At 41.9% G+C, this 72,089-nt stretch overlaps 1 protein-coding gene and 1 long non-coding RNA gene across 4 annotated transcripts; one reads left to right on the plus strand and one right to left on the minus strand.

Annotated features, from left to right (window-relative positions):
- Positions 1-5,962: 5,962 nt before the first annotated feature.
- Positions 5,963-9,162, minus strand: LOC140911888 (uncharacterized). Its single transcript, XR_012159183.1, has 3 exons — positions 9,112-9,162; positions 6,821-6,998; positions 5,963-6,214 (listed from the first exon to the last, which is right to left on the minus strand). It is a non-coding gene; the product is annotated as an uncharacterized lncRNA (long non-coding RNA).
- TMEM38B (transmembrane protein 38B) lies at positions 8,544-59,380 on the plus strand. Of its 3 annotated transcripts, XM_073345988.1 has the most exons (7): positions 8,622-8,712; positions 28,583-28,661; positions 28,980-29,136; positions 40,858-41,042; positions 49,760-49,847; positions 52,058-52,175; positions 56,484-59,380. In XM_073345988.1, exons 3-7 carry the CDS (start codon positions 28,991-28,993, stop codon positions 56,691-56,693), a joined length of 747 nt encoding a protein of 248 aa, XP_073202089.1. In that variant the 5' UTR covers positions 8,622-8,712; positions 28,583-28,661; positions 28,980-28,990; the 3' UTR covers positions 56,694-59,380. The 3 variants fall into 3 exon arrangements, with proteins under 3 accessions (XP_073202088.1, XP_073202089.1, XP_073202087.1); XM_073345987.1 differs by lacking the exon at positions 28,583-28,661 and having other exon boundaries at positions 8,544-8,712; XM_073345986.1 differs by lacking the exons at positions 8,622-8,712; positions 28,583-28,661 and adding an exon at positions 24,806-25,012.
- Positions 59,381-72,089: the final 12,709 nt, after the last annotated feature.

Raw genomic sequence — 72,089 nt, forward strand, 5'->3', positions numbered from 1 at the left:
GGGAGTTGAAAGGGGGAGACTGAGTGGATGCAGGGGGATAGCTGATGGTAGAGAGGAGAATGTGAGGGGAAATATGGGAACAGATGAATGTAGGGGGCATGTGGAGGACAGACGGCTCTGTGGGAGCCTGTAGGGAGAATGCAAATGAGGCAGGAGACTGTGTATGGAGGGGAGGGGAGGGAGGGAGACAATAGATAGATGAGAGGATGGTGGAGGCTAGATTGGTAGCTCCCTGCACACCAGGGAATAGGTGTGGGTAAGAAGCTGGTGGAACTCCTATGGTTTTGAATGTGTATCAAGGTTATATTTGACCTTGGAATGACTGCACACAGATTGGGGGTTGGGAGGCTTCTTCATAAAGGCACAAAAATCAAACCAAAAAACGCAACACTTTTTGAATATTTGTAATGCCATGGTTTTTGGGGATCTGACATGGGATGTATTTGAATGTTTGGGGATGAATCTTGAGTATTCTCCTCCTTGGTTACTTCCCTGAGACATCCTCCCCAAACTCCAGCTCGGTGTCTGTAGGACTGTGATGGGATGCATGAGCTCCACACTGGTGAACTGAGGGTTAAGGAGCAGCTCTGGGTCCAAGAAGGCCCTGCCCAGCTGCACCTGCTGGGCATGCTCACAGTGGAGGCAGGGCTCAAAAGGGAGCAGCTCAGTTCAACCTAGCCTAAGCTCCTGCAGAGATGCTGCTGGGGCTCCAGGTGGCTGGGACCAAGCCACTGCAGGCCCTTCATCCACAGGGCCATGACTGATAGAGGAAAACCCTTCGGAGCATGAACAGAGAGAACTCCAGGGGGAATCCAGACACAGACCAGTGGCGTCAGCGAAACGGAAACTGGGATAGGAAGCAGCCTAAGGAGCAGGCATGGAGAGCTCTGGCTGCACAGTGGAACCATTACTCACAGGGTCCTGGATCGGAACCCGGTGAAACAGGGAAGGCTTGAGTTCCCCTACCCACCAGCCATTGACTCTTGCCATTGGGTGACACAGCTGTTGACTCTTGCTGCTGGGCCCTGTTGCCAGGTTCGTACTTCAACCCCCGACAAGGATCCCAGACATGAAAGGTTAAATAAGTATATCCAATTTTCACTAGCAACTTTACTAGAAAAGAAGCAACCGGTCCGTTTTACCATGGATACATTCTCCACCATGAGGTCTGAAATTAAGACCTTGGTGTATGTCTCCAGCCTCCTTTGTAAGATCTGGAGAGTCACAGGATGATGGTGTCTGTCTTTTAAATTGCCACTTTCTGTTGTGATGGGGTGGGGGATTTGGGGATATGCTGTCACAAAGTCAACATGCATGTGGACACCTTTCTCAAAGTCCCATTTTCCTTCAGAAAGGGAAATTACAGCTGTCCAACTATTTCTTAGGCACATGTCAGGGATGGTCAGTGAAGTGCAGGTGTCTCAGGCTGGTGCTCTGGGGAGTTGTTCGTGAATTCCATACTCATGCAATAAAGCTGAATGTTTTGCCGTGCTGATGAGTGTGCTCCTCTCCTCCCGCAGTTTCTGTTAGGTCTGAGGAGGTAAAGGCGTCTGATTCCCACTCCCCCTTGCATTGTGAAGTTTATCTAAAAGTGCTGCTGGCCTACCATTAGGCCTGCACCTCTACCATCTTCAGCACCTTTCTTTTTCCTCATTCCACACCAGGGGAGTCATCAGCCCTCTTAGTGGTTGCATATCAGGTGGAAGGCTGGATATGATTAATTTCAGGTATATGCTCTTCATCTGTCATCGTCTAATTACTCTTGAAGTATCTTTGATCTCTGGAAAGTCTGTGGCCAGTTGCTGTTTTTTCTAGATCAGATTCCAATCCAGCACTAGCACTGACCATGTCTTGCTCATGTCTGATTTATTTTTAGTGAAGTAATTTTTTCCACGATGAGATGAAGAGCCCGCCTGCTGCACTCCTTGCTTTTCAGTAACAACTTGATTAGGAAACACTGGACACTGGTAGAGTCTCCCTCCGGCTCACTCTCTCTCTCGTTGCCTCAGAAGCAAACCTTTTTTAAAATTGTCAGTACACATCCAGCATCCAGCTCCTTCTCTTACACCTCCAGGAAGTAAGAGAACTGGTTGCCACACTCATTTTGATGTTTCATTTAAAAACTGTTCCCAGACCATAAAGTCAGGCATGGCCCACTACTGTCTTTAGAGCCCTGAAAATCTGCTGATATCTGCTTTATATCCGCCAATCATGTCTGCGGATTGCGGATTGGATGCAGATACAAATTTTGTACCTGTGCAGGGCTCTAATCACCTTTGGCATCTGGGTCTCCCTCATTCCACAAGAGAGGGAATCATTAGTATAGCATGCTGAAGGCCCCTCTCCAAAGGAACATCCAAAGGAACTGTATAACAATGTAATGAGTACTTTTAAAGTGGCTTCCTAAATGTACCTGTTGCCATTTTCTCTCCCTCCCCCGTGCCACATGCAAGCTAGTTTGAATTGCTTTTGCGTCTCAGAAATGAACCTGATGCCACTCCGTGGGAAAGAAGCAGTACTACAAGGAATGAAGTAACCTAGAAAGGATATTTCTTTCTATAGTCAGTGACTGGAAGAAGCATGGTGTCAAGTATCGGGGGTAGCCGTGTTAGTCTGTATCCACAAAAACAACAAGAAGTCCAGTGGCACCTTAAAGACGAACAGATTTATTTGAGCATAAGTTTTCGTGGGTAAAAACCGCACTTCTTCAGATGCATGGAGTTAAAGTTACAGATGCAGACATAAATATACTGACACATGACGAGATGGGTCGCTATTTGTCCCGATATTTTGCTTCGGTGCCACTCCGGCTTTTCTTTTTTTTGCGGGGGCGGCAAAAAACCTAGAGCCGGCCCGGGTGGGGGTGAGCCTGTGGCTGCCCCCCCATGTGTCCCGATATTTTGTTCTTGTCAACTGGTCACCCTACATGTAATTAACATCCTATAAAACATGATCAGGTATTATTTGATGGATACAGCTGTGCAGATGTATCACAGTTCATTTAATGGACGAAAAAAATTACATTTTAACTCATTACTGCCTTAGGACAGCAATGCAATTTACTAACTTCCTACTGAATCACACTGTACCTGAAGATTTGCTAAGCAAAATTCTACAGTGGAAAATGACCGATGATTTCCATTTTTATAAGGCACGTCAAAATATATTAACAATTTGAGCGTCAACAGCTTTTCCCGAGAAGCGATCTTCATATTAATAGTTGTATAGAGAGAGTAAGGATGATCATGTGATTATGACATTGGCCTGGAACTGAGATTTAGGAGATCTGGGTTCAGTTCACAGTTCTGCCACAGACTAGCTGTTTGTCATTGGTCCAGTCATTTAATCTCTCCATGCCTCCGTTTCCTATCTGTAAACTTGGGGAAATAGTATTTCCCTCCTTTTTCCAGTCCTGTCTATTTACACTATAAGTTCCTTGGAGGTGGAGACTGTCCCTCACTATGCATATGTATAGTGTCTGGCACAATGGAGTCCTGATTCAGACATAAGCATAATACAAATATAACAATGATAAGAGTTTTCCAAAATTCTCTTCTAGTAACAGGGATAATCAAAAAGCAGCTTAGTTACAACTCTAGCTTCCTTTAATTTAAGAATATCACTACAGAGACCAGCTGGGTGAATTTTTTATATAACACTTATAGCAAGAAGCAAAGCAAGTGGGCTCACTGTTGGGGTGCAGGATGATTGAGCAGCTGCTGGAAGGAATTGGAATGTTTGTGATGGATGAGGTCAGGAGAGTATGGGTAGCGAGAAGTGGGGTTAGACTGGTTCTCACTTGAGCGTGTCCTTTGAATGGTGCAGTTCCTCCCCTACACAGGTTGCTTCTGGAACCTCAAGCCTTCCATCACCTGGATCTCATCTCTGTTGCTGGAATTATTCCACAGCTCATCCCTCATAGTTAATGAATATACCCTGGTCCAAGAACCTTTGCTCCGCTTGCTATGTTTACTGAAAAAATTCCTGAAGCAAAGTCTAGATCACAAAATTGATCAGCCTGCCTCCTATTTTAAAATTCCCACTGACCCTTGCTGGGTTGGAGGGATGTTGTATGCACCTATCACACACCCTTGCCCTGACATTAAGGCAAGGGTATCTAGTCAGGACCAGGAGAAGCTGGGGAAATACCCCTCAGCTCATGGAATACCCAGCCATCCAACTAAATCTCTTCTTGTTCCTCTACCATGGCCTTCAACAGGCATCATACCTCTGTGTACCACTTAACCAATCACCTTACAGCACAGCCCATCCTTTATACCTTATTCATCACCTACTCCCCTCCCACAGTGTACAATTTACATCACAAACATTAAAATCTTTGTCCTTCTGTCCTGGGAAGGATGGGAAGTATAGCAGAGCATGGTGAGCCCTTTAAGGTCAGGTCCTGTTAAAATGGGGGAGATTACTGGCCCCTTTAATAGAATGGGATTTTGGAAAATGTAGTTTCTCAAGAGTGAAGTGTACTCCTGGATCACCTGATCAAAAGGGAATCATGTGTTGAGTGTACTCGGGCCATATAAAAGCGGAGGGGTGATATTGTTGGAGAAGGATTTAGGAAGTGCTTGGTGGCAAGAAGCCCAAAAACCAGGGGAACAAGAAACTGCCTAAAAGGTTCTGTCAAGAGAGGAAAAAGAAGCATGAAACTCAGGAAGCTGTGGAAAGTGTGTGAGAAGGAAGGTCATAGAAGGCAGCTGAGGGGGGTGCAACAAGAAGGAAAAGGCCTGAGGCAATGTATCATTAGCAGGACTGCCAACCCCAGGTGTTCAAAAATCACAATTCAGGCCCCAAAATGGAATGGGATTTACAAAAATAAAAAATAAAAAAGCCAAACATATTTTGGTTCTGTTTATTTGGTGTCTGAGCTCTTTGGGTGCACTCAGCTCACATTTTCAAGCTTTTCTCTGCATCCCTGAGGGCTAGAAACTTACTTTTGTTTTTTAAATGAAAGCTGAGCTTCTCATGTAATTATTTTGCAAAAGCAGACAATTTAGGGATCTGTATGGAGCAGGAGCTTTAAGTAAAACATTGTATATCATGAGACTTGTGATAAAATCATGGGAGTTAGTCACATGGCACTAGAAGGAGCTGGAGGACTGGTGGGTTTACCAATTTATTCTGGGGCTTCAGGGAGCGGGCTTGCAAGCAGGGAAAGAGAGAGGACGTCCCCCCATATATCATCAGTGTAAGGAACTGCTTAGTTAGCTTGGAGGCTATTTATGGTTGTGAGCCCTGAAAGGGAAAGGACTATACCTGAGGTTTGGCTGGAGGGCTAAACCCTAACAAGCCACATTATCTGCCCAGCGGGGGGGGGGGGGGGGGGGAAGATTACAGACCCCCACAAAGGTAGAGGGCAACTGAGGTGCAGATATGTGATCAGATGCTTGGGAGATGTAAGGATTTCATTAAAAGGATCAACAATAAAGGTTCACCCTTGCTCTCGGAAGTGATATGGTGATAGAACAGCAGTCTGGTGTATGCCTTCTGTCTTGGAAGGGAGCATGATATCTTGCTTATTGTACTTTACTTATTTCTGACCATATAGGGATTTTCTCGTTAAACTCTGACATTATTTGACAAGATTCAACTATTGTTTTCCTTAAGGTAACTCCATTGACTTCAGTGTTTCGGATGTATGTTCACTGAAGATGCAGTTCAAGTAACTTCTCTGTAGTTTTGGGCTCAGAAAAACACAAAGTAGAGAGAAACAGTGACGTGTACTGGTGTAAACAGAATCAATTCCCACAGACTTCAATAGTCTTCAATAATCCTGCTTACTCCAGTGCTGAAATTTGTTCCAAATTCAGTATCAGTTAAAGTGGTATGTCTTCAATGGGGAGATTACCTCCTATGCTTTCAGGATGGATTGTCATTTAATATATCTACATCCTCTCTAATTTCTCTCATCCTATAGGATTCAAGCAGTTTTGTTAAAGGCTGGGATATTTTAGCTTTATGTAGTCACTTATTTATTAAGCACAGAGCTTACTCAGTCCCATACAAAACACAAGCATTAAGCCAAAGACCAAATACCTTAAGATTCTTTGGTGGAAAGCAAAAAATGAAAAAAATAATTGAGTGGCTGTGCACATGGAGGGAATCTTAAGTCTTGCTCCAAACGACTCCGAGTGGCATGAATTGCCAAATGACTTGTTAGTAACAGGTAACTTCACACAAGCATCATTAATGTCATTTTCTGGAATGAAGAGAGAATATTGGCTAAACATACAACCTAACTTTTTAGGCTCTATTTACATTTTTAAAAATTGAGTGTAAAAAATGACACCTTAAGCAGTATAACCATCTGGTTTTGAGGCAGATCTGCATGAATTTAGCCAATACAGCTATAGCAAAATGAGCCAGGTTTTTTCTGGCTCCTGTAGCATGATCAGCAGAACTGTCTAAGTGCTGATATCTTTGTCCCTATGACTCGTGATGGTGGGTGAGATGGACAGAAGCCAGCTTGACTCTTGGAGCCCAGGCTGAGTTTGGGGGGTGTCAGTTAGAAATGTTTTTTTTAAAATAATAAATGGAGCATATGTGTGCCCTGATCCTTCAGTCACATATGTATGGTTTGACCCTTGGGTCTGCGAGGATCTGAACGCGGATTGAGGCCTCACAGTGGAAGCAGTGTGGGAGAGGAGCATATTTGTTGTCACCTTGGACAGGCTAACACAACAGAAATAAATCAAGTGCACATAACTTGAGATCACTTCTCTGAAGCACCTTTTTTGTAAATGTGCTTAGATTTTAAAGGGTCAAAACATTAGGCAAGGCTGCTAAAAGAAAAACCACCCAGTACCTTCTGTTGCTGTGCATATGTGGAGGGAGAGGTAGTAGTAATGTAAATAAACTTTTAGTATAGGGTGAGCAGGAAAGCTTTGTTACACAGGGCAGAGAACTCTCCGGTTCCTCTAACCACTTGATATTTTCTGGTAGAACTTCAAGAGGTTTTTCTAAAGTGATGTAGGACTCAAGACCTGTGATTAAAGCAAAAGCTGTTTAAGGAATTTACAGTGTTCATCTCAGTACAGGTCTTCAAATCCCCATTCACCCAATAGAACCTCACCTCCAATCCTCATACCAGTTCCTAATCCCCTGCACCCATCAGATTCCCTCACGCCCCATACACCTAAAGGTCCCTAATCTCCCTGCCAACCCCCCAGTGCCCAGACAGGTCCCAAATACCCCCCATATCCACACTGGTTCTTAATCCATGCCATAGATACACTCCTTCGCATAACCATAAAGTTCCCTCATCCCCCTACCAACCCTCCTCCTTCCCATTCAGGTCCCTAACTCCCCACATACTGGTTCTGTAATTCCCCCAAGCAGATGTTCCCCCCCGGCCCCCCGAATCCCTGCCTTGAGCAGCCCAGCCCCATCAGTACCTGAGCCCTCCCATGGCCATACAGATAATAACTCCCCACATGCCTAGGGCCGCTCCCTGACGCCCCAGCAAGTCCCGCCCCCTGCAGCTCCCCGCCCCCTCCTCCGCCCCTAGCAGCCCCCCCCGCAAGTCCCGCCCCCTGCAGCTCCCCGCCCCCTCCTCCGCCCCTAGCAGCCCCCCCTCCCCCACAAGTCCCGCCCCCTGCAGCTCCCCGCCCCCTCCTCCGCCCCCAGCAGCCCCCCCCGCAAGTCCCGCCCCCTGCAGCTCCCCGCCCCCTCTTCCGCCCCCAGCAGCCCCCCCTCCCCCACAAGTCCCGCCCCCTGCAGCTCCCCGCCCCCTCCTCCGCCCCCAGCAGCCCCCCCTCCCCCACAAGTCCCGCCCCCTGCAGCTCCCCGCCCCCTCCTCCGCCCCCAGCAGCCCCCCTCCCCCAGCAAGTCCCGCCCCCTGCAGCTCCCCGCCCCCTCCTCCGCCCCCAGCAGCCCCCCCTCCCCCACAAGTCCCGCCCCCTGCAGCTCCCCGCCCCCTCCTCCGCCCCCAGCAGCCCCCCCCCTCCCCCAGCAAGTCCCGCCCCCTGCAGCTCCCCGCCCCCTCCTCCGCCCCCAGCAGCCCCCCTCCCCCAGCAAGTCCCGCCCCCTGCAGCTCCCCGCCCCCTCCTCCGCCCCCAGCAGCTCCCCGCCCCCTCCTCCGCCCCCAGCAGCCCCCCCTCCCCCACAAGTCCCGCCCCCTGCAGCTCCCCGCCCCCTCCTCCGCCCCCAGCAGCCCCCCTCCCCCAGCAAGTCCCGCCCCCTGCAGCTCCCCGCCCCCTCCTCCGCCCCCAGCAGCCCCCCTCCCCCAGCAAGTCCCGCCCCCTGCAGCTCCCCGCCCCCCCCTCCGCCCCCAGCAGCCCCCCCCGCAAGTCCCGCCCCCTGCAGCTCCCCGCCCCCTCCTCCGCCCCCAGCAGCCCCCCCCTCCCCCAGCAAGTCCCGCCCCCTGCAGTTCCCCGCCCCCTCCTCCGCCCCCAGCAGCCCCCCCTCCCCCACAAGTCCCGCCCCCTGCAGCTCCCCGCCCCCTCCTCCGCCCCCAGCAGCCGCCCCTCCCCCAGCAAGTCCCGCCCCCCGGGCTGGTCCCTCCAATTAACACTCAGCGCCCTCCCTTCTCCCGCCCCGCAGCTGTGGGGGCGGCGCGCGGGCCGGGCCCGGGCCGAGGAGCCGCCGCCATCATGGAGCTGGGGCAGGTGCCGCTGCGCTTCTCCCGCCTGCCCATGTTCCCCTTCTTCGACGCGGCGCATTACCTGGCCTCCGTCATGGCGCTGAAGGAGCAGCGGGGTGAGCCCCGCCCCCGCCCCCGCCCCGTGCCGGGTCCCTGGGCCCCCCCGCCCCCCCGCGGCGCCCCAACCGCCGCGCCCGTCCCCGCCGGGAGCCCCGGGCGGCCCCCCCGCCCCGTCAGGCGGGACCCCCCGGCGGGACACGGCTGCCCAGCAGGGCCGGGGGCGGGACCCCCCGGCGGCCTCCCGCAACCCGCGGGGCGGGGGGTATAGGGTAACCCCCCCCATCTGTCTGCAGCAGCGTCGGCCCCGGGCTTTGGGGGGCGGTGCGCGGGGGCCCCCCACATCCACTTCTCCCCCCCCCGTCCAGCCTGCCCCCCCCGCGCGCCCTTTGCTGGGCGCTTCTCCCCGCCCCGCCGGCCGCTCGCGGCCCCTGCCCTCGCGCTTCACGGGTGCTTACCGTGTCTGTCTTGACATGTTCTGTTGCCCATTTAAGTTCTAACTTTGTGAGTCCTCCCCCCCCCCCGCCCATGATTTGTCTTTGCTGTGAACATTTAAATAGATAGAAATGGGGGGGGGAATGGTTAAACCCATAATGTTGCACAACCGCCAGTTCTCTCCCGAAGCTTTAGGTTTCTCATGTCTGTTCCAATACAATTTCTAGTGGCCTCTGTCCTGTCTAACTTAGTGGCAAATTAGGGGAAAACTTTCTGTAAAAAACTTTGAAATGAGTGCCCCTCAAGCAGGGAGACCCAAATGTTCTGTAGGGATTTGTAGGGATAAGTCTCTTGTTATTGACTTTATATTTGTGCACTTCAAGTCAGGTGATGGGGCTCTTGCTGCTATTCTTTTACCTAAAATTATAGTGCTCATCCTTTTATCTAGGTGCCTTTTGACAGTTTTGAAATATACAACCATGAAGAACCCCTTCATTAATCAGCATATTCCCAACAAATAGCAATAAATCAGCAACAAAAGGCACATAGTTATGATCTCCTACCAATGCCATGCCTTCCCATTTTCTCAAGCTAGGGAAAATAAATGGACAAATAGTCCAGTAACTTGCTGGTTGAAAGCCTTGCTATTGGTGCTTGATTTTTTTTTTTTCTGCATGGCTTTGGACAGAAGGGATGAGGTGGTTGAAGTTCCTTGGAAATTCAAAACATAGCATTTTTTGAAGGATTGAACAAAGATGGGCCCAGAAACTCTCCAGAGTCAACATGACACTTGGGCATGTAGAAGCTAATTCAACTGTTATAAGAGTAAATCCTCCCCTGCTATGGAAAGCTGTGTTGTAGCATTTCCAACATTTTTCTTCTGCATATGAGTTGGGGCAATATTTGGAAAGTCTGTGGTGGAGTGCAAGCTCTGTGGGGCTTGTTGTGCACTATTGGATTTGGGGCTATTAACTAGCCTTCACCTCTCATAGAGTTGAGTCAAGTGTTGTATAGATTAATCCAGCCTTGAGACTGGAATAACTACTGTAGAGTGACTTCAAAGATTGGGAAAGTTCCTCTGCCCCAGAGTAACTTCCCTATATCTGGGTCTTTGGCAGTTCATGACTGTTTTATCAGACTTAGGCAGATTTAGGAAGACCATTGCATTGCTCTGTTTACTTCACATTTGGAAGGCTGTTTGCTACCAGAAGGGCTAGACGCTTTATTTTTGTTTAAAAAGCTTATTCTGCAATAACTGATGAGTAAATTCACCAAGAGAAGTTTTACTGTTTGCCATTAGCATGTGCATTTGCCAAGGCTTGCTTATTACTAACAATGTGTCCAACAATATTTGAAATTGATCTAGGTAAAATAAGTGGAAAAAATCTAAACAAGACTATAAATATATGCAGTGTCAGTTATTTGCGTAATATCAAAGTGTGGTAGGCAGATGCATTAAAAATACCTAAACCACACATTTCTGTCTTCCACAGATACTAATCTATGCTGATTACTCTAATAGTAATGTTAATAGCTTTCTTTTTTTACTAAACCTCTTGCTTCTCCTGCTAGATTGTAACATCTCTGTGTAAGCCAATTGTGGTAGTAAATTCCCTACTGTAAAAGTGATTGTGATGTCACAAATATTGGCTTATGACATTAAAGGAACAAGCAGTTTAAAAGTGAGAAATCTCCTATGTATAGATAACGGAGAAGATGTTGCATTACTTTCAAGTTCCAAATTCCTCTGAACTTCGGAATTGGGTCCAAATTGGAGATGGACATTAGTGAAGAAAGGACCTACTTCTCTCCCCCTCTTATGGCACATCTTCAGTATGGCTTGAGTAAAATGTTGCATTTTAGAAAGTTTGCTTTAGTGGCAGCAGTTTCCTAGCTCTGGCTAGAGCTGGACAAATAATTCGTAACTACTCATTTGACATATTTTTATCTTTCTGTTTTGACAGGCTTGAACAGAGCTTGATTTTAAAAAATAATTACTATTTAGAACTACAAGCTGAATTTCAGTGAATAAATCTTCATCTGTTACTCGTTTGCAAGCAGTTCATTGTGGCTAGTTGATATTGAAAGTTTAAGCTGTTGAGTAAATTGGGTACTTTGGTCTTAGGGTATATTTTTGTTCCCTGATTGTAATTTTTTGTCTGACTTGCTTTTCTTTCGCATGCCTCACTTTAGTATCTGTGCATCTCACATACATAATGAAATACCCACATTTTACAGATGGATGATCTGATTCAATGATTAAAGATTGGTGCAAGGTCACACAGGAAGTATGTGAAGAGCCAGAAATAGAGCCCCAATCTCCTGTGTCCTCCGTCCACTACTTTAAATACAAGAAGATTTTAGAATCTTCCTATTTTAGAATCAGGTTTCTGGTAGGAACACTTATGTATACATATTCAAAATTTATTTTCCATTAATACTCTCCAGTATTTGCTTAATTTTTTTGTTGCTTCTACACGTACTCCTATCAGCAAACTACAATGCTGTAAATGACCATAGAATCGGTTTGAGCATACATTGTATTCACTTAGAAATTTCAATTAAAATACATAAATTTGTGTTTGTAGTATTTATCTTGGTTTAAGTATAGCTCATTTTCTAATTTGAGCATGGAATTAGTAATTTTTTTTGTGGGGAAAGGGGCATTGAGCGCCCCCCCCCAAAAGAACTGAAACATAAATATTGAAGTTGTGAATGGGTCAAAATTATTCCAGCTGTAACTCAGTCAGTAGACTTGCAGTATATGTGGTGTCCCATCGTGTCACAGCATAGTCAGTCAGCAGCCTGCATTTAGCATCCTATTTTATTACATTGAGGGTTTACCGCATTCTTTTTAGAAAATGACTTTACTTTTTTGAAATGCTTTCTTTGTTTTCACAACTTAAACTTTGGACCATCTGTATTATGTAGGACTCCAAATTTATTCTTTTTCTAAGTACTCTGTAGGGATAATTTGTGGAAACTGTACCTTTTATTAGTAATGGCATGGTTACCTGTTAAAGTATGAGCTTTTTTTAAGAGAAAAAAACTTCTTTACTATACTTTTGATACACTTTATGACATAAGAAACATTTTCTTTAAATTGTGAAGGGAAATTTGGTGTTCACGAGTGAGGTACTGGTGCCACTTGTTAGTCATATTTAATGTAGAGTTTTTTTATTTATAGGATTCTCCACATAAACTGATGTTTTTTCAGGAGAATTATAGAATCCTTGGCATAGGGTTTTGATAAGTGAATCTGATCCTTTTTTTTTTTTTAGTGCTAAGTTGTTATTGTTAGTAACTATATTCTTACTAAAAGAAAAGGAGGACTTGTGGCACCTTAGAGAAAAGTCCTCCTTTTCTTTTTGCGAATACAGACTAACACGGCTGTTACTCTGAAACCTATATTCTTACTGATATGGAAACTAAGTAATCTTGAATAGTGTTTAAAAGTATTTTATTTTAAAAGGGTTTTTTATTTCACCCTTTAGGTGTATAACCAAGACAAGCATGGTGTGTGATATTAATCATTAATTTTGTAGGTTGGAGGAGGACAGTGAGGAAGAAGTGACAGGGGAGAGCATTGAAAAGCAGGGCTTTGTCGCACTTTTTTACAAGAATAGTTATTTAATGTCAAACATTTTTTTTTTAAAAACCAACAGAAAACTTGTATTCCGCATCAGCCTCTGCTTTTGAAACCTAAACTTCACCCCTAAACTACAGTATTTGCAGACTAGTTGGTTTTGCTCAAATCACATTCTGCATGATTTCATGATGCCTCATTAGCGTTAAAGGATGCTTCATGGGACAAACATAAATGACAGTTAATTTGTAAGTGAATGACCTACTTAAAATTGAATTTCTGTGTTTTTGAAGGTTTTATTCCACCCATAATGTTGTTAGCAATAGTAATGCTAAAGGACAGTTAGCATTGAAGCAACAAGCTTTCTAGCTATGTCAGCACTATAGCAAGAAAACAATGATTGAATTGCAAAACACCAGTGTTTAGAGCCCAGAGACTTTTAATGATGCCTAGCATAATCTTTGCTGGGCTACCTTTATAGTTGTGATTTGTTTGTGATACTTAAACTTTTTATTGCTTAGTGCAGAGATTCCCGAACTTTGATCTCTGCTGGCTTTTGGGGAGCAGGTTGGTCATGTGATGATACAGTATTTAGTTTCCAGCTGCTTTGCTGTCGTCAAAGATTGCTAAGAAGAGCTGAAGTATGAAAAAGCAGGTGGAAACAGGGAAGAAGCAGTCAGTTTATCTACCTCTACTAGGGACTGCTGCTGTGGACGAGGAGGAGACTAAATAGGAGCCATCCTTAGGCCTGGTCTGCAATACATGGTTAGGTCGATGTAAGCTGCCTTGTGTTCTCTTAGCTGTACAAGTGTCTTCGCTTAAATTTGACTCCCGCCTGTGTAAGTGCCTCGCTACGCCAATTTAGTGACACCACCTATCTGAGTGGTGAAGAGTCATGGTTAATGTAATTAGGTTGCCGTAGTGTCCGTGTAGACACTACACTGCTTACATTGACTGTTACTAGCCTTCAGGAGCCATTCCACAATGCCCCACGCTGACAAGATAATCGATACAAGCGGTTCTGGTGAGGATGCGCAGTGCTGACACAAGGAGCCAAGTGTGAGCGCGCACAAGTGATTTAATAACTGTGGTGGCTGTATTCTGATGTAAGTTAGGTTGACATAATTTGGTGAAACTGCCCAACCAGGTTCACAGCCACGGAGGGTACCTAGTCAACATGATGGAGCCGTACTGTGACAGGGAGAGGCTGGTACTGGCCGTGTGTGGCCAGTGGGAGAAGGGAGAAGATCCCCTGGTGGGTCTCTTCCCTGAGACAGGAGCCAGCGCCTTGCTGGAATCAGTTCCCCTCTCTGACCAGCTAACCCCTGCCCAGCAGGCAGGGATCAGAGAGATGCTGCATTCCTACCAACAGCTGTTTTCCAACTGGCCTGGGCTCACTAAGAGCTGGAGCTGTCCACTGTTCGGAGATGGGAGCTGGCCCTCCCATCAGGTGTGCCCCCTTCAGAGTAGCTGGGAACACAGCCCAGGCCCTGGCGGCAGAGGTCAGAGACATGCTGGCTTTAGGGATGATGCAGCCATCCACTAGCCTTGGGGGGCCTCTCCTGTGGTTCTGGACCTCAGGCCACAAAGAATCGGATCAACCCATTTTTCCTATTGGAAGCTCAATGCCATCACACTATGCTGTGTTCCTGTCGACTAATAAACCTTCTCTTTTACTGGCTGGCTGAAAGTCACGTCTGACTGTGGAGTTGTGGTGCTGGGCCCTCTGGCTTCCCCAGGAGCCCCACCTGGGTGGACTCGCTGTGGGAAGTGCACAGTGTGGAAGGGGATGCTGAATGCTCCGAGGTCAGACCCAGGAAGGTCGAAACTGTGTAAGCTGCTTGCCCTGGTGATAGTATGCTCAGAGAGAGGAGGCATGCTCCCCCAGAGTCCTGACTGGCTTCCTACGGAGCAGTTCCAGAGCATCGCCCTGATGACTCTGTGACACACAAGTGATTTAATAACTGCGTTGGCTGTATGCTGACGTAAGTTAGGTTGACATAATTTTTGTCGACATGGCCCTAGTCTGTATCTATACTAAGGAACCTAAATATTAGTGGATTTTTTTTGACAGTATTGGTGAGAGCCCTAATGTAAATATGATTCCAGCAGCATCTGGAGTCTTAAGCACTGTGTTGTTAATTAATACAGCATCTAAGCAGTTCTTAATTAACACATGATAAAAATACAAGAAACTCCTGAAAATTTGGTTGCATTAGGATTCTATTGGTGTTACTACTGGGAAGCTTTTGCTGAAGATTCCTAGTGTGGACATCGCCTTTAGGACTGGAACGCACCGTCACCAGTGTGGAGAAGTTATGTCGTGGGGCTTGTCTACACTCGCAACCTTAAAGCGCTGCCATAGCAGCGCTTTAATGTGGCTTGTATAGTCACGGCACAGCGCTGGGGGAGAGCTCTAAAAAAACCACCTCCATGGTGGGCGTAGCTACCAGCATGACTATCAGCTTTGGTGCACTGTCTATTCTGGCACGCTACAGCACTGAAACTTGTGTTTTTTCACACCCATGAGCGAGAAAGTTGCAGCTCTGTAACGTGCCAGTGTAGACAAGCCCATGGAGAATGCAGCCAGTTGTCAGGGAAGCGCATGGAGGGGGTTGGGAAAGAGGAACAAAAGAGGGAGTGTGATTAACTTCTTAAACAAAAAAACCCCCAAACAAACACACACACACTTACTGCATTAAATAGCTAGAAATACCCTCAAATGTTTTTTGCCCTCCTGTTGCTATTAGAAAGCCTGCCAAACAGAAAACTGAGAATATAGGAGAGACAGTGAATTAGATTACTTGGAAAATGCTGTCAGAAATGCACAGAGTAAACTAGAAAAAATAAAAATGTTTCTCTAAGCTTTCAGGTATAATCTTATTTGTTTACAGTAACAAATAGCACGTACAGTTTTTTGTCAGAAATGTGATTTATTTTGGTGATGCCCCCACTGCACCTCAAAACCGATTGCTGCTGCCTACTGCAGGCAGTCTTACTGTATAGGGTTGTTCTGTTGAGTTTTTATTCATTACCTCTATCACTGTGTCTAGGTGCAGGTACAAAATATAAAAAGCAAAGATTATTAAAATGTAAGACACTGTATCAGCTGGAAAACTTTCCCTTCCAGCCCAGGAATGAGAAAAGGAGCCTCAGCTACTAAACTCTGATCTGTTTGACAGCTTAGGGGGTCATCTCTTAGATCTTTTATACATCTACTATAATGCATCTTCTATCTATATCTGAGTTTACACCAGGCCTAGACAGTACTGTTGAACACCTGATCCTGTGTCTGAGGGAGATTGCTAGCTCTTATCCATGCCCCTATCTGGCTAAAACTGACGTGGTGATGGTAGGTTGAAGAGAGCTATTGGAAGATATGCCAAGGATTATTGCTACACCTATGTTTGAGAGGATGTGCCTGCCACTTGTGAAGTGGTGTTACTGCATCCCCAGTACTGTTAGATGATCATATGGCAGCAGTGTCCAAGAATGCTTCTTTACTGTCTGCACCTGGCTGGAAAACTCAGGTTTTTTGGATGTGGACCCTGTTATCTTGATACGTACTTTTGTCACTCCAAGACTGGGTAAGTACAATACATTCTGCATGGGGCTGTAACTTTAATCAGTCCAGAAACTAAGACTAGTGCAGAATGCAGCAGTCTGCCTATTAAATGGTACTTCCCAGTTGCAGCACATGATACCTGTACTCAGTGATTTACATGGGATACCTTTTGGTTTCCTGATTGAATTTTAAATGTTGTGTTTGAACTATAAAGCCCTCAATAGCTTGGGAACTTGCTGCTTGAGATACTGCCTCTCTCCTTGTGCCATATTGCCACAGCTGTGAATAGTGGGCATGTGCTAGGTGGATACTCCTTAATTTAAGAGGTGGAGCATGGTTAAAAGAGATGGTAGTGTATTCTCTGTGAGGGTCCCTCAGCTCTGTAATAGATTCCTTTCCTCAATCTAAATAGCCATTTGTTCTGATGTGAAGGGCATGCTGCAAGGTTAATCTATTTGTACCTTTTAATGCAGGGGGAGGGAAATAGTTTTGTTGGAGGTTTAGTCCTGTTGGCTGGCAGAGGGGTAAGCTGCTGTTTAATTTATTTCTGGTTTTGTAATGTATTTGGGGGGGCAGGGCAAGAGCTCTGGATAGGTGCCCCTTTTATTATCATAGAAATCCAAATAAATATTTAAAAAACCTAAACTACCCCATATTCTGCATGTCTTCCCCTCCTGTATGTGAATCCTCATTTTATAATATGGGATCTGGATCTAATGACCCTTTTATACACTTCACATGTGTCATTAAGTGAACCTGATTGTTCACCCAGATCATTATCTCCTTTGTTAACCTTGTCAATTACAATTAAACTTAATTAACTGCAACTTTAATGCCCAAAGCACTGATAATAGTATTCAAGCTGAATAGATATCCTCTGATTTTGAACATTAATAATTATTGCAGTGTTGTAAAAACAAATCATGCAATACATATTAAATCTTTAGTCTGTATTTTGTGTTTAAATTTGAAACTCCAAGAAACTAGTTGGTGTCAGTTTTGTAAACTTGGCTTTTGTGCTGGAGTTCAGATATAAAAACTGACTTTACTGGATATTTGCTTGTATCTATGATTAGAAATACCGCCTTTTATGAATATTCCAATTAAGTGAATATAGTAAGGGCTGTGTGTTGCCTTTGATCCACTTGTGCATTTTTTGATATCCATAGGGGTCTTCTCATCGTTCAAGGATAGTTTAAAAAGGATCATTAGAGGGCATCTTTATCTTCTGAATTTCAGTTGCTTGTAATAACCTGTGGGCTGGAAATGTACTTTTTCTCTTAGTATAACTCTTCTCTCTCCCTTTGGCAACCATTCCTTTTCCTATGCTTAGAGCAGAGATTAAATTTAATATTGCTTGCTTTCTTGTTTGTACATCTCTAGGGACACTTTCACTTTACCAAATGACAGGTTTGAGTAGCAGCCATGTTAGTCTGTATCCGCAAAAAGAACAGGAGTACTTGTGGCACAAATTTATTAGAGCATAAGCTTTTGTGAGCTACAGCTCACTTCATTGGATGCATAGAATGGAACGTATAGTAAGAAGATATATATACATTTTTTTTCTCCTGCTGATAGCTCATCTTAATTAGCCTCTTACAGTTTGTGTGGCAACTTCCACCATGTGTGTATGTCTCTCTTCTTACTATATGTTCCATTCTATACATCCAATGAAGTGGGCTGTAGCCCACGAAAGCTTATGCTAAAATAAATTTGTTAGTCTCTAAGGTGCCACAAGTACTCCTGTTCACTTTACCAAATGTAGTTTAGGGCTTACAAGAGGAGGAAGGGGAAAAACAAAACTTGATTTTAATTCAAAAATATTTAGAAGCTGCAATGGAAATTGTAGACTGATTTAAAAAGGTAAAATGTGGAAGGAAGTTGTGGTAACTGGGATGGGTTGGACCCCCTTTCTGGGATGACAGCTGATGTACTGGGGTTTCACTGAGCCCCTTCTGATCCACCAGCCTGGATTCCTTCTCTCTGTTGTGTTGAATTAGGCTCTCCGGTCTCTTGCAGCATGCACACACAGTTAGGGCCACACACAGCTGCAGACATAGACTGAAGTGAGCTCTGTGAGAGGATTCACCAAGCACTCACATGCACACCCCCTTTGGGGAATAAACCCAAAATAAAGCGGTCTTGCGCTGTATAGAAAGATCTGTACAGGGCAAGCTCATAAAAATTGCCCGTCTCCCTCAATGTGAAGAGAGAGATGCACAACTTCTTGCCCCCACCCAGTTAAAAATTGCACAAACTGGGTTTAATAAACAGAACAAATTTATTAACTATAAAAGGCAGATTTTAAGTGATTATAAGGGATAACAAACAGAACAAAGCAGATTACTGAGCAAATATAAGAAAACATGCATACTAAGCTTAAGATCATAGAGACTGGCTCACTGATGAAGTGAGCTGTAGCTCACGAAAGCTTATGCTCTAATAAATTGGTTAGTCTCTAAGGTGCCACAAGTACTCCTTTTCTTTTTGCGAATACAGACTAACACGGCTGTTACTCTGAAACCTGGTTTCAAGAAGTCATTTTTCACCCTAAATGTTATTTTAGGCAAGTTGCAGAGTTTCTGTAGCTTGGAGTTCCAGTTATTTCTTCTTACAGACTGGACCCCTTTCTCAATCTGTACTCACCCCTCCCTTTCCCCTCAGGTTAGTTCCTTTGTCCCTTCATCCCTTCAGGTACTTTCAGCAGTACTTCTTGGGTAGGCAGTGGAGGAGAGTCTAGATTAACCCCCTCGCCAGCCTTAAAAAGGATTTACCTAAGGTGGGAAACTTTTGTTTAATCCCCATCCCTCTACAGGGGAAAAGCACCAGCAGTGTTCAAGGTGGTATTTTGGTCAGGTGATCTTATCACCTGACCTTGCAGTGTCAAAGCAACTGTGAAACCAGATTTATTTGCAGTGTCCACAGGAAGGAACTCCAGGCAGATGGGAGATCCACATCTTCAAAGACTCATTGTCTTTTTCTAATGGCCCAGTAAGTCTGATTGCTTACTGTCTGGTCGGCGTTTCCCCAAGTACACACAGTTGTAATTGTTATATAGTCAGTATTCCTAACTTTAAATACAGAAATGATACATGCATACAAATTGGATATTCATAGTAAATCATAACCTTTCCAATGATATCTTACACGAGTCATCTTGCATAAAGTATATCTTAGTTATGCCATATTCATATCATAGCCATATTTCTATAAAGAATATGGGGTGTAACGTTAGTCATTTCATCTGTCCAGTTCAGCAAAGCAATGTTTTGAATAGTAACTTGAAAGTACGTTTGAATCCTGACCATCTGAGACTTGCTGAGAGTGAGATTAGTCTCCCCCTCATCCCAAAAATATACTCTCTTCTTCCTCTCTCCCTCCCATCCCCCAGTAGTCAGATACACATTTAAGTTGGATCACCCTCTGAAAAATGTCAGAACAGTGTTAGTCTCCCATATCCCTGCAGACAAATTATGTACATATAGTTGCATGGAAAGCAATTTTAAAACTTTCTCCATGAATGCTCATGCATCTGTATAGGGAAGATTTCAGGATCTGAAGGTGGGATTAAATTTTTGCCTCCCTTCTCTACAAACTAGGAAAGGGGGGGAGAATACTTTAGTGTGTAATAGGGGGCAGTAGTCCCAACATTTCAGTCTGAGAGAGTGCAGTGCATGAATGCCCTTAACTTGATTACAAAAATGGGACAGGATGGGAGTGATTGTTTTTGTCATTTTAGGGCTAATGTGACTAAACCAAGGTGTGAGCTGGCAATGCTTCAAAGTAGAATTGATAAAAATCCATAAGTCTTTCTAGCAATCAAAAAGTTATTTTATCACATCCGTAGATATGCAGGGTGCTTATCTCCATACACGTGTTGATCCTTTTAATCAAAGATGCTTTCATCATTTTCCCTGTTAGTTACATACTTGCAATATCAAGAATTTCCATTAAGCCCAGTAGCCATATCTGGAGTATTTCTCAAACTACTGTCCTTAGGCTGGCTGCCATTATGATACAGAATATAGCTGTCAGAACTGGATTATTGACCTGGGAACCATCTCTCACTCAGGAGTTGTAGTAATCAGAGTAATTTATTGTATCATAATCTGGGACTAATAATCAAGAGTTTAACACTGTCTACTGATATACATTTAAGCCTTTTTTTAAATACAAAACTAGGCAAAGCCATTATAGAGCAAAAGTACAATAATAAGAGTAAATCCAATATCCATAAATGAATGGAGCTAGGCTGTTATCAGTGGTGGCAGATGACAGAACAAGAAGTAATGGTCTCAAGTTGCGGTGGGGGAAGTCTAGGTTGGATAGTAGGAAACACTATTTCATTAGGAGGGTGGTGTGAAGCATTGGAATGAGTTACCTAGGGAGGTGGTGGAATCTCCATCCTTAGAGGTTTTCAAGGCCTGGCTTGACAAAGCCCTGGCTGGGATGATTTAGTGGGTGTTTAGTGGGTGTTGCCCCTGCTTTGAGCAGGGGATTGGACTAGATGACCTCCTGAGGTCTCTTCCAACCCTAATAGTCTATGATTCTATCAGCTGAATCTCTTGTTATGATGTGTAGACCTGCTGTGGGTATGAGTTCATACCAAATGAGCTCTATTTTTAAGGAGAAACAAATTTATGGTCTGGGCAATATCAGTGTTTAAAGCAAGTATTCCAAAACTGACCACAGATTTACGTGGTGGATGTTTTCTAGGTGCAGGATGTAGGGCAAGTATAGCCGTCTTCAGAAAAAAGAATGAGGTGTACTTGTGGCATCTTAGAGACTAATACATTTATTTGGGCATAAGCTTTCTTGGGCTAAAACCCACTTCATTAGATGCATGCAGTGGAAAATACAGTAGGAAGATGTATATGTACAGAGAACTTGAAAAAATGGGTGTTGCCATACCAACTCTAACAAGACTAATCAATTAAAGTGGGCTATTATCAGCAGGAGGAAAAAAAACGTTTGTACTGATAATCAGGATGGCTCATTTCAAACAGTTGACAAGAAGGTGTGAGTAGCAGTAGTGGAAAAATTAGCATGGGGAAATAGTTTTTAATTTGTGTAATGACTCATCCACTCCGTCTTTATTCAAGCCTAATTTAATGGTGTCCAGTTTGCAAATTAATTCCAGTTCTGCAGTTTCTCGTTGGAGTCTGTTTTTTAAGTTTTTTTGGTTGAAGAATTGCGACTTTTAGGTCTGTAATTGAGTGTCCAGGGCAGTTGAAGTGTTCTCCAACTGGTTTTTGAATGTTATAATTCTTGGTGTCTGATTTGCGTCCATTTAGTCTTTTGTGTAGAGACTGTCCAGTTTGGCCAGTGTACATGGCAGAGGGGCATTGCTGGCACATATCGGTAGGCGTGCAGGTGAACGAGCCCCTGATGATGTGGCTGATGTGATTAGGTTCTATAATGGTATCCCTTGAATAGATATGTGGACACAGTTGGCAACGGGCTTTGTTGCAAGGATAGGTTCCTGGGTTAGTGTTTTTGTTGTGTGGTGTGTGGTTGCTGGTGAGTATTTGCTTCAGGCTGGGGGGGCTGTCTGTATGCAAGGACTGGCCTGTCTACCAAGATCTGTGAGAGTGAGGGATAGGTTGTAGATCCTTGATGATGTGCTAGAGAGGTTTGAGTTGGGGGCTGAAGGTGATGGCTGGTGGCATTCTGTTACTTTCTTTGTTGGGCCTGTCCTGTAGTAGGTGACTTCTGGGTACTCTTCTGGCTCTGTCAATCTGTTCCTTCACTTCAGCAGGTGGGTATTATAGTTTTAAGAACACTTGATAGCGATCTTGTGTTTGTCTTTGAGGGATTGGAGCAAATGCAGTCACATCTTCGAGCTTGGCTGTAGGTGATGGATCATATGATGTGGTTTGGATGAAAGCTGAAGGCATGTAGATAAGTATAGCGGTCAGTAGGTTTCCGGTATAGGGTGGTGGTTATGTGACCATCACTTATTAGCACTGTAGTGTCCTGGAAGTGGATCTCTTGTGTGGACTGGTCCAGGCTGAGGTTGATGGTGGGGTGGAAATTGTTGAAATCATGGTGGAATTCCTCAAGGGCTTCTTTTCCATGGGTCCAGATGATGAAGATGTCATCAATGTAGCGCAAGTAGAGTAGGAGCGTCACTACATTGATGACATCTTCATCATCTAGATCCATGGAAAAGAAGCCCTTGAGGAATTCCTCCATGATTTCTAGTGCATGCCATGAATTCTAACAGTACAAGAAATACTAGTTCAGACAAACTGTTCTGTAGTCTCCTATACAAATGAAGCTTTGTTTCCCTCAGGGTTTTAGGAAAGTTTGGGAGTAAATGACTTCGAAAGTGCGAAATTATGTAGTAGGGTGGAGAGGATTCCATCGCTGCTTCTTTTTCTGTTGAATGTAGCTATCATTTTTCCCTCTCCAGGCCTCCTTTATTCCAAATGTACTTTTAGGTTAGATGCCGTTCTGAACAAACTGTTGTATGGTAGGTTGTGTTTATCAGATCACTTTCATTGTTGAAGTGTGAACACCTGTCACTGCAGCTGATCTTTCTGCTTTGTCTTGTCGCATGTTTTTTCTTCTCTGCAACCTTTTTGTCTTTTCCACTTTGCATTTTTTTCTCCCTCTCCCTGCTGCTTATTTTGCTTCGGGATGTCTGTAGGATCAGCAACTAAAAGTGCATCTCTGTCAGTTTCTCATTGCAGTTCATGCTGTCTTGAAAGTGATATAGCTAGCTGGTGGTCTGTCACCCGTTGTGCATCTATATAGGCTGCAGGCAGACAACTGGTTGGGAAGAGTGATTTGGTGTTAACTATATGTGTGTAGACTTGGCAGACACTAGCTCTGTGTTTGTGAGAATGGGGGGAGATTGGTGAATGCTTTCTAGGGTTTACTTGAGCTAAAGGCTGTGAATTTAATGGGGCTTATGGGAGCAAAATAGGTTTCACATGCTGTTTTATGCTTTGGAAGTGGCAGACTTTAAGAACAGAAGAACCACCATACTGGATCAGACCAATGATCCATCTAGCTCAGTATCCTGTCTTCTGACAGTGGCAAGTGCCAGGTGCTTCAGAGGGAATGAACAGAACAGGCAAACATTGAGTGATCCATCTCCTGTTGTCCATTCTCAGCATCTGCAGTCAGAGTCTAGGGACACCTAGAGCATGGGGTTGCAGCCCTGCCAGCGTGGCTAATACCCATTGATGGACCTATCCTCCATGAACTTATTCTTTTTCAAACCCTGGTATAGTTCTGGCCTTTACAACATCCCCTGCAACGAGTTCCACAAGGTGACCATATGTTGTGTGAAGCAGTTTCCTTTTGTTTGTTATAAACCTGCTGCCTATTAATTTCATTGGGTGACTCCTGGTTCTTGTGTTATGTGAAGGAGTAAATAATACTTCCTTATCTACTTTCTCCACACCATTCATGAGTGATAGAGGTCTATAAAATCTCCCCTTAGTCATCTCTCTTCCAAGCTGAAAATTCCTAGTCTTATTAATCTCTCCTCATGTGGAAGCTGTTCCATACCCTTAATAATTTTTGTTGCCCTTCTCTGTACTTTTTCCAATTATAATATGCTGTATCTTTTTTGAGATGGGACCACCAGAACTAACTTCAGTAGATTAAGGATTCCTTTATTAGGAAAGCCTCTCTTAAGCCTGCACCACTCAGATGTCCGGCATTCCAGGATCTGGAAGAAAAACTCCATTACTTCAGTAGTTTGGGAAGTATCAGGAGAGGGAAATGATGGTATGCAGTCATTAAAATGTTGATGTTACCAGATTACTGGTCCCTGAATATTTCAGCTTCTGGAAGAGAGGTTGGGAGACTATTTTATAAGAGTATCAACACCTAAGTTAATGTGCTTTGGAGTACGTCTACAGTACAAAATTATTTAGAAATTATTCTATTCGAATTTTTGGAAGCTATTTTATACATTCAGTCTTCTGTGTCCCCACTAAAGCACGTGAATTCAGCAGATTGCGTCCGGAGTACCAAGGCTAGCATTGAATGTCAGAGCGGTGCACTGTGGGTAGCTATCCCACAGTTCCTGCAGTCCCCGCCGCCCATTGAAATTCTGGGTTAAGCTCCCAGTGCATGATGGGGCAAAATCATTCTTGCGGGTGTTTCTGGGTGTGTGTCGTCAGAAAGCTACGGCAGACAATCGTTTTGCACCTTTTTGGCGTGCAGACACCATACTGCTTTCAGCAGATGGTGCACCGCTGCTCTCCTGCTACTATGAGTCCACCTCTCCAACTCAGCTGTGCTCGGCCATCGTGAGCCGAGCAGCACAGCTTCTGTCACCAACTCTGCTCTCCCGCTATTGCTACGCTTCCGAGCTTCTCCATGTTGTCTGTCCTGGGCTCCCACCTCCATGAAAGCCACACAAGACAACCCTTTTCAGCCGTTGTTTGGCTACTGTGAACCGAACAGCACAGCTTCTGCTGCCACTCTGCTCTCCTATGTTTCATGCCCTTTTTCCAGGATTACCCGTGCAGGCGCCATAGCCATGGAGCCCGATCAGATCTCCGCTGCAGTTTTGACCATTGTAAATACCTTGCGCATTATCCAGCAGTATGTGCAGTACCTGCAAAACCGGGCGAGGAATCGACGACAGCGCCATTACTATACTGATGAGGACATGGACACAGACGTTTCTAGAAGCACGGCATGCGGCGATTGGGAGATCATGGTGCTGTTGGGCCAGGTTCATGCTGTGGAATGCCGATTCTGGGCCCGGGAAACAAACGCAGACTGGTGGGACCACATGGTGTTGCAGGTATGGGATGATTCCCAGTGACTGAGAAACTTTCGTATGCATAGGGCCACTTTCATGGAACTTAGTGACTTGCTGTCCCCTGCCCTGAAGCGCAAAGACACTAAAACGAGAGCAGCCCTCACAGTTGAGAAGCAAATGGCCATAGCCCTGTGGAAGCTTGCAACGCGCAACAGCTAGCCAGACAACAGGGTGATTAGAAGAGCGCAGCAGGGCGTGCTGCACATCAGAGAAGCTTTGAAAGCCAGTTTCATGACTGGCCAGGGTACGGTGTGAGAGTTGTTTGTTTCTCTTAGTTACCTGCATATATATATATATATAAAGGAAATAAAGTCACAATTGTTTAAAAACCATTCTTTATTATTTGTTGCATAAAACATTGAGAGAAATCAGAAGCTAGATGGGGGAGGGGGAGTATTGGTTTAGGGGGGTGGAGGAGGAGGGAAGGACAAGTCCAGAAACCAAATCAAAATTTAGGATATGCCAGCTTTCTGCTGCTTGTGCAATCCTCTGGGGTTGACTGTGTGGGTCCCCGTATCCTGCCCCCACCATGTTCTTGGGCGTCTGGGTGAGGAGGCTATGGAACTTGGGGAGGAGGGAGGGTGGTTATTCAGGGGCTGCAGGGCAGTCTGTGGTCTTGCTGCCTTTCCTGCATTAGATCCACCATACGGCGGAGCATGTCAGTTTGTTCCCGCATGAGCTTGACCATAGCATCCTGCCTGCTCTCATCACAAGCATCCCTCCTGTCTTCGTATTCATGTAACGCTTTAAGCGACTCCGCAATTGTTTGCCTCCACGCATTCAACTGGGCCCTATCAGTGCAGGAGGACTGCATGAGCCCAGCAAACATGTTCTCCGAAGTTCATTTTTTCCGCCTTCTAATCTGGACCAGCCCCTGGGACAGAGTGGATAGGGGCCGCATTGAAACATTTGCACCTGCTGCAGGAGGAGAAAAAGGGAGAGTAGTATTTTAAAAGATACATATTAGAGAACAAAGGGGACACTGTTTCTCAGTGAAACAGGCAATTCATAGTACACAGCACATATTCTTTCTGTACAAGGTCTCATTTTGCCTCCTATACTGAAGTGCCTACCACTTTGGTGTGAGTAAGCCATCACATGCGCCAGGCAACAGAATTCAGCTTGCAGGCAGCGGCCACGCAACAGAATTCAGCTTGCAGGCAGCCCGTGGGCTCTCTGGGAAGATTGCTTCACACAACACCCTGCCCCCCCCCCCCACTGCGGGGCTCTGATGACGGTCTGAGCAGGGATGAGCCCTGTAAACTAAACGTGAACAGCCCAGCATGGCTGGGTTTCCCCCCACTGCATGGCTCCGATCAAGCTCTCACTCACCAGAAGTGCCTTCTCCAGGGTCATGGTCTGGGAGCATGCTTTGGGAGTAGGGGGAGGCTATTGGCTCCAGCGTTAAGAATAGTTCCTAGCTAGGGGGCAGAACTGATTCTCCACTTGCCATCTGTGCACTGTTGTTGTCCTCTTCCTCTTCGTCCTCCAAAAACTCACCCTCCTCGCTCCGTGCTACTCTCCTCCCCCCCACCCCCTTGCAAGTGTCCACGGGACAATGGTGGGGTAGTGGTGTCGTCACCCCCCCCCCCCCCCGTAATTGCTTGCAGCTCGTGGTAGAAGCGGCATGTATGGGGCTGTGACCCAGAGCCCCCGTTCACCTCCCTGGCTTTTTAGTATGCTTGCCTGAGCTCCTTGATTGATGTATGACACTGTTCTGTGTCCCTGGAGTAGCCTCTTTCTGTCATGGCCCTGGAGATTTTAGCATATGTAGTTGCATTCCTTTTTTCAGAGCGTAGTCTGCCATAACAGATACATCTCCCCAATATGCAGTGAGATCCAGTACCTCCTGTTCGGACCATGCTGGAGCTCGTCCACAAATCCGGGACTGCATGGTTGCCTGTGATGGTGGACTGTGCTGATGGTCACCTGTGCTGATGGTGACCAAACAGGAAATTCAAAAGTTCCCGGGGCTTTTACTACCTACCTGGCTAGTGCGTCGGCGTTCAGAGCGTTGTCCAGAGCGGTCACAAGGGAGCATTCTGGGATAGCCCCTGGAGGCTGGTTTGGTCGTGTGGACGGAACCAGTTTTATTTAGAGGTAACTCGGCTAATTCCACATACTGTAGTCCAGGCCTTAGTGTCTTGTTTCAGCAGGCATTCTTGATGCTTCAAGATCTGCCTTGCACTTTGGTGCTGGGTAACTTTTTTGTCTTGTCATACACCCATTGTCTTCAGGGCGCATAAAGGATGCTGCTCATGGTTTTGAATTATGACAGTGAACTATATCTGTGAAGCAACCATGTTGGTGGTTGTGGTATCTCCCTTTAGTAGACCGTGTTGTGCAGGAATGTTACATTTGCTTGCAAATGTCATCTTAGCCACTAAAGAAATGTATGCAGTCATCATAAGAGGTTCCTAATTGCTTTTATGATGTCTGGATTAAACTAGTATGTCTGGCTCTGTGAGGTTTGAAGACATATCAGACCTTTTTATGTTTGACCTGGCAAGAGGGCAAATTAAGTTTAATTTTGTTTCCATTGAAGCTGCTCGTAGAACCAATCTAGGTCATCATAAAAGGAGGCATAAAGTTATTTAGTTTAGTCGTGACAAGAATTCAATGAGGAATTAATGAATGGCCTATTTTACCTAGGCAATTTGGTGACATGATGCCAAATGATATTCAGTGTAGTTAAGTGCAGGGTGGTTCATGTTGAAAGTAATAATTTGAACTAATCTCAGTAATAAGCTCTAAATGAGCTCTAGCTACTCATGAAAAAAGATCTTTGTCACTGTGAATAGTCCAGTGAAAACATCTGCACCATGCTCAGCAGGAGGCAGAAAAACAGGCAATGTTAGGTTGTATTAAGTGATTATAGTATATATTGAAAATATTCAGATCCAATTATATAAATTACTGGTGTGTATTGTTCAGTTCTGGTCACCTCATTTTAAAAAGTATATAATTAGAACTGGTTGAAAATGCAAAACCGTGTCAAGATTTGAAATGTCATCAAAATGTAACTTTGGAAAATTTGGCCAGCTCTAGATATATCAGAAATACAAAGGGTCTGGGAGGGAGAGGCAGGAATGACAATGATTAGAGGCATTGCAAGGTTTCTCAGTTTTAAACTATATAGTTCATAGACGAGATGAATGCGAGGATATCAGATATAAAAGAATAAATGACGTATAAAAGGGCAGTCATTTTTATCCATTATAATAGAATAAGGGGACACACAAAAGGCTTTGAAAGATTTTAAACTGACTAAACCCCTTTTATGCAACATCGAATTAACCTATGGAACTTGTGGATGCAAGATGCTTGTGAAGCCAAGGATTAGCTATTAAAATGAATAGTAACATCCAGAGTAATGTTAAATAGGGTAAATATTTTTAAGGGTTAACTTTTCTTTCACCTTTCCCTGAAACATCTGTTACTAGCCACTGAAAGACTAGATATCAGGCGAGATGGATCACAGGACTTAATATACTAGGTCAGTCCAGTGTTACTGTAAGTGTCTCAATTTTCTGTTTCATTTGCACGGTGAAGATACTACCCCTTGTAAAGTGCTTTGGGATCTTCTTGTGAAAGGCACTGCTGAGTACAGTACAGAGCTTTGTTATTGCTGGTAGGTTTCATAGCAATATTTTGACAATCAAGGTCTCATGCACAGGTGTTTCTCTTTTCCTGATCTTTCCTTAGCAGGTTTGCCTTTTGGAGGGGATTGATGTGTAGAATTTTGCAGCATTGTTCATAATATTACCTGCTATTCAGTGCTTATCTTCAATGATGTGTAAGCTTATCAAACAAACCAAGCCCGTGTCAAAATTATTTGAATGTTACTGATATTTTTAAAAAGTTTTAAAATTTGGTATGTTTGATACCTTCTTACTTGTCTTTTACAAATGTCATTTTCAGGTTGCCTTTTTACTTTGTTTTATTTCAGGAGCAGTGGAAATGTCACGCCAGAGTCCGATTGCATGTTGGTTTAGTGCAATGCTTTACTGCTTTGGTGGGTCTGTTCTGTCTTCCTTGATGCTTGCAGAGCCTCCTGTAGGGTTCCTTGCAAACAGCACTAATGTCTTCCTGGCATCTTCAGTCTGGTAAGCATGCACACGAGTATAAAATAAGTACATTTGTTTTTAGTATTAGTAAAATCATACTTGTATTGTGTGCACACTTATAAAGTGTCGTGTCTATGCAACTGCTAGAGCGCCACCGATAGTAAGCGACAGTGTGGTAACGGTAGCAAAAATCCTCCCTAGGTACAAAGTCCCTGCTGTGGACACAGTCAGAGAGGCTTCAGAGTTAACGCTGATTGGAATTAATGGAAGCATCTTGCCTCTCTTGAGGGGGCAAGATTATCTTTCTTTCTCTGTCTTTGGAAGGCCCTCTCATGTAGGGCCATTAATTTGACTTAGGCGTTTTCTTTTTATTATTGGCAAGTGGGTCAGTGGATAAGTCAGTCTCTTCAAAGTTTTGTAAAGAAACTAGAGGGGTAAGTTTGTCCAAAGCAGTGTTTATTATCATTACTTTTAAGAAGTAAGCTAATTTCTAGAAAGATGAGACATGAGGCCTGTCTATGTTTAAAGGATTTTGAGGTAGCTATTGGACATCCAGATTAAACCAAGAGGTAGGTGCTTTCTGCTGCTAGAAAGTAGGGTTTGCTGGGACTGATTTCATCCCCTCTCCTTCAGCTTGTGCGTCCTGGCAGTGATCTGCTTTGTTTACTGCCAGATCCCAGCTTGACTTTATGAAACTAACAGGAGACGTGAGTCATTTTGGGAACGAAGGTGAGGGAAAAATTTACATGGACATCGGCAGCAAGTTTAATGGGAAGGCAGATAAGAAAGAGGCTGTGAATTGGCTTGCTGCGGGAAAGGGTTAGGTTCCAGAGCTTGGGATTGAAGGGTGAAGGAGATCTTGTTTTGTTCCTAAGGGTCTGTCAATGCTGCAAAAAAGTATTAACTCAGGTTAGCTTGCTCGGATTAAAATAGCATTGAAGACATGGAAAATTAGGTTTTAATTTGGTTAACAGCTCAAATTAAAGCCTATAGGGAAGTCTGGGGTTGAATTTAAGCTGCTAACTCAAGTTAAAAGCAGAGTTGCTGTGTCTTACTGCTATTTTAACCCAAGTTCATTAATGAGAGTTAGCTAACCAAAGTTAAGAATGTACCTTTTATTTGTGGTATACCCAAAGAGTGGCTGCTGGGAGGAAGGCAGAGTTCCAGCAGAGAGGGGAGAGCAGAGGATGTATTCTTCTTTAGTATTTCAGTTCAGAACCTGATTCCTCAGTTTTCCAATAGTTAACCTATATTGTATATCTAAATTGCTGTGAGATGCATCGTTATCAGATATGGGGTTTGAACCATTTTGTTGCTGAGGAATGCAGACCTTACTGGACCACTTTCAAGAAAGAAAAAAAAAAAGTATCCTTTTACTTGTTTGGATTTTTGCAAAAGCTAAACCTTAACTTATAGCATCAATTTCTGTTCCTTAAAAACCTCTACCCCAATATAACTCGGTCCTCAGGAGACAAAAATATCTCACCACGTTATAGGTGAGACAGTGTTATATCGAACTTGCTTCCCCCCCCTGTTCCTTGTTCCCTGACCGCCCCCTCCAGAGACCCCCTACTCAACCCCCCTGCTCCCTGTCCCCTGACTGCTCCGATCCCTATCCACACCCCTGCCCCCTGACAGGCACTCACCGGCAGTGGCGGGAAGCAGAGCAACATGGCCCGAGCCTGCTCCACCCTGCTACCTCCCATCCATGGTGCTCCGCTTCCCACCGCTAGTGGGTGCGGGGGTTGGGGAAAGGATGCCCCCTGTACTCACCGGCGGCGGGAAGCGGAGCACTGTGGCTGGGAGCTGGAGGAGTGGAGAGGGCTGGGGCCAGGCTACTCTGCTTCTGCCGGTGAGTGCAGGGGGGGATCCCTTCTCCCAAGCCCCCTCCCCCAAGCAACATAGCTGGGGCTGGGCTGAGGGAAGCGGAGCGGGCTGCTCCTGGCCCCCTGCTAATCCCCTGGGCCACTCTGGGACTGCGGGGCCCCCAAAAGTGCCCCCCCACAGTTCCTGCCTCCCAGACCGGGAGTGGAGGAGAGCCCCTGACCCAACCCCCCCGGCCCGGCACCCTTAACACGCTGCTCAGAGCAGCATGTCGGAGCTTTACTGCGTTGCACGCGAACCTGCGTTATATCGGGTCGCGTTATATCTGGGTAGAGGTGTAGTTGACATTGCAGACAATCAGCAAAATACACTTAATCTTCTGGGGATCTAATGCAAGTTTCATTTAAACTTTGGAACAAGAAATGGATTGGAACCTTTCACAAATTATAAAATGGCACTAGTTACTTTAAATGGCACTGACCCCCTCCCCACCCCCCCCAGTTGGTAAGGCAACTTCCATCTTTTCATGTGCTATAATATATGTTCTGCTTACTGTATTTTTCACTCCATGCATCTGATGAAGTGGGTTTTAGCCCATGAAAGCTTATGCCCAAATAAATTTTTAGTCTTCAAGGTACCACAAGGACTCCTAGTTTTTGCTGATACAGACTAACATGGCTACCCCTCTGAAACCTTTAAGAAAAGTGCACTTTCTAAATGTATTTTTTTTTTAAACAAAACTTGGAAAGCACAATATTTGTATATGGAAATGATAAACTGCTACTGGACAGCAAAAATTTAAATCCTAATCCTATTTTCTGGAGAACTTGAAAAACTTGTGACTATTTAGAGTCTGATTTAATTAACATGGTCTGGCTACTTCACAACCAAAGAGCCAGATGACCCTTGGAATCAATTTAATGGGGTTTGTGTTGGCTTCTGAGACTTTTTTGTTTTGTTTACCCTTGGCTTTCTTTAATTACCATACGATGTAGTGAAACTTTGTCCCATATACCTACTTGTGGTAAATGAGGCTTTTTAAAAGCAAAATCATCCAAAGCACAGGACTTGGTGGTGATGGGGGACTTCAACTACCCAGACATCTGTTGGGAACATAATACAGCAGGGCACAGATTGTCCAAGTTCTTGGAATGTATTGGAGGTAACTTTTTATTTCAGAAGATGGAGAAAGCAACAAGGGGAGAGATTGTTCTAGATTTGATTTTGACAAATAGGGAGGAACTGGTTGAGAATTTGAAAGTGGAAGGCAGTTTAGCAGATTATGAAATGGTAGACTTCATGATCCTAAGGAATGGTAGGAGGGAAAACAGTACAATAAAGATAATGGATTTCAAGAAGGCAGACTTTTGCAAACTTGGAGTTGGTAGTTAAGATTGCATGGGAAGCAAGTTCAAGGGGAAAACAGTTTGAGAGAGTTGGCCCTTTTCAGAGAGACAGTTTGCTCTTGTGCCCTTAGCAATGTCTCACTGCGTAGAAAAGGAAGTCTGGCAAGAGACCACCCTGGCTTAGCCAGGAGATCTTCAATGATCTGAAACTCAAAAAGAGTCCAACAAAAAGTGGAAACAAGGTCAAATTACAAAATCAGAATAAAAACAAATAATGCATGTATGTAGGGACAAAATTAGAAAGGCCAAGGCACAAAATGAGATTAAACAAGCTAGAGACATAAAGGATAACAAGAAATTATTGTACAATACATTAAAAGCAAGAGGAAAACCAAGGACAGAGCAGGCCCATTACTCAATGAGAAGGGAAACAGAAAATGTGGAAATGGCAGAAGTGCTAAATGACATTTTTGTTTTTTTTCACCAAAAAGGTTGGTTAGCGATTGGACATCTAACATTGTGAATGCCAGTGAAAATGAGGTATCATCAGAGGCTAAAATAGGGAAAGAACAAGTTAAAAATTACTTAGACAAGTTAGATGTCTTCAAGTCACCAGAGCCTGATGAAATACATCCTAGAATACTCAAGGAGCTGACTGAGGAGATATTTGAGCCATTAGCGATTATCTTTGAAAAGTTACGGAAGACAGGAGAGATTCCAGAGGACTGGAAAAGGGCAAATACAGGAAATAAGAACAACCTGAGGAATTACAGACCAGTCAGATGAACTTCTTTACCCAGAAAGATAATGGAGTAAATAATTAAGCAATCACTTTGCAGACAGCTAGAAGATAATAGAGTGATAAGTAACCGGCAGCATGGATTCGTCAAGAACAAATTATGGCAAACCAACCTAATAGTTTTCTTTTACAGGATAACAAGCTTTGTGGATGAGGGAAGTGGTATTTGTGATATCTTGACTTTAGTAAGTCTTTAGATACTGTCTCACATGACCTTCGCATAAACAAATTGGGAAATACAACCGAGGCGAAATTACTATAAAGCGGGTGCATAACTGGTTGGAAAACCATTCACAGAGAGTAGTTATCAGACGTTCACAGTGAAGCTGGAAGGGCATATCAAGTGAGGTCCCACAGGGACCAGTTCTGGGTCCGGTTCTGTTTAATATCTTCTTCAATGATTTCAATAATAGCATAGAGAGAACACTTACAAAGTTTTGTGGATGTTACCAAGCTGGGAAGGGTTGCAAGTGCTTTGGCGAATAGGATTATAACTCAAAGTGACCTGGACAAACTGGAGAAGTGATATGAAGGAAATAGGATGAAATTCAATAAGGACAGTTGCAGAGAACTCCACTTAGGAAGGAACAATCAGTTGCACACATACAAAATGGGAAATAACTGCCTACGAAGGAGTACTGCGGAAAGGGATCTGGGGGTCATAGCGGACCACAAGCTAAATATTAGTCAACGGTGAACACTGTTGCGCCCCCCCCCCCAAAAGCGAACATCATTCTGGGATGTATTAGCAGGACTGTTGTAAATAAGACATGAGAAGTAATTCTTCCACTCTACTCCGTGCTGATTAGGCCTCAGCTGGAGTATTGTGTCCAGTTCTGGGCACCACATTTCAGGAAAGATGTGGACAAATTGGAGGAAGTCCAGAGAAGAGCAACAAAAATTATTAAAGGTCTAGAAAACATGATATATGAGGGAAGATTGAAAACATTGGGTTTGTTTAGTCTGGAGAAGAGAAGACTGAGAGGGGATATAAGTTTTCAAGTCCATAATAGATTGTTACAAGGACGAGGGAGATAAATTGTTCTCCTTAACCTCTGAGGATAGGACAAGAAGCAATGGACTTAAATTGAAGCAAGGGCGGTTTAGGTTGTGGTTGGACATTAGGAAAAACTTCCTAACTGTCAGGGTAGTTAAGCACTGAAATAGATTGCCTAGGGAGGTTGTGGAATCTCCATCTGTCAAGGTTCCTTCCCCACCCTGAACTCTAGGGTACAGATGTGGGGACGTGCATGAAAACCTCCTAAGCTTACTTTTACCAGCTTAGGTTAAAACTTCCCCAAGGTACAAACTATTTTACCTTTTGCCCTTGTACTTTATCGCTGCCACTACCAAATGTCTAACCGGTATATTACTGGGAAAGAGTCCGTTTGGAAATGTCTTTCCCCTGAAAATCCTCTCAACCCTTACACCATCTTTCCTGGTGAAGGCTTGATAAAAATCCTCACCAATTTGCATACGTGAACACAGACCCAAACCCTTGGATCTTAAGAACAATGAAAAAGCAATCAGATTCTTAAAAGAAGAATTTCAATAGAAGAAAAAGTAAAAAAGAATCACTTCTGTAAAATCAGGATGGTAAATACCTTACAGGGTAATCAGATTCAAAACATAGAGAATCCCTCTAGGCAAAACCTTAAGTTACAAAAAGACACAAAAACAGGAATCTACATCCCATTCCGCACAGTTTATTTTCTCAGCCATTTAAAGGAATCGGAATCTAACACATACCTAGCTAGATTACTTACTAAGTTCTAAGACTCCACTCCTGTTCTGTCCCCGGCAAAAGCATCACAGAGAGAGAGAGGCTTTGTTTCTCCCTCCCCCCAGCTTTTGAAAGTATCTTGTCTCCTCATTGGTCATTTTGGTCAGGTGTCAGCGAGGTTATCCTAGCTTCTTAACCCATTACAGGTGAAAGGGTTTTTCCTCTGTCCAGGAGGGATTTTAAAGGTGTTTACCCTTCCCTTTATGACATCATCCTTGGAGATTTTTAAGAGCGGGTTAGGCAAACACCTGTCAGTGATAGTCTAGATAATACTTAGTCCTGCCATGAGTGCAGGGAACTGGACTAGACCTCTTGAGGTCTCTTCCAGTCCTATGATTCTATTTTATGCTCGTTTTGTTAAATGAAATGAGTTTTCATTGACATACTCAGGTGGAAGAGATGAAAACTACTTTCTGAATGTAGTCTTGTAACAGTTGTTACCGTATATACTCGTTCATAAGCCGAATATTTTTGGTAAAGTGACGCATCAAAGAGCAGGGGTCGGCTTAAACAGGTTTACACCAAAATTTGATGATTTTAAACTCTGTGGAATCATTGAATTAAATATCTAATACATTGTCGTTTTGTTTACCTGGAGTGTGTGCAGGCATGGAGCCCCTCAGCTGCCTGTGGCTGCGGTTCGCTGTTCCCAGCCAATGGGAGCTGCAGGAAGTGGCAACATCCAGGCCCGCTAGCGGTTTACCCTAATGGGCCAGGAGCCAAAGTTTGCCAGCCCCTGAAATATAGGGTCGGCTTATGAAAGGGTCATACAGGTTTTTACTATTTTTACCTATCCATCTTGGGGGGTTGGCTTATAAACGAATGGGCTAATGAACGAGTATATACTGTAGTTTAATTTCCTTTAAAATATATTTTCTGAACAAAACTTCAAACTCACAAATCCCTACTTAGAATTTACTTTTAGAAACTGGTTACAAGAAAGTTAACTATTTAATTTCTTTAAGGACACAGTCTCCTTGAAATCTAGTCAATTATAAAATACTAAACAGTATCAGGTACTAGGTCTCCCCTCAGTCCTCCTACTGGCTTTATAATGGCAGCCTGTTATAAAATAACATTTTTATTTTAAAAAATTCATACTCTTGCTGAATGAGATGCATAAAGGACAGATTCCTGTTTGAGTGCATCCAGGGAAAACAGTAAAATGGTATGCAAACTGGAAAGAAATAGATAAATGTATATTCTGTAATCTTGAGTGTTACATGTGACTAGAATAGGTATACCTTTTTCACAAATGACTTTTTTTATGTTGACAATGCACCAAAAGATGTGAAAGAGCAAAGACAACAGTATATAAACCAAATGTACTGTTAAAACAGACTTAAGTGAAAATGGTGTGTATTGCTCATGACTCAGTACAAACATTATGAAACCTTTAGAACTATTAGTTATGTAAAAAACCTGTCATTCTTGCTCACTACTAGAACTTTACATTGACTTATTATATGATTCCTATTTGGTCTTAAAGTAAAATAAAGCAGAATTCATACCTTAATATATAAACTGGTAATGTGACACTTTGTTTTCTCTATCTGGTAATTCAGGATCAATAACATTTTAAAACATTATGTGGCATAGCAACATCTACTGGTAGCTGTTGGTAGTTGCATAAAATAGTAGTGTTTGGAGGATAGTAGAAAATAACAAGAAGTAGAGAACTGTGGATGATTCTGCCATTGTTCCACAGAATGCTATGCACGGTCTAGTTTTTCAATAAACTATTTTATTCTGTTTTTGATATTGAAAATGTAAATACTATGCTTCATAATTACAGCACGAACACGAAACACCTAAAACTGGTAAAATCCATTTAGATTTCCCCACAATTTATGGGCTTTTTAATAACTTCCATTAATAAGTTAGTTATTAAGCAGGCTGAGTAGTACAAAAATATTAAGGCAAATTAATCCCTTGGAGTAGAGAGGTGAAATTCCATTTACTGCAACACCTGCTTACAAAAGAATTAATTTTGTCCAGTGTAGATACTGTCACTCTACAGTAGTATTATATGAAGGAACCACTAGCATGGGAGAATGCTGTGAAAGTAAAGGTTAGCAATTCAATATTCAGCTACAAAATACTTTGCATATGTAGTTTGTAATTATTACACTGATCACTTACAAATGGCATAGTGAAACAAAATATTAAAATGTTCCCTTGGGCTGGATGGAGGAAACCATGAATTTTTATAAAATGGATTAAAAATACCTATAACACTTGCAATAGGTAGTGCTTGGCTTATTCATTAACAAATTCTTAAACATACGCACATACATGCAGATCAAGTGTCACTGAATTATTAATTTGATTTTAAAAAGATAACCATTTTGTGAAACTGAAGACTAATCTGAGCAGAACTCCTTGATTTTCAGTTGTTCATTGACCATTTAACATTCTTAACTTCAGTATTTTAGTTCAGTTGTGATTTTTATTTTGCATGACTGACCATAGTGGCATGCAGAGTTGCAGCCTTTTGCAGAACGCTTCAGGTTAAAAAAAGCCTTAGTACTGGATCGAACTCTTACCCCCAATATGTGACTACAATTTACCAATGGCCAGAGTTAATATATTCAATATCCAGAGATTTAATTGGCTATTGTAAATAGCAGTCGCACCATACAATCTGCCAGGTTTCAGAGTAGCAGCCATGTTAGTCTGTATCTGCAAAAAGAAAAGGAGGACTTGTGGCACCTTAGAGATGAACAAATTTATTTGAGCATAAGCTTTCGTGAGCTACAGCTCACTTCATCAGATGCATGCAGTGGAAAATACAGTAGGGAGACTTTATATACACAGAGAGCATGAAACAGTGGGTATTACCATACACGCTGTAATGAGAGTGATCATGTAAGGTGAGCTATTACCAGCAGGGGGGAGAGGGGGTAGGGGGAAAAAATCCAAAACCTTTTTGTAGTGATAATCAAGGTGGGCCATTTCCAGCAGTTGACAAGAACGTGTGAGGAACAGTGGGCCGGGGGGGAATAAACATGGGGAAATAGTTTTACTTTGTGTAATGACACATCCACTCCCAGTCTTCATTCAAGCCTAAGTCAATGGTGTCCAGTTTGCAAATTAGTTCCAGTTCAGCAGTCTCTCATTGGAGTCTGTTTCTGAAGTTGTTTTTGTTGAAGAATTGCCACTTTTAGGTCTGTAATCGAGTGAGCAGAGAGATTGAAGTGTTCTCCGACTGATTTTTGAATGCTATAATTCTTGACATCTGATTTGTGTCCATTTAGTCTTTTACGTAGAGACTGTTCAGTTTGGCCGATGTAAATGGCAGAGGGGCATTGCTGGCACATGATGGCATATATCACATTGGTAGATGTGCAGGTGAACGCGCCTCTGATAGTGTGGCTGATGTGATTAGGCCCTATGATGGTGCCCCCTGAATAGATATGTGGACACAGTTGGCAACGGGCTTTGTTGCAAGGATAGGTTCCTGGGTTAGTGGTTCTGTTGTGTGGTATGTGGTTGTTGGTGAGTATTTGCTTCAGGTTGGGGGGCTGTCTGTATGCAAGGACTGGCCTGTCTCCCAAGATCTGTGAGAGTGATGGGTCATCCTTCAGGATAGGTTGTAGATCCTTGATGATGATCAGACGTCAGGAATTATAACATTCAAAAACTAGTCGGAGAACTCTTCAGTCTCTCTGGTCACTCGATTACAGACCTAAAAGTTGCAATTCTTCAACTTCCCCCGTTCCTCACACGTTCTTGTCAACTCGAAATGGCCCACCTTAATTATCACTACAAAAGGTTTTTTTCCTCTCTCTCTCTCTCTCTCTCTCTCCTGCTGGTAATAGCTCACGTTACCTGATCACTCTCGTTACAGTGTGTATGGTAACACCCATTGTTTCATGCTCTCTGTGTATATAAAATTTCCCCACTATATTTTCCACTGCATGCATCTGATGAAGTGAGCTGTAGCTCACGAAAGCTTATGCTCAAATAAATTTGTTCGTTTCTAAGGTGCCACAAGTCCTCCCTTTCTTTTTGCGCATACAATCTGCATCCACACTGTCATGCACTGATGCATGATCAGTCTTTCTTATATACCATGGAACAATTAAGTTCAATAATTGCTTTCATATATAAGAGGGGGGGAAACAGATCACTAGTCAGTGCAAAAGAAAAAAGTGGATGCGGATGTGCTCTTATTTGAACAGTAATCACACAGTAGTGCAACTAGTGACATCTGTTGCACATAAGAAATAGGTTATTGTGCAGATGAAATCATACAAATTATTTTACTCAGTCCTTTCACATCTCATTTTTAAAGGTTTAGATTATGCTAAAGTATCCTCAATCCTATGTTGCTATTCAGATATATTCAGTGATTGCATACAGTCACAGTCATAATTATTGAATCCAGAACTTCAATTCTGTTGTTTGGGAAAGGGCTTCTACTCTTGCACTGGAGGAAGGCATTCAAAACTATAGGGGGCAGATCCAGATTTTTTGAATATGTGCCTCAACAGTTTCAACTTCCCCGTCACTATTTCCTCCCTTTTATTCCTCCTCTTCTCCCTCTTGGGATTTCAAGGACATGGGTTTAATTCCTGCAAAGACCTAGATCCGCTCCTCTGCCAGCAAGTACCGAGCACAGCTTTCATATGGCATTTTGTCTTCAGAATAGTCACAGGCAATGGTACTGGAATCCTATTTCATAAGTCTCAAGAAATAGGAAGATGTGATAGATCTTAGGCTTTGCAAGGAGGGTGCTTACTCCTTTCAGGGCCTAGCCAAAAGACTCGCTCCCCAGAAGAACTGAGTAGGGACAAAACGGAGTTCCACACACCAACTGTTTCTTGTCCTATTGTGTTGGAGCAGCTATACTGATTTCCAAGGGGCTAGGGCTGGGCTAAGGGTCTGCAGTTCACGTCCAGTACATGATTCCCCATCTTGAGCAGCAATGAAACTGTAAAGACTGATTTAAGTATACAGTCCACAACAATAGTGCACTCAGTTTAAGGCACTGGACCTATGACTGTGAATCAAACCCAGTTAAATAAAAAAAAGGGTAGTATAATCTAAAAATGAAAAGGCTATGAAAATAAAAGATATAAGATTTTTGTTACAATTTTGGTATTGTTATAAAAAGTAAATTGTTTGAACGTGAGTGTCCGTGAATTGTTAAAACATGAGACTACAAAGGACCATCTTGAAGTCCAGTCCGCTTGGGGTGGAAATGGCAAGTGGGGTGAAAGAGCCCATTTTGGATAAATTGGAGTCATGGCTGTAGAGTCCTTAAATTTGGAACACTGCATACCAGCGTTCTTCTTTTAAAGAAAACAACACCAGTTTGCTTAGCCCCATAATCTGAAAGTCCAAAAAGTTAAAAGCACTACTCACTGTAAGAAGTGAAATGTATTTGAAAATAGCTTTAAATCACAACTGGTATTGACTTTAACAAGGAATGGCAGTCTTGCTAAAGTTATATAATTTTGTGTCACTGGCAGCATGAGAGCCCTGTGTCTAAATATAAGTGAATTCCCATTCTGCTCCAATACTGTTTTAACAATCCAAAGAAGCTCAAATGTTTATACAAAGTTTACTTTTTTTAAACAATAAACCAACATTTAAGCTGGATAGCAACTTAAGAGAGGAATCTTGGTGATCTATAAGCTTAAAGAAATGTGTTCCATTCCAAGAATGGGTTCAATTTGTTTTATTGTACTTTAAGGAAGCCTTGATAAACAATTTATGATGTTTGGGAATATATATTTTGTGTAATGACCTTATTTTAGGTGCTCAAATATCAGGTGATGGGTGCAGTATAAATACCCAGAAAGAGATTTAATGAGGTAAATTCTAAAAAGGGAATATTCTAATTTTCAGTTTGGACCTAAACCACTAAAAGATATATGGAGTATAGGGATAATATTAAAGAACTCTTAGTTATACTCCAAAATTTATTTTTAAAAGCTGTTTTAGGAGTGTAACTTTGTTGCCAAGAGATTTTTAAATAGAAATTTTCTTCTAAATTTCAGGTATCTTGTATTTTTTTGTCCACATGACATAGTCTACCGATGCTTTTCCTTTCTGCCTCTTCGACTGATGGTTGCAGGAATGAAAGAAGTGACAAGGACTTGGAAAGTAACAGCTGGAATTGCACATGCAAACAGTCACTACAAAAATGCCTGGCTTATCATGGTAGCTGTTGGCTGGGCCAGAGGTAATGTGTAAAATCTCTTGTTCTGATGAATTGTGAAGTTTTAAAGTGGTGGTTAAATTGTGAACCATGATCTACTGTGTGGGAGTGGTAGCCTTAAATTCAGACTGTTATCCCTTGAGGAGGGAAAGTCTGTGTGTCTGTGCAGCAATTTCTCTGGTTAGATGAGGGATGGCATTGACTGGCTTTGGAGGGAACCGTGTCTAGCCCTTAGGAAGGAAGAAGCCTGTACTCATGTAAGTATCTTTAGGATTTGCTGGTTGATGACAAAAGGAATCAACAAGGCTACTATATAACTTGATCGTTATAATCATTAACTTTCCAATGGAACTGTTCTTACAGAAGTTGCGGTTCTATATAGCAGGATTGTTACTTTTCTAATTTTTTTGTATGTCCCAATACTTTAATCAGATAAAATTCCTCTAGTGTGTTCAATCTCATCTAATCGAGTTGTCTCCTAAATTAAATAAGTACAACATATTATATCTAGAAATGTATTGTGCACTTCAGAGCAGCAGTGTTTGCTTTACTTTTGTACTTTATATCCCACTACAGTAGGCATCACTGGCTCAGCTCTGACTTTACTTTTTTAGCTCTGCATTATAGTTTATTTCCACTCTGCTTGGGAGCCCACAGACACGTTAACAAAAGTAATTCTAACTTGTGTTGGGTTTCTTATAGAATTTACTGAACAGAGAGAGTGCCACATTCTTCTTATGCCTTATTTCCTCTACACTCTCACACACATACTTCTAGTAATCTTTGATTGTTTTCCCTATAATGGAAGTCTTCTAGATTTTATTTTGGGATGTGTGGACGCGCGCTTGCTCTCTCCCTCATATGTATATGCCTATATATAAATTGCCATCTGTGATCCTGGAAGAAAATGGATTCTCATAAGAATGGCCATAATGGGTCAGACCAGTCGTCCTTCTAGCCCAGTGTCCTGTCTTCTGACATTGGCCACTGTCAGATGCTTCAGAGGCAATGAACAGACCAGGGCAATTAGTGACTGCTCCATCCCCTATTTTCCACTCCCAGTGTCTGGCAGTTAGAGGCTTAAAACACGCAGAGCCTGGGGTTTCATCCCTGACCATTTTGGCTAATATCCATAGATGGACCTATCCTCAGTGAACTTACCTAATTCTTTTTTGAACCCAGTTACAGTTTTGGCCTTCACAATATCCCCTGGCAGCAAGTTCCATAGCTTGACTCTGCATTGTGTGATGTAGAACTTCCTTGTTTGTTTGTTTTTAAACTTGCTGCCTATTAATTTCATTGGGTGACCCCGGGTTCTTGTTCTATGTGAAGGGGTAAATAACACTTCCTTATTCACTTTCTCTGCACCAGTCACGGTTTTATAGACCTCTATCATATCCATCCTTAATCATCTCTTTTCCATGCTGAAAAGTCCCAGTCTTATTAATCTCTCCTCATATGGAAGTTGTTCCATACCCTTAATTTTTGTTGCCATTCTCTGTACCTATTCCAATTCTAATATATCTTTTTTGAGATGGGGTGACTAGAACTGCACACAGTATTCAAGGTGTAGCATATCATGGATTTATATAGTGTTACGCTTTTTGTCATCTTCTCTATCCCTTTCCTAATGGTTCCTAACATTCTGTTAGCTTTTTTGAGTGTCGCTGCACACTGAGCGGATGTTTTCAAAGAACTATCTACGAAGACTCCAGGATCTCTTCCTTGAGTGGTAACAGCTAATTTAGACCCTATCATTTTGTATGCATAGTTGGGATTATGTTTTCCAATGTGCATTACTTTGCATTTATCAACACTGAATTTCATCTGCCATTTTGTTGCCCAGTCACCCAGTTTTGTAAGAACCTTTTGTAACTATTTGTAGTCTGCTTTGGACTTAATTATCCGAATAATTTTGTATCAACTGCAAATTTTACCACCTCCCTGTTTACCCCCTTTTCCAGATCATTTGTGAATACGTTGAACAGCACTGGGCCCAATACAGACTCCTGGGGGATCCCACTATTTACTTCTCTCCATTCTGAAAACTAACCATTTATTTCTTCCCTTTGTTTCCTGTCTTTAACCAGTTACCGATCCATGACAGGACCTTCCCTCTTATCCCATGACTGCTTACTTTGCTTAAAAGCCTTTGGAGGGGCCTTGTCAAAGACTTTCTGAAAGTTCAAAACCCACTGGATCCCCCTTGTCCACATGTTCGTTTGACCCTTTCAAAAATTCTAATTGAGTAGTGAGGCATGATTTCCCTTTACAAAAGCCATGTTGGCTCTTCCCTAACAAATTATGTTCATCTATGTGTCTGGTAATTCTGTTCTTTACTATGCTTTCAACCAGTTTGCCTGGTACTGAAGTTAGGCCTGTAATTGCGAGGATTGTCTCTGGAGCACTGTTCCCTCTAAGCTGTGCACACGTGCGTGCGAACACAGATCCTAAACCCCATGTGCATGGTGAAACACCATGCCCACAAAATTGCACAGAAGAAATTTTTTGCACGCATGGCCTGTCAAAAATTAGAGGGAACATTGCTCTGGACCCTTTTTAAAAAATTGACATCACATTAGCTATTCTCCAGTCATCTGGTACAGAAGCTGATTTAAATGATAGATTACATACCACGGTTTAGGTTTCAGAGTAGCAGTCATGTTAGTCTGTATCCACAAAAAGAAAAGGAGTACTTGTGGCACCTTAGAAACTAACAAATTTGAGCATAAGCTTTCAAGATCTTATGCTCAAATTTGTTAGTCTCTAAGGTGCCAGAAGTCCTGCTTTTCTTTATACCACAGTTAGTAGCACTGCAATTTCATATTTGAGTTCCTTCAGAACTAATCAGTAAATACCATCTGGTCCTGGTGACTTATTACTGTTTAATTTTTCAGTTTGGTCCAAAACCAATTCTATAGATACCTCAATCTGGGACAGTTCCTCAGATTGGTCACCTACAAAGAAGAGCTCAGGAGTGGGACTCTCCCACACATCCTCTGCAGTGAAGACCAATGCAAAGAATTCATGTAGCTTTTCTGTAATGGCCTTGTCTTCCTTTAGCACCTCGATCGTCCAGTGGCTTCACTGATTGATTGTTTGGCTGACTTGCTTCTGATCGTACTTAAAAAAACTAACAACAAAAAATATTTTATCTTTTGCTAGTAGCTCTTCAAAATCTTTTTTGGTCTGCCCAATTATACTTCCACACTTGATTTGCCAGAGTTTATGCTCATTTCTATTTTCCTCAGTAGGATTTGACTTCAAATTTTTAAAGCATGCCTTTTTGCCTCTAATCTCTCTTAATCTGTTTAGCCATAGTGGCACTTTTTTGGTCACCTTACTATTTTTTTTTTTAATTAGGGGTATACATTTAATTTGAGCCTCTATTATAGTGTCTTGAACAAGTTTCCATGCAGCTTGCAGGCATTTTTTACTCTTGCGAATGTACCTTTTAATTTCTGTGTAACTAGCTTCCTCATTTTTGTGTAGTTCCTCTTTCCCTTGAAGTTAAATGCTACTGTAGTGGGCTTCTTTGATATTTTTCCCTCCCACAGGATGTTAAATTTGAATATATTATGGTTGCTATTACTGAATGGTTCAGCTATATTCACCTCTTGGATCAGATTGTGTGCTTCACTTAGGGCTAAATAAAGAATTGTCTCTCCCCTTGTGGGTTTCAGGACTAGCTGCTCCAAGAAGCAGTCATTAATGGTGTCTACAAACTTGATCTCAGCATCCCATCTTGAGGTGACATGTATTCAGTCAGTATGGATATAGTTGAGATCTCCCATTATTACTGAGTTTTGTATTCTTGTAGCCTCTGTAATCGCTCTGAGCATTTCACAGTCACTATCGCTTTCCTGAGCAGATAGTCAGTAATATATTCCTACTGTTATTATTCAAGCATGAAATTTGTATCCATAGAGATTCTATGGTACTCTTTGCTTTAAGATTTTTAGTATATTTGATTCTATGCTTGCTTTCACATACAGTGCCACTCCCCCACCTGTATAGCCTACATTTTCATTCCTATATATTTTGCACCCTGGTATTACTGTGTCCCATTGATTATCCTCATTTCACCAAGTTTCTGTGATGCCTATTATATCAATATCCTCATTTAATACCAGGTACTCAAGGTCACCCATCTTAGCATTTGTATAAGAGTACTTATAAAATTTGTCATTTTTTTAATTGTCTGCCATTATGTGATGTAATTGAATGGGACTGTCTCTCAATTGACTGCTTCTTTTCAATTCCTACCTGTGCTTTGTCAACTTCTGTCCTCTACTCTTTACTGGGATAGAGAATCCCTGTGACTAGAGCCTCCCTACAGGATGGTTCCATCTGAGCTGCATGCTCCTCCATACCTGTCAGCTTTCCCCAGTCTTTAGTTCAAAACCTCCTCAACAACATTTTTAATTTTACAAGCCAGCAATCTGGTTCTGTTTTAGTTTGGGTGGAGTCCACCCTTCCTGAATAGGCTTCTCCTTTCCAAAAAGGTTCTCCAGTTTTTATAAACCTCAAACCCTCCTCCCTGCACCCTCTCCCACACTGAATCTTTGTTTCCTGTTAGACAAGAATACAGTGTCTAAATTGTCAAGTGACAAATGACTTCGGTGTCTAAGCTTTGTGTACTCAACTTCAGGCACCTTAACGGGGCCTGATTTTCAGATGGCGGCTGCTTGGCAATCAGGTCTCTTTAAGGCGTTAGGGTCACCCGTGTCACTAATCACGACTGAAAGTTTTAGACTATGTTCAAATCTGTACTTTAGGGGTCAGATCCTGCCCCCATTAAATAAAGGGAGTTTGCAGAGCCATAGGAGGAGCACACTGAACTGTGAGGGCTTGTCTACACTCAGGGTGGATTTGATTTAAATCACAAGTCAGGAAGACTCGATTTAATCATGGATTTCTACATAAAAGTGCACTCTTATTAGTTGTTATAACCTTAATATATAGTCTTCACAACTCAGAGATGGGTGTAGGTTTCATTTTTAGAAGCTACACACGATACATTTTTAAAGTGATTTATTTTGAAAACTTTTCAGATTAGTTTTACAGCTATATCAGAAAATGAAGGATTGTTTGGTTATTTCATTTACCAAAGGTAATTGAAGCAGATTTTTATGAAGTCATTGGGAGGTGAACGATCTCCAGTTCAACAGGTTAATCGTTAATATTTGGAGGATTTTCTTGCCATGCTGTATTGGGAGGAGAACATCACCAGACAGATATTTAAATTGTTTTATTTAACTAAAACAACAATGTTATGTATTCTGGATGTTTTTCTTCAACAGAAAACATTTTTATAATATAAAGTTTTATAAAATCAGGTTTGTTTTTGTTAAAATTGTTTTTAACTAAAATAGTTAAATGAAACTTTTTTAAAAAAACAAAACAAAAAATCAACTGTCTGCCAGGTCAGCATGAGAAACTTAAAATATTGGCTTCTGCAGCTAACTCTGTCGTCTTCACCTCCATTTTCCTGTTTGTTCATAATCTGGAAAAGAAAAACAAGCTTTCCTGCTTTTTCAGGTCCAAAACTATTTCTCAATTTGGAATGAATTAGTTCAAAGGAAGAAAATATTCTTTCTACACCGGCAGAAGAAGCTACTGCTGTTAAAAGTGAGATTATCACGTCAACAGTCTCTGAATCCAAGTGCTGAAGTGACTTCCACCAGTTCACTGGTGTGACTTTCTTTAAAACATCGTCAGCAAACATATATTTCTTGAATGGTTCACCCTTAGCTCTGAAGTTTATTACAGTTGGCATTATGGAGGGATGATTGCTGGATGTCCATGTCCTAGGCAACTCCTCTTCTTCAGCAGTTAAGGTTTGACCTTGGTACCAAGTATTGAGAATTTTTGCAAGAAAATAAGCTGGAGATAGTGCTTGTCCCATTTGTTTTTTTAAATGCTTGTAATTTAACTCTGTCTTTGCATATTTCTCTTTTTAAAATGTCACTCAGTTCCTTCCAAATTTCAGCAGCATCAGCAATAAAACAGCTATTTCCCTGCGTTTTGTTCGAGGCTACAGAAATAGGCTTCATGGTACTCAGCATGTGTTCAACATTTCTCTTAAGCCTGCTGTTGAGATCTTTGGCTGTGACAGGGCCATCTATTTTTTTCACAGTTTTGTTCACACACTGTCATCAGATTAGGTCAGTTCTTGATACAGTGCTCAAAACAGTCCACTACTGAGTTCCATCACACGTCTTGTGAGAGAGTTGGCTTGGTTCTTCCCACTTTTTTCAGAGCACTTGCTGCAAAGTGGTTGTTACGGAAGTATTTTGCACTTTCAACATTAGCCTTTATTACTGTAACACTGAAGTCTTTGGCTGGGAAGTGCATCAAATGAGCACTGCGACCGTATGTTAGCTTGGGACTCTCTTCACTCTTCTTTAAATAATTTCTTCTTATCTTGGATACATTTGCAGCATTGTCCGTGACCAAGCTGCGTTGTAGACATTTGAATTTTTTTTCAGTTTGTTATAGCTTTTATTGTTGCTTCCTGTAAGTATTCTGCTGTGTGTGCATTTCCTGTTGTATCAATTGTTTCTGGAAGAAAGACCTTCCCTTTGTCTGTTGTCACACAAGCACATACAACAGGATCATTGTGGACATTGCTCCACCCATCAAGACTCAGGTTAACTCTAGACCTTTTGCACACTGCTCAATTTCTCTTTCATACACTTTATCCAGAAATGTGCCTGCAACATCCGCTCTGTTGGGTGCCCTGTATCCTGGTCTTAATGCCTGAACCATGTAAATGAAGTGTGGGTTTTCAATCATACGGAGAGGAGAGTTTGTTGCATAAACCGGGCAATTTCTTCATCTTTTTGTAATCTGCTGGTTCTTATCACAAACTTATCTATGGTTTTCTCTGGATGATGGTTCTTTTTTCTTTTTGCTACAGGTGATATACTGTGGCTCAGTGACATACATGATGTGACTGAAACACTGTCATTGGCAGATAACTCTGAAACTATAGAAAATGATGGTGATCTTGAAGGTGGATAGTCTTCAGAATCCTGTACATTGAGGATGGATTCTCCTAAACAAAATAAGTCAATGCAGTTGTTTGTTTATTATTACCATACTGCTCATTGAATAATCCTCATTGCATTCACTGACACTCAGCACTACTTTAAAGATGAAATTGTAAAAGGAAGATCTGCCTATTTCAGCTATTTATTTTTTTATCACAACTGCATCTAAAATGCTAGTACCATAGAGTAACAACTATATTTGTTGCTCAAACATGAGAATTCAAGAATAGTCCAGAAGGAAGACAGGCAGTCCTTAAGAAAGAAGTATGAAATAAAGAAGTTTACCAACCTGAAGATCCTGCATGTTCAGATCCTTTCATCATCTTCAGTGCAACTTCCTCCTGAGAAGGAACACTTCTCATGATGTTGTTTCATTCGGGCCTTGCATGTCTTCGTTGCACTGTTTGCATTTTGCACGCATGCCTGTCTTACCCACAGGTAGAGGAACTTCATTAAAATATTCCCAAACTGGGTCTCTTTTACGGCCTGCTGCCATTGTAGGTTTTCCCTTCTAGTGAGAGAATGGTATGGTAGATCAATGAAGGCTACACTCAGAAAGACCTCAAGACTTCTGGAATATGCTGCTCAAACAGTTTCACTTTTGTTTCTACTGTCTGTCCCTCCCTTCTCACATTTATCTCCAGACTTCTTGTCCAGATCTATTCTGCCCCTAACAATCTTCTATTCATTGAACTTTTTAAAACTTTGCACTTTTACAGAGAGATAAGGGATTGACTCTGTGTACACAAATTTGCAGAGGGACAATAGGGCTGTGGTCTGTTATTTCTCACCTTTATTTATTTATTTTATTTTATTTAAAAACGTTTTTGCTGTTATCTCTGGCGACACAAATCCACAGTTTGAGAACCGCAAAACTAAGCATCTCTGATGGTATCTTCTAGACTGAGCACTGAGTCCCATTGGGTAGATAGAAAGATTAACCTAAATAAGCTATACAGAAGCCCCTGGACCCCATAAGATTGGGTCCCTAATCCATGAACTATTGGAACTCATTTACAAAACTTTTTTTAAACATTATGTGAATATATTGTCTCATACTATTTGAGCATAAGCTTTCGTGAGCTACAGCTCACTTCATCCACAGTATGCATCCGATGAAGTGAGCTGTAGCTCACGAAAGCTTATGCTCAAATAAATTGGTTAGTCTCTAAGGTGCCACAAGTCCTCCTTTTCTTTTTGCGAATACAGACTAACACGGCTGTTACTCTGAAACCTGTCTCATACTATAGAATTAGAATTTATAATCCCTATTCCATGATGAGATATCTTTGAGCTATAATGTATCTTAATTAAAACTATCTTTAGATTGCTTTTTTCCTCAAAAAGCATTTTATCAAAAAAATCAGATTATTTTATTTTATTTTTTTAAGTCATTGATTTTTATCCACCCTGTCTACACTACACAGCTTTTAGTGACATGGCTGTATTGCTACAGCCGTGCCACTAAACGTCGGGCAGTGTAGCTGCTGTTTGTCGGCTCTCCTGCCAACAGCACACTGTTCACACTGGTACTTGTCGCGGCAAACCTTTTGTCTTTCGGGGGAGGGGCGGGTGTTTAATGGCTCTGAAAGACAAAGTTTTGTCGTTCAATTGCCGTTGTAGACATGGCCTTAGTCACTAAGAGACTATACCATTGAGATCTGTTATAATTTATTGGATTTTCAGGAGCTGGTGGTGGCTTAATCTCTAACTTTGAGCAGTTGGTGAGAGGTGTTTGGAAACCTGAAAGCAATGAACTTCTGAAGATGTCCTAGTAAGTTTGTGTAAACCTTTGTAGAACTGGAATAATTGTAATAACTTTGTTCTCTTCGGCTCCTGCTTTCAAATACCTACATGAGTAATTTTTGTGGTGCAGCGTTTATAAACAGGTGCTAGTAGACTGCTTATAAATTCAAAGTAAGTGGGTCCAAATCTTTACTATGTGATGGCTGGCTTGACTTATGTGGAACGAGGAGTTAGTCTAAATGATTTCCTCATGAATAATTGTCTTCACTACAAAATTACCACAGAATTGGAACTAATTGGTAAACGTGTTGGCAACTTGTGCAAAGAGGACAATCATTTGAATGGGCAAGAAAAATTAACCACCTCTGCCAGAGCTCTGGTTCATCCAAGGCAGAAATGAAGTACATTGTGGCAGGGTAATGTGAGTGGAAACTTACATTCCTGCATGTGCTGGTACACAGTCTGAAGGTAGTTAGATGACTTTAGGACTGTCATTCTAGTGGATATATTCTACCAACGCTAAATACTTTAAAAAAGAAAAAACAGTTGCACTCTTCTGAACACACATGCAAGCCATCTGTTAAATATATAGCATTAAAAAACATCAACACATGTCTCTGGTGCATTGCAAGATAGAAGATGCTACTTGAGTTTCAGGTTTCAATTCTTTGTCTCGCAGAAGCTAAATTGGGAGTATTACATAGCACTCAGTTTAGCTTCTGCAAGAGAGAGAATTTGAATTGGCTGGCAGGCCACAAACTACTGCTGTAAAGGGAGATAAGCTCATAGGGGATATAAAATGCCCACTTTGCCCTCCCATGTGACTTCCCAGCTGGTTTCTGTGGAAATGATTATTTCAAAACCAGCGTTATGACTTTTGATGTGATAAACATTTAGGGATGCTGGTTTCATGTAACTGCCCTGGGTAGTAAAGAATGACAGAAGAGAAATACAAAAATTATGAGCAGCACTATTTCCAAAAGGAAGGATTGTGAGGCTTATGGTGTCAGCTGCACCTAAATACTTCAAACTCAGTGAAACAAGTAAATTCTGCTAGTTTAAAACACTGCAGTCACTTTCTTTAAAAAAGTGCTAGCTGAAGGAAGAATGAGTTTTAAATGTTAATTGTGGTATTGCATCTAGTCTCATGAAGGGTAAAAGCTGAGATGGCAAGATGCCAGAACAGAGAGGTGTTGGACACAGATCACTGTCCTCACATCCTGAAATTATTTTGGTTAAAAATTCCCTTGACAATTTTTTTCAAATGTTCTTCTTTGGTTGTAAAGCTAAATGCATGAATCTAATTAAAGGTGTGATAAGAAATGAAACTTGACGAATCCCAAATCGTAAGAATATACAAGTAGAGTTATACTACTGGCTTCCTGATCAGCCTCTTATAAAGTGCTCAAATGTCACAGCGGTCTAAGATTTAGACAAGCAGTTTCTTGACACCTTGAATGATTGGTTCTTAGAACAGCTTGTTCTAGAGCACAATGAGGAGAGCTTATTCTTAACGCAGTCCCAAGTAACACATAGAAGTTGACTGAAGTAATAATTTAAGTTGAATCACTAAGTAATAGCAAAAAGCAAAGGAGGACTTGTGGCATCTTGGAGACTAACAAATTGATTTGAGCATAAGCTTTCGTGAGCTACAGCTCACTTCATCGGATGTGAGCTGTAGCTCACGAAAGCTTATGCTCAAATAAATTTGTTAGTCTCCAAGGTGCCACAAGTCCTCCTTTGCTTTTTGCGAATATAGACTAACATGGCTGCTACTCTGAAACCTGTCACTAAGTAATAGTAACTACAGTAAAATTAAGCTGAAATTCCTCAGGGGGAAGAAAATATCACACAATGATTAGAGGTGTGGCAAAAACTTCCATAAGAAAACTGAGTGTAAATATTGGCACAGTTTAATTTAGAGGTGACTAATAAAGGGATATATCAGATGCATAAATTAAATAATAGTATGGAGAAGACAAATTGGGTGGTGGTCTTTAAATTCAGGAACAAAGATCTAAGAAATTAAAAGCTTGCAAACTAAAAACTAATAGATGTATACAAAACATGTAATTAGCCTGTGAACATGTTGCCATATTGTTACCACAAGCTTTTTATCATTTACTTTCAGCCAAGCAAATATTGTAGTTATATTTTTGTATGCGGAGGTATTCTATCAGCATAGGAGGGGGAGGAGAGAAAATCCACACGCTTGTCTTTATTTTGTTTGGTTTCCAGCCCTGTAAAAGTGACTCTGGTAGGTGCAGTACTCTTCACATTGCAACATGCCCAGAACCTACCAATAGCAAGACACAACCTTATGTTCTTTTATACCACCTTTCTAGTGGTCACAAAGGTAAGAATTTGGAAATGTATAATTATTTAAACATATGCAATACAGCAATATTTTTCACTGTACTTTCTAAAGTAAGATGTATGTTGTTGAATATTTCTCTTTATACCTGCCACCAGAATTCTAATTTCAGTTTTCTTCTTCTGGAGAGATCTGGTCAAACTCAATTGGTGAAAATGGCATAGCTCAATTGAAGTCAGCGGAGCTACCCCAATACCAGTGGAGGCTCTGACCCCCATGAGCCTTAAGTAACTCTTTCATATCTGAAGCAGACCGACAGGAAGCTCTTTGCACTGTGACCTTTGCTAGTTGTATTAAAAGAATATTTCAGGAATTTGGCACAGGGAGTTGATATTTCAAGTTACTAAATTATTTGAGAGAAAGATACAATTAAGACACAACAGGTTGTCTTGCCAACCTGTTAATACATGTAGAGCAAAAATGAACTGCAGCCAAAGGCCAAGGGTTTCTAGTCAACGAATACATTTGTTTATAAGTGAATAGAACATGCTCTGTTTGTCTTCATGCTGTTTTTTAAAAGTTTTGGTTTTGGACACATCTTTCAACTATATAGAAAATAATGGTGAAGGAGAAGAGAAAAATAATATGAAAAGTGTTTACTATCTCTTTGTTTATAAAAAGTGGATATGTATATCCACACACATGCATGTGTACACATGTGAGATATATGCACACTTATTGTTCTTCCCTTTAATCTTCTTATGGTTGAACTCAAATCTATCATGTTCTGCATTTATCTTCTCCCAAAAAGCTGGGCTATATTCAGGACTGTGTTAACCCTAAAAAAGGCAAAGTTGGAATCTCAATGTCGTCTGAGCTGTAACAATCTTGAAGGTTGCCACTCTGTTCTTGAGGAGATGTTAAAATACTGGGTGAACTGTAGAGGAGGGTTTAAAAAGAACTGCCTGCCTCCCACAAAGCATCCCTAAAACGTTATGTTTCTAAAATCTGACTAAGATATTGGGTCCCCTGGGTGCTACGGTAATGCAAGTAATCATCATTAATGCTTCAGACTTATCTTTTCTTAAAACACCTAAACATCAGAGGCGCTCAGGATACAAGGGATGTGGTGTTAGGAGATAGTTAGGTGTGGGGAGGGGGTCTGCAGCCTCAGACTCCCTGTACTACTGAAGCCCAAGGTATGGTGACACACAGCTTTGTGGCACCAGTTCTGCATTGGTGACTTGTTAGGAGCTTGAAGTCAGCTAGTAACTAATGCACTGCTAGACTGACACAGTTCATGCAAGTCTGACACACAGACTTATGAAGTAGTGTCTTGCTTTCCAGACACTTCTGAAACCTCTCTCAGAATCAGGGTACTACTCTGGTCTTTAGTGTTGGGTTATAAATACCATATTGGGTCTATTAAGCAGGTCCGTTTCCCCCAGTCCTGGAGGAAGTTCTCCCAATAAGTTGGTTTTAATGTGGGAGTTTTTTAGGATACATGCTACCTAAATCAGTGATGTCCAACCTTTACAGCTTGGGGGCAATTCAAGGTCAAGGGGCCACAAACAACACTCTGGGGCAGATTCTTTCCTTCCTTCTGATCTGCTCAAGTAGTATAAAGGGAGTGGAATTCAGCCACAGGCCCCTCTGAGGATTTACCCCAATGCCTGGAGTCTTCAGTGGTGTAGAACCAACATAGCCTTTTTCCCCACAGCCTCTGGTACAGTAGGTGTGTTGGGAGCAGGCAGGGGAGGAATGGCTGAACCTTAGGATGAAAACTACAACCAGGAACTAATATTCGTGCTGGAACAAATATTTATGAAGAGTCTGTATTAGCATTTAAAAATCTTATTAGTTAAGATGTTAATTAGTTGCCAATTAGCACAGAACGAGACTAATAATTCAAGTCTAGACAAGGCCCTAGAGTATTTTACAGTAACTTTATTGCTTTGTTTTATACATGTCACTTTTTTAAAGATACTTCATTTCAATGGTTAAGATAAAGTTGGAATTTTAGTAGTTTATATTACACCTTTATATGCGAATACGTGTGGTCACATATCTATATCTAACAGGCTAGAAAATGCTTGCTTATGTAGGCAGAATAGACTGAAATGTATGGAAGGTTTGAAGTATTATTCTGGAGATGTGCCAAGGTCAGAAGAGAACTAGAAATGTGGTTCTCCTTAGACTTCTAATTAGGGCCTGACCCAACAAAGCTTTACTTCAATGAACAGTCTCCTCTTAGTGTGAGATTTTTCAGATTTGGACCCATAAATTGGAAAAAGGCTACAGGTAAATAATTCATCCTTTGTGGCTAATTGTGGCTAGAAACATCTATCCATAATGAGTTTTAATATAGCAAGGCTTTTGTGCAGATTTTGGTTTTATGTTACTATGAGTGAAATAATTCTTGCAATGCACTGAAAATTGTAAAGAAGTCTACCAGGCCACTGACTTTTTCCTCTGTCAACAGAGAGCTTCTGTTTTATCTTTCTCATTGGCTTACTCTTCATGCATTTATTAAGCTTAGTTTATTTTCTGTGTGTACACTTAGACTGAAATGCAATGAATAAACCTAAGTTGAAATAAAATCATAGGACTGGAAGGGACCCTGAGAGAGCATCTAGTTCAGTCCCCTGCACTCATGGTAGGAAAGTATTATCTAGACCAGGGATGGGCAAACTTTTTGGCCCGAGGGCTACATCTGGGTGGGGAAATTGCATGCCGGGCCCTGAATGTAGGGCTGGGGCAGGGGTGTGGGAGGGGGTGCAGTGTGCAGGAAGGTGCTCAGGGCAAGGGGGTTGGGGCAGAGGAGGGGTGCGGAGTGTATGAGGGGGCTCAGGACAGTGGTGCAGGAGGGAGTGTGGAGTGCGGCAGGGAGTTCAGGGCAGTGGGTTGGGGTGCAGGAGGGGTGTGTCAGGGGGCTCGGGCACAGGAGAGGTGTGGGGTGCGGAAGGGGGCTCGGGTGCAGGAGGGGGTTGGGGTGTAGGCTGTGGCCTGGCACCGCTTACCTGGAGCAGCTCTGGGGTGGCAGTGACACGCACCGGGGCCAGGGCAGGCTTCCTGCCGGCCCCGGCCCCACGCCACTCCCAGAGGTGGCCAGCACCACAGCCCTGGGGGCGGGCACGGTGGCAGAGGGCTCTGCATGCTGCCCTCGCCCGAAGCACCCAGTGGCCGTGGTTCTCTATTCCTGGCCAATGGGCGCTGCGATGGGCAATGTCTACAGGCGAGGGCAGCACACGGAGCCCTCTGCCCCTTCCTCTCCCAGGGGCTGCAGGGGAGTGGTGCGGGGCCCACAGCTCCACAGGGGTGGCAATCCCATGGGCTGGATCCAAAGCCCTGATGGGCCGTAGTTTGCCCACCCCGATCTAGACCATCTCTCACAGGTGTTTGTCTAACCTGCTCTTAAAAATCTCCAATGATGGAGATTCCACAACCTCCCTAGGCAATTTTTTCCTAATCTCCAACCTAAACTGCCCTTGCTGCAATATAAGCCCATTGCTTCTTGTCCTATCTTCAAAAGTTAAGGATAGCAATTTATCTCCCTCCTCCTTGTAACAACATTTGATGTACTTGAAAACTGTTATCATGTCCCCCCTCTCTTCTCTTCTCTAGACTAAACAAACCCAATTTTTTTTTTCAATCTTCCCTTGTAGGTCATGTTTTCTAGACCTGTAATAACTTATGATGATCTTCTCTGGACTTCCTCCAATTTGTCCACATCTTTCCTCAAATAAGGCACTCAGAACTGGACACAATACTCCAGTTGAGGCCTAATCAGCATAGAGTAGAGTGGAAGAATTACTTCTCGTTTCTTGCTTACAACCCTCCTGCTAATACATCCCAGAATGATGTTTGCTTTTTTTGCAACAGCGTTACACTTTTAGGATTGTTTACTTCTATTTTTAGTTGAAATGCAGTTATTTTCGACAAAGATTTGCACCAGAGGCTAGAAATGCCCTATATTTATAACATGTAAAATACAACACTGTCTTCAAATTAGGGATATACAGAATTCAGAGTTCTGAAAGCTTAGAGATGGTCTGCATAAACTTGCACCAGAATAAATAAGTTTCATATATATCTTTTGTTATTTCAGTGCAGGTCTTTGTGATTTAGCAGATGAGTGTAATGTAAAATTGACATAGGGTGCTTCTGTTAGAGGAGTGTCCACATGCAGACTTGTGCTGAAATAACAGAAGTGTGAATTAAAACTGGTTTAGGTATTTCAGTGTGTGCTTTTGTGTGCGGACCAGCCCATATGTGCTGATTCTTCTTAAATAGTCTTTTTATTTGGAGAGCTAAGGCTTTCTAACTTAAATTTGACCACTTTCTTTATAGGTAACCATGATGTTGACACAATCTGCAGTTTCTCCATTTGCTCCTTTTGAGTCTGTGCTGGGCCGTATACTCTTTGGTTGGCAACAAACTCCATCTAAAGTAAAGGGTGAGGCCAGAGTATCTTCCAACGGAACCTCTTCAGTCTGTGACCGTTCTGCTGGAGAGGCCAGTGAAAGCATTAAGAAAAGACAGGCAAAGAAAACAGAATAAGTGGCCAAAAAATTATCTTGTTACATGTGACCGTAACACTTAGAAACATTTCTATTTCAAATGATGGGGAAAAGAAAACAGGATGTAAGGAAATACATGTGACAGACTGGCAGCAGTGATGAGCTTTGTGCACTGCTGCCATGAAGCATTTAAAGTATATTTTGTAAATTGTAATTCAAATGTTGGGAATGTGTGTATCATGGTAGACCTTTCTAACTTAAATGGTACTAAATAAGATTTTATAGTGATGATGATTTTATTAAATGAGAGATTTATTGTGATTTTGTTTTTATATTTATGAAAAACTAACTTTTAAATGTAACCCCCCTGAAGTTAGTAACAAAATGACAATCAGATTTGACTATTTTTTTCTTTATAGTTTATTTTTGCATATATTTTCTGTTTTGATTCTTGTTTTTCAGCTGAATAAAATGGATAGTTACACACAGTAGCATATTCCAAGGTATGAAAGGCTTGTGTAGTCGTGTTCAATTGAGCAATGGAGTTAGAGTAAAATTTTACCAAACGTTCACATTGCGTGAATAAAAAATTAACATTGTAAATAGTTTGCACTGCAAAACTGTGGAAATGTGCCAAAAACAAGGCCTTTGTTCCCTAGAAAAAAATGTGAATTACTATTATAATTCATGTTGCACTGATCTTGATTCTTAGTCACAACTAGAGAATATTTTTCATTTTCTACTTTCCAGAATAAAAGTAAATTCTCTTGCACTTTAAAAAAAAAAAAGAAAAAAAAAAAAGATATTTGGCAAATAGAAAATTTTCAGTACTAATGTTTATCCAGCTAACTCACTTTGATACTGTCAGCTGAAAACTTTTGATTTATGTTTGCTGTTCTGTAGGCAGTAAATCCGACAGTAACGTAATATTACTGTTGTTAAATTGTTAATGTGCATTTATATTGAAGCATATGGTTTTTAGTATTTCTTCCATTTTCATTTTGCTGTGACTGGATGTGTTCTAGCATGGCATCTTATCCCAAATATCTAACCTCTTCTCCTGCTTTCTAAGGTAGACCGTCATTGTGAAAGAAGAATTACATGTTGCAAGAAATACCCATTTTCCCAATCCAGAATGTTTATCACCTTAACCTTCTCCGCGGCTGTAGGGTAAATACATGGATGTCGCCTCCTCCCATGCTCTTGCCTTTTCTGCACTAGTGTTTCTATTAAAGTCTCCCATCATTTTGCTGCTACCGGTTAAGCTGCACCAATGGTAGCAATGGCAACAGCACTGATGCCAAACCTGTGTGTTCATACCTCTATCATTTAATCCTGTTTAGATTAGGGGCATATGATGTGGTGATAAAAATACTTGTGCCCTGTCTATTCTACCACTTATGCTGGCACTAGGATGGGTGGAGCAGTTAGTTGCTGATGGTAATGAGTAAGAGTACTCCTAGTGTAAGATGCGCTGTAATTGTCCATCAGCTTTTGCTGAAATGCCTCTTCCTGTTCCTTGCATATGTTGCACACCAGTTGAGTAACTCATTTCTAGCAGCTATTGTCTTAGTGAAAGTCTCTCAATTCTAGACGGTGGAATTAGTGTTTCAGAGATGTTGCATTTTGTGAGTGGCATCTTTCATTTGGCCTGTCATCATTTTGTCAAAACTGTTTTCTTCTATCAACACCAGTCTGCAAAAGCCTAACTTTTGTCTGACCGTGAGCACTTTTGAAGCATTTCTATAGTTAAATTAAACCAGTTATCTCCATGTGAAAATGGCAAAAGGGAAAGAAAATGTACATTTTTCCTCAGACTGTAGTTCAGCTCTGAAAAATGATTGTGGGTAAACAGTTATCCAAGTTGCTGAGGGGTCAGATCTAAAATCTGCAAATGAAATTCCAGTTGCAAGGTAGACTTCTGAATTTGAGATAATCTGAGTTCGGATATATGCAAATGTGGCACCTTATTCAACAAACCTCTGATATGGAAATAAAGATGCAGATAGAATGCCATGATGCTACTTCAAGTCTCTTCTCAGATAAGAACCCAACTTTATAGTAAGCCTTAGATTTTAGGCAGTATCCAGGTAACTGGCCATGTATTTCAGGTCTTATTAACTAAAACGACAACCTACTTCACCATGGAAACAAACACATGAAATCCAGCTCATCATTGGGTAAAAGTCGTATGAGTCTAGTGCCTAAAGGACAAAATAATGTCAGATTCTTGCCTTATAACCTTGGGGCTCAGTTTGTTTTTCAGTAATAAGTGGTAGGAGCATTGAATCTCCTCATACCAGAATATTAAGTACCCATATGATTTTAGGTTCTACAGGGCTATTTGTGTGCCATTAAAAGTAACTACTAATTACCTAGTTAACAGGCAGCTAAAAATGAGAGACCAGTAACTGCAGTACTTCCTGCACATGTAAAACTTTCAGGTAACTCTTACATCCCTAAGAAATGTATTAAGATTGAGAACAAGTGTTCAAATACTTCATAGTCCTAGACTTGGCACAGTGGGTATGAGACGCTTTTTTCCCCCAGGTGACTATTGTACTACTGTGAAATACTGGCCAATATCTGGCTATTTTTAGCCCAAATGGACATGTGAAAATATGTTTAGAATTACTTTAAGTTTACAGTAATTTGAAGCAGAAAATGTGGTGTGTTTATATTCAGTGTGGATTTATAAAAATTACATTAATAAAATAAGTGGAAACAGTTGTTTTTCCTGATTTTTCTTATTTAGATGTTTTAGACAAATATAAGAACATAAAATCCAAAGCCTGTAATGTTACTTTCAAATAGAAATGCAGTATAATATTTCTGAAAAACTTAATAAATTGTGTTCCCATTCCAGGGGAACTTTGAAACCTCTTCATATTAAAATACTTTAGAGAATGATCTTGCAGGACAGATTTCTAAAAGAACTCTACATACAACAGCTTCCATTCTACCTAAATGAAAATCTGGCCACTCCAAAAATGCCCAATATCCAGCAGCTCCCATTGTTCTCAGGTTCTGGATGCTGAGCACTCTTGAAAATCTGGCTATAATTGTTGGTGCATAGCACTCCTGAAGAATCTGACCCTTGCTGCGAAAGCTGCATTACCATGTGTTGATACTGAATAACAAGAACAATTTTTCAGTTTCTTGGAAGAACTTATACTGGAGCCACAACAGCAGAAAGAACATTACTCCTACACTCAAGATTTTTTCAATTTGTCAGCTCTGGTTTTTAATGTAAAAAGGTGTCTACCTGCATGTCCTTCAGTTTACTGATCATCTGTTTCATTCGTTAATCTTTCAAATCTGATATCTTCTTGTGTCATAGTCAAGTAATTTTTCAACAGTCCTGGAAAAGTTAATTTGGGGATACTTTGCTTTATAAATACTCACCCAAATCCCATCCCTCTTAGGTGTGGATTGGTTCAGGTAAGTATCCCCTTCTTTAGCTGTTATCCCTAATGTACCTTTGCTAAATGCTTCTCTGCAAGGTCGGACACTGTATTCAATGTAATTGCTGTGCTGGCTAGATTCAGGATCAAGTATTCTCGATTAGCCAGATCCAGCACAAGGGCCATATATGAATTACTTCCTGTCTTTCATTTGTCAGATTGTTTCCTTAAATGTATCTTTTTGCTAATACAAACTAAGGCTGTGATCTGCATGGGAGTCCCACTGACTTCTGAGGTTCTGTGTGGGCGGAGGGATCAGCCTGCATGGATCAGATTGCAGAATCGAGGCCTAAATTGACAATAGAAGAAAGTTATAGAGTAATATCAAGGCTTGGGTGAAGTGATTCACATAAACGTAACAAAACAGAACCATTGCTCAAAACTTGGACCCAAATGCTTTTTTGAAGATTATACATTTTTCCTTTTTGTACTCTTTCCAGTACTACGACGTTTTTGGACTGAAGTGGAAATAGTGAAAGCCCACAAGAAAAGCAGCTGCTGCTTTTAATTTGGCTAAAACGAGAAACTAGTGGGAAAGACATATATGTGATCTCTCAAGAATTCCAGCCTCTCTTACCAGGTTAAGTAGGTGTGAATAATCTAGATTTTTATACTGTACTCATCACCGTGCTATATAAATAGAACCCCTGAGTCTTGCCCATTACTAATATCTAAATACAAATTCAAGGTTTTTGAACAACAATTGAAGCTGGAGAGTAAAATAAATCCCTCTAACTAGATTCTAAAAAAAACCAAAGAATGGCCACCAGCAAAAGTAGCATTTAATAGAATAACAATCAGAAAATTTGATGTAAAACAAAATGCTTGGAATTATTTGTGTTCATAAAATGGCCACTACAGACAGGCAAAGACCTTTATTGCAAGCCTACCCACAGCAAGGATAAGGGAACACCCATCAAAAGGTAGGTACCATCATGAGGGTAAATTGTTTAAAGTGATGTACAGAAGGAACACACAGATATTCTCAAGAATAGTATGTTCCCACTCCTGTATTCTGCTTTGAAAATGGATCTTGTGGCTTTTGTGAACAAACGCATATTAGAAGAATGTAGGCTGCATAGAACAGCATCTCAGAAACACAGCCAGCATCCTAACCTAGCTCTCTGCTTCCACCAAGTCTGATGTGTTTACAGCTTCTTTGGAGAGACCAGCAGATGAGCTGCGAACCTTGCAAAGAAGGTCAAGACTGTTTTTTACTTGAGGGAATCACGAATTCAGAGAATGTTCTATGATCAGAGAAGCCATTCATTAAGTCATAAACCTAACAATTACTTGTACTGGAATTCTTAATGTTGGAAACCCAATTCCAGTGGCACTTGGTACTTTTAAAAGGCCTCCAAAAATGAAATGGTGCATAGATTTTCATGGGAGTTGGTTGAAAATCAGGTAAGTAACTGGGAAGAATTTACTACCATAAGATGGTGCACTGTGGTACATTTTGTCAAACAAAGAGAATTTCTTTGTAAAAAGGCCAAATTTTGTCCAAGATGCTGGTGGAACTCCTATTTGATGTGTGTGGTTCCTGTCCGTATAGTATCTATGTGCCTTCCAAGTATTTAAAAATAGAAATCTTCCTTCTCAGGTTATGGAAATCATTAGTTTGGTCAACAGGGTTCTTGTTTGCATGTGAGAAGGAAATATTGAGGGAAGCCAAATCCAAGGAGTTTTGCATTTCTTCTGAAAGCATTTAGTTCCATGGTTGCTCTCATCTCTTGCAGAAGTGAGTTCCATAGTCTAGGTCCTGCTCCTGCAAGAGCTTTACCTTCTGAATGTACAAGCCTCCCCTTATTGGCCATTAGTTCAATTGTTCCAGTGGAAGATTGGCTGCAAGTGGGGAAGGGTTTTCTTACGTAGCTAGGTCCTATCCTGTGAAAGACTTTGAACAGCAGAGGAGCGTTCTTGAACTGGTATTCAGATGTCATAGAATCATAGAATATCAGGGTTGGAAGGGACCCCAGAAGGTCATCTAGTCCAACCCCCTGCTCAAAGCAGGACCAATTCCCAGTTAAATCATCCCAGCCAGGGCTTTGTCAAGCCTGACCTTAAAAACCTCTAAGGAAGGAGATTCTACCACCTCCCTAGGTAACGCATTCCAGTGTTTCACCACCCTCTTAGTGAAAAAGTTTTTCCTAATATCCAATCTAAACCTCCCCCACTGCAACTTGCAACTCCTCGTTCTGTCATCTGCTACCATTGAGAACAGTCTAGAGCCATCCTCTTTGGAACCCCCTTTCAGGTAGTTGAAAGCAGCTATCAGATCCCCCCTCATTCTTCTCTTCTGCAGGCTAAACAATCCCAGCTCCCTCAGCCTCTCCTCATAACTCATGTGTTCCAGTCCCCTAATCATTTTTGTTGCCCTTCGCTGGACTCTCTCCAATTTATCCACATCCTTCTTGAAGTGTGGGGCCCAAAACTGGACACAGTACTCCAGATGAGGCCTCACCAATGTCGAATAGAGGGGAATGATCACGTCCCTCGATCTGCTCGCTATGCCCCTACTTATACATCCCAAAATGCCATTGGCCTTCTTGGCAACAAGGGCACACTGCTGACTCATATCCAGCTTCTCGTCCACTGTCACCCCTAGGTCCTTTTCTGCAGAAAATGTCAAGCCAATGACTAGAAGAGCATTCTGAGGCGATGTATTCTCACAGACCTGTGTTGCTGAGCAGATGGGCTGCTGTGTTTTGTACTAGCTTTCAGGCTCCGTGGCTTCAATCCTATTTATTAGGATGGTATTTAATGTATTTTTAGCACTCTCTAATGTGAGGTAGCAGCTGGAAATGAAGAGAGCCAGCACCATGTGATCTGCCAGTTCACAGTGGATCCACCAAGTGCTCCATGGGCCACAGTTTAGGAACCAGTGAATCCATCAGCAGATACCTGCAGAGTTTCATGCCCTTATGTGGGAAATGCATGAAGGCATAACAGATGGTCCAATGAGTTTTTAACCATAGATGAGCTTTTAAAAAACCATTTAGCCCATTTAATACATCTTCCATTTTCCTACTCCTATCCATTTCCACTGTTATCTATTTAGTTTTATTTCTTCTTTTGAGTTATAACCTTACAGTTCATAGCTGTGCCATCCTCCTTGTAGAATTTGATGTCTTTATAGGTATAGCTTTTCTTATGAACTCTTTTGGGGTCTGGATTTGGACTTAAGTCTGACAATGCATGGAAAAATATGGGGATTGGCCTGAACCAAAATCTGGACCTGAATTTTGTGGAAGTTCCCTTCCCTCAAAATTTTAGGGGTGGGTTTCACAACCCAAGGCTTTGATTTCAGCTAGCACAGATATAGGACCTAGGGTTCTGATCCAGACCAATATTGGTTCTGATCGTGGAATCTAAACTTCAGTTCACATGTTTGTATCTGGGTTTTGGTTCCAGGCTATCTCTTTAAATGAAATCCCCTAAATAAAACCTAATGTCAGATTTGGGTGCCCAGTCCTTACTTAAACTAAACATCTGTTGATCTCAAATGGGCGTTTTCCCTGAGTAAGGACTTCCAGAGAAGTCCCCTAATTTTGATAAGCTGAACAAACCAGAAAGACATTGGGATTTAAAAAAAAAAAGTTGTCTTTTCTTCTTGAATAAGACACAGATATTAAACAGTGAAAGTTTTATTGAATGAAGAATCTAGAAGATATGAATAAATGCTAAATGGTCACTCAAGATAGCCACTAAAAAGTAGACAACAAACAAAGCTACTCATTTTACCGACAGAAGTTACCATATGAAGCTAGATGAAACAGGCACATCAAAACTGCAATTTGCTGTATGAGCAATCTCTCTCCTTGAATGCAAACTATACAGAGCAGAAGGAAAGCAAGGTTCGGGCCAAAGTGAAACAAGTTGAAAGCATGCAAGGAATGAGGACAAAGAAAGATAAACAGCTACTGAAACTGCCGATAGACATGTTTCACTTCAGTATTGGCATGCTCCCCATGTAAGAGGGGGAACCCAGAAGGTGTGATCAGGAACAAACTAAGACCATGGACCCTAATGCTTGTCACACAGTCTCATCCCTACTGACCTAGATGAAGATGCTACACTTCTTGTTTAATGTGAATCTGGTCGGTGCAAATGTTCGTGAAATGAACACATCAAAATATTATGAGGAAAAGCAACAATTAAGGAGGTCAAGCAGGGTAAGACCCCTGGGGAGAAATTTTCAGTGTGATGTGCAGGAATGCAATCAGCATATCACATTACTAATAAGATGTGTTTTCAAAAATCCCCTCCATCATGCTGAATTTTTTACCCCCTGGTGTTAAGAACCAGGCTGCAATGACTTAAAAAATGGATTTGTGCTTGACATGCTTACTAATATACAGGAAGCAGAAAACCAGCTTAAATAATGCCCTTGGAATGAAATGTATCCCTGTGCAAAGTGCTAGCCAGCATCACATAACTCCTTGAAGCCAGAGGAAAATGAAAGTGCTCAGCACTTCTAGAAATGAGGCCATCAACCTCTTTGTTCTGTCTTCTTACCTGTGAAATGGGTGTCATTCTTTTTCACCTCACAGGGGCTTTGTGTAGCTTAATGAATTGTTTGTGAAATGCTTTCAGATCCTGACATGAAAGGTACTATTAGAAATGTGAAGTATTAATACAGCTAGTCCAATATTTTTCACCAAGACCTTTTTTCAACAAAGTGGATTTCTGACCAAAACAAAACTTTTTGCAAAAAAAAGCTGCAATTGGATTTTTTCCCCTCAATAAAACAGTTTTACTGAAAAAAATTCACTTTTGATTTTTGAAAACTTTTAAAAAATACTGATTTTTTGGAATGAAAAATAGCTTTAGAAGATAGTTATTTGGTTTGATTTTTGCATCCAAAACCAAGAAGATACTGTGTGAGACTTGGGGGAGGGGGGAGAATCAATTAAAAAAATATCATGGAAAAATTGGTATTTTCAACCAGCTCTAATGATTACATTGAATGCTTTTGATTAGGGCTGGTAGAAAATTGTTTGTTATGAAACTGTTTTACAGTTAAAAATTGGGTTTTTAATTGAACTATCTGCTTTCTGTGGAAAATTGATTTCTTTTGACAAATAATAAATTTGTGTTTCAAACTAAATATTTTGGTTCTTGATTTTTTTTGCTATAAATTCAAAATTTTGTGAAATTTCAGTGAAAATGTTTATCAAAATATTCTGCAGGTAAGAAACACAAAAATCCATTTTCTGACCAGCTAATTTTGATTACATTGGCAATATTACTGATGGCTTGAATTAAACAAAATCCTTTAACTGCATTCTGATTTTTAAAATATTACATGACTTACATGAAAACAAAGGTAGTAACTACACCGTTAGGCAGCAAAAAGCTCCACCACCACAGTAAAAACAAGTGAATGGAGCATCACTGCCAGGAACATAATGGAGTATGGTATTTTTATCCTTAAGGCTTATTTACAGCAGTAAGTCAAAACTCCCTATTGAGCATGGCAGCAAGGTCCATACAGCCAGTTAGTGTGCAGCAGACTTGGGCGATGTAGCTCGTGCTCCAGCTTGCCACACGCTTTGTCTCCATCTAGAGAAGCCCCTAGTATTTTATAAATTATTTTGCCCGTATTCCTTCTCATCCTAATCCGATGCTAAAGTAGAATATGTGGATCTGAATCCAGCACAATCAGGTTTTCACAGTTTTAATCAATGCCTGGGAGTTGATGTTATACAGTTGTGCATATTAATCTCCTGATCCTTTTCACTGTGCAAGAGTGGCAGCAATCTGACTCCTGAGCAGGAGGAAGAGGCTAGTGGTTTAAACCAGACGTGTTTGAAAGACCAATTGGAAGTGAAATGTGAAGGTTGTTGGCTATACAGCACCACGACCTCAAGCCACAAACAGGTATGAAGTAAGCAGCAACCACAGTGCAAGCTTCTGCCCCAATAATGTGCCTTTACAACAACCTGAAAGGATCATCTGTAGGGTGAGACTGAAGGTAGGTTAGTCATCTTGTCTATTCAATTCTTGGTGCCTCTGTAGACAGTGCTGACTGGTGACCATTGTGACTGTGCTTTGAGATCTGAACAGCTGTCCACTGGAAATTAGACTAACATGATCAACTCTTTTTTTACATAGACCCATGAACAACCTGCAGATTATAATAACTTTAAGTTGCTACTGATCTGGGGCCCAATCCATCTTCCATTGGAATCAGTGGGGGCCATTACATTCTGTGGGAGCTGGCTCAGTTATGTGGTCTGGATTCAAACTGGAGAAAAGCTCTAAGCCATCCAGTCTCCTATGGAACTGTAACCTTCTGGTGCCTATTAAGAGCTGCCCATTTCAGTCCATACCAAGAAAAATAGGAAAATGGTTCATTGTATAGAATCTAAACTGTAAATTGTACTCCTACATTTCTGTATCTTACTGATATCTTTTGACTGTTTAGTTGCACTTGATTTGTAGATATGCAGTAGTTTCTCTGGCTAAAAGCTTCTCAAAATCCTCTTCTTTCCAAGACATTAATTTACTATTTTTATGTACAGTATAAGCAGTAGGGCACTTAAATATAAAACATTGACACTGGGCCCCAGTACTGTAGTTTGCAGAAGAACATTGACAGTGCGGCTGAATTCTTTGTAGAGCTTGCTCTGCAAATTCTTGCAACAGTTGCTCAGGCTTTTTGCCAATGGCATTACAGTACTAAACCACAAAAAAAGCCCAGGGTTACATTCTCTGCTGGTGTGACCCATTGGCTTAATAGTTTATGCTAGCAAAGAATTTGGTCCCCTGTTATCAGATTATATTTAAGATGTGTCTTAAAACTATGAAAGGTAAAAAAATCAAAGCAAAAGATGAATCTCCCTCTTAATCATGCTCTTTAGTGTCTAGGCATTGTGCTGCACTGAAGACCTCAGACATACCAAAGCTCAGTGGGGTTTTAATGTGAACACTAAAGGTGAGATTTTCAAAGACATCTAAGGGATTTCAATACCCAGTCCTCCATTGGGTGTCCATCCAAACCCCTTAGGAAGCTTTGGAAATCTCAGACTGAAGCTCTAATCCTGAACGCATCCCATAAGGTGCTGAGCACCTTCTGCTCCTGGTGAATTGACAGCGCTCAGCACCTTGCAGGATCTGGCCCAAAGTATGTATGTACATGCCTCTTTTATTGTACTAGTTTATAAGGGGAGCCAGCTCATGCATGTGTGCGAAGCCATTAGAGGCTATTGTGTAAATGCACATTTTAGGCATTTTTGAAGCCTTTATTTCTCCAGTGAGTCGTCTTTACGAAACAGAATGTAACTGCTCAAACATTCTACTTGGAGCTTTTCCAACATATACCTACAAGCCCATATGGGCATGCTGGGGCTCCAGCTGGAGGAAAGGCCCTGCTGCAGTGACTCCTGGCTCCATATCTTGCTGCCTGTAGCGATCGAAAGGAAGATTTTTCGAAGGTACAAATCGAAATCAGATTCCCAGTTCCCATTGGCCTGGATCAAAGTTGGGTGCCTGACTCTCTTTGGAAATCATCCCATTTACTATATGATATAAAGGCCTACCACTCTGTGCCCTGGCACCTGAGCCATACTGCTGTCATTCTCTCAACCCATGCCCTCTCAACCTCCTGTGTGGCATTTGTATCTCAGCTCACTTCCCTTGGGGGTTCCTCGCTAGACCACTTTGGAAGAGGAGCTGAGGATTTGTTTCATGCACAGCTAGTAACTTGCATATCTGAAGGGGGTGAAGGACTTGCAGCTTGGCTCTGGGTTGCCCTGTGTGTTTGTATATTTTAATTTCAACTCCCTATGTTCCATTCACTCTGAGCCCCATAGTTGGAGCATTCCAGTGGGGTGAATAATTTTGTGAATTCTGCTCCTGCTATTGAGTTCAATGGGAGTTAAGAGAGCTTGATTTGGGTTTTCAGAGCCTCAACAGTTCTGCCATAGTGTATGTTTCCCCACCATCATGTTGAGCATTCCTAGTACAATGCTGCAGGCCATGTGTATTAGACAGTGAGATGTACTCGAGCATTGGCTTAAAGGGAGAGGAAGATGTAATGGACTTGATCCTGCCACCCTTCCCCCATGTTAGCAGTCTCACTGAAGTCAATGGGGGCAATTCCATGAATCAGGACTATTGGCATGAGGAAGGGCTGGAGAGCAGTGCTGCTATGTGGAAAGTCATAACGTCTCCCAAGTAAAGCTGGGCAGCAAACGGGTTTCCTGTCCTGCAAGAATTTTTGAGATTTTGAACATTTTTCCTGACCTGCATTGGGACAAGACGTCGAAATCTTGAAATCCTTTGTGAACTCAAAATAAAATAGATTGGGTCAACTGAAATGGTTCTTTTCAATCATTTTGAACCGTTTTTGTTTTGATTTTTGACCCCCCCCCTTTTTTTTTTACATTTTGTAATAAGTTAACTTAGATTTTGCAGTGAAACGTTTCAACCCAAAATAGGAGCTTTCATTCCAAAAATGTCAGAATGACCATTTTGAATCTTTTTTTTTCAAAAAAAATTTCAAAATGGGAAATTCATCAAAACCCTTTCCCACAAACGGTTTTAGTTGAGATGAATCAAGATTTCCCAACAACAAAAAATCCCTTTTGTCAAAAAATTCCCAACCAGTTGTAGCCTTTCGTGTATATTTTACATTTAGTAACTAGAGAGATGCTGCTGATTTACTAATATTATTAAAGACAGTAGGCCAAATTTATCCCTGGTGTATCTCCAGTTGAGCTAATGGAGGAATTTGCTTCTGTACGTTGAGGAAAAATGATGAAATCTATTAAGCCTATATAATAATACATAATTATAAAAAATCATAGTACTGTAGTGACTCAACTCCAAGTCACAAAAAGAACCGTCATCCTCTTATCTATGCGTGCCTGAAAGGAATGGGGGCACTTGTTCTGCCCATATTAAGTATTACAACTTTTTTTCTTTGTGCATTAATATTGACCTGACCAATATAATACACAATAAACATCATTTTAACAGGGTAGGTGTTGTGTATAAAGGCATTTATGGACAGTATTCGCTTCGACACTTTGTATTTTTATCGAAGTAAACAGTCTGATTTTCATGACATTTTACACACACAGATCTTAGAATGAACTAGGATAACCGTTTATAGCTGGGACGCTTTAGGGGTTCTGGGCACGGGGTTGTCGCAGCCTGCCCTGTAACCCTGGATGCTTCTGAGCTTTGCAGCTTTGGCTCAAACCCCCAACACCGGCAGCCTGCTTACAGCAGTGACCTCCCCCTGGAGCCTAGTTCCTCTTGCTCTGTGTTGGATCCTGGCTAAGGACTGGCCAGCCATGCTGGAAGATTGACTGTGGTAAGAAAACTACTCTGCACAAAAGAACTCTAGTTTCCTCGGTTAGGTGATAGTCTTATAAGCATACAGTAACTCCTCACTTAACGTTGTAGTTCTGTTCCTGAAAAATGCAACTTTAAGTGAAACAATGTTAAGTGAATCCAATTTCCCCATGAGAATTAGTATAAATGGGGGGCAGGGGTGTTAGGTTTCAAGGAAATTTTTTTCACCAGACAAAAGACACACTCTCTATCACACACACACACACACTATACGTTTTTACAGTAATTTAAAACAATGTAATACTGTACTCACCGAGGATTGTGAAGCTTGGTTGAGGCAGGACTTAGCGGGGTGGAGTTCAGGGGCTTGCACCGCTCTGCCTCCTGGTGCTCCTGCCGGGGTGCAGGGTTGGAGCATGGGGCTTGCCCTGTTCCACCCACCTGATGCTCCTACCGGGGAGTGAGGTTGGGGGCTTGCCTGCTCCCCGGCAGGAGCACCAGGTGGGCAGAACGGGGCAAGCCCCCGCGCCCTGACCCCACTCCCTGGCAGGAGCACCAGGCGAGCAGAGCTAGCCAAACAACCTTATAAAGGAACTCTGCATGACTTTAAATTAGTATGTTTTCTAATAGATCAGCAACCTAATAACAAAACAACGTTAACTGGGACGATTTTAAGTGAGGAGTTACTGTATTTTTTAGTTTTTTGTTTGTAATGATTTCGATCCCAGTTCCTTCTACTTGGGATCATTTAAATATCTGTCCTCTGTTAATAAACTTCATCTTGTTTTATTGCACAACCATCTCAGTGAGGTATTACAAACTGTAGAGTAAAATCCTCAGCCAAGCTAACAGGCGGATGCTGTGTACTGTGTATCTAAAGGAGAAGCAAACTTGATAAGGTTTTGTGAGTGCTACAATGAGGAGGGCTGAGCACTTCATGGGAGACAGTTTTGGGTAGACACAGGACCAGAGGGGCAGTGAGTATCACCCTGCATGGAGTAACCAGGCTGGTGGAAGGCAGGGTGGGGTCACTGTGCTCTGAGCAGGCTGCTGGTGTCAGGCCTCTGAGCCAAAGCTGCACAGCACAGAAGCACCCAAGGTTACACAACTCCTTCCTGGTCTGGTTGAACCCCAGAGCACCACAATAGCCCTTAGTTGGTATTGTTTTTTGTCTTTGGGGTTGTTAAATTAATTCTCAAAAATGGAACCGTATGGGAGCCCTCCACTGTTGAAAATTATCATTGGGAAAAACATCGTGTGGCTATTGCTAGTTTTAGATCATCAATCCCTCACCCTAGAAGGTGGTAATATATAGAGAGAATAGCCGGTGTGAGAAAATACACACACTGTAACCCAGTCTCTAATTGTTCACATGCAGCTTGAGTGCACATAATTACCACATCTATGTTCATAAAAAGGAATATACCTATGCAGACTTGAGCACATTTTTCATTGTCTGAGCATGGACTTAAGCTGCTGCTGGAAAGTTTGGCCCCAAATACCAGATCCGTATTGTAAAAGAGAGTGAGCTCAAATCCCACGCAAGTATAATTTTATTAAACTTTGTATATATTCTTTCCTTTGATGTGATCAAAGATGAATTCATGCTTATTCTTATCTCTTTATTAAAGTGAAGTGCAAACCAACTTAGACTTCAGTGGAGCAATGCCAAAGTGCATCAGCTGATGATCTCAGCTAAAGTATTTAGGAAAACCATTTTGTCTGTTTTTTCCCTGAACCAGGAACGGGTGAAATCCCTATAGCAAGAGAAGCTCTTAAATGATGCGGAATAGAAGTCTGACGTTCAACTTCGCACATTTAAGATGTCTGTTGCATTGCTACGCAACAAGCAAAGCAGAAAGTCTCAACAACCAAAGAGAGATGCCGGTTGATTTTAAAGCTCTTTTCACCATTGATTTCAATGAGGAGTTCGGCATAAAAATTGATGGCTCAGTGTTAGTGCCTATCTCATTTAGCAGCAAACATGCATTTCACGATCATCTATTTGTGCCACAGCAATTTCCTCTGGAAAGACAATGGGCCAGACTCTGCTCTAATGACAGGTTTCAGAGTAGCAGCCGGGTTAGTCTGTATTCGCAAAAAAGAAAAGGAGGCCTTGTGGCACCTTAGAGACTAACCAATTTATTTGAACATAAGTTTTCATGAGCTACAGCTCACTTCAGCGGATGCATGGCAATAGCTCACCTTACCTGATCACTCTTGTTACAGTGTGTATGGTAACACCCATTGTTTCATGTTCTCTGTGTATATAAATCTCCCCACTGTATTTCCTACGGCATGCATCCGATGAAGTGAGCTGTAGCTCACGAAAGCTCATGCTCAAATAAATGGGTTAGTCTCTAGGGGGGCACAAGTCCTCCTTTTCACTCTGCTCTAAGTTACCCTTCTGGAATAGAGTTCTAGAATTTAAAGGGAAATGACCCCCCTTTTTATAGGGATTCTTGTACCATCCTTGAACTATATCCGTTCTGTTGATCTATCTGACAGTTAAAAAAGAAACACACATCCCTCAGTTTTATAGGCCCAGTGTAGCATTGGATCAGCTGCGCATTCACGCACAATCCCATTGACTTCAGTGGTACTCCATTCAGGTGCAGATGAATGCACTAGCAGCTCTGGATGAAGGATTAGGGCCATAGAAAGGA

The sequence above is a fragment of the Lepidochelys kempii genome, chromosome 5 (genome assembly GCF_965140265.1).
Source record: "Lepidochelys kempii isolate rLepKem1 chromosome 5, rLepKem1.hap2, whole genome shotgun sequence".
Classification (NCBI taxonomy): Eukaryota; Metazoa; Chordata; order Testudines; family Cheloniidae; genus Lepidochelys; species Lepidochelys kempii.

Coding starts and splice junctions, on each gene's coding strand:
- TMEM38B (XM_073345986.1), top strand. CDS start 24,904: ATGCGGCGATTGGGAGATCATGGTGCTGTTGGGCCAGGTTCATGCTGT. Junction 25,013..28,979: donor GGGACCACATGGTGTTGCAG/GTATGGGATGAT, acceptor GTTTTATTTCAG/GAGCAGTGGAAATGTCACGC. Junction 52,176..56,483: donor CCTTTCTAGTGGTCACAAAG/GTAAGAATTTGG, acceptor CTTTCTTTATAG/GTAACCATGATGTTGACACA.